At 36.8% G+C, this 72,089-nt stretch overlaps 2 pseudogenes across 1 annotated transcript; both read right to left on the bottom strand.

The window, feature by feature from the left end:
- Positions 1 to 16,091: 16,091 nt before the first annotated feature.
- Positions 16,092 to 35,890, bottom strand: LOC100588538 (annotated as a pseudogene).
- An 8,859-nt stretch (positions 35,891 to 44,749) lies between these two features.
- LOC100588198 lies at positions 44,750 to 45,516 on the bottom strand (annotated as a pseudogene). The gene has a single exon (XR_120885.4). The product of XR_120885.4 is annotated as a ferritin heavy chain pseudogene (transcript).
- Between the last annotated feature and the right edge of the window lie 26,573 nt (positions 45,517 to 72,089).

Genomic DNA, 72,089 nt, shown 5'->3' with positions numbered 1-72,089 from the left:
TCTATCTGCTCTAAAATTGAAGTATGTACACAAACAGAAATTTAATAAAATCCAAAGAGATAATAAATAGTACATTCTCTTCCAGAAGAGTAATAATTTAATTCCTAAGATTTTCCCTTCTCCCCGAAGAATTCAAGGAACTAGTAATGTTAAGCTCATTTGAAGCATTTGTACACTTCATATTATATAGGCATAATTGAGTGAACACTCCCTAAGATAACCCCGTTTCCTTTTAAACCCAGAACCCAAATAGACGTTTCTTTCTCGAATGTGCAAATATGTATTAGGACGTGCTATCCTATGTGCCTTGTACCTAACTCCCTGTTCCTTTAAGGGACTCAAAAAGACCATCTGTGGTATTGACATATTTTGATTTCAGTTGAAGATTCAGATGTCCTAGGAATACTGGAGTTTAGACCTGGAACTACACTGAGGGTACCTGGAAAGTCAGGTCGATACTATAGTGAGCTGGTTTTCCCCTCTTGTTACAGGTATTCTGGAGGTGGGGGGCAATGGCCACTCAATGTGCCCAGGACAACTCTGGATAGAGAACCATTTTATGACTCTCTAGAGTAAAAAGCTAATTTTTACTTAAGTTTGGGTACACCCAACATTGATTTGACTTTCAGCTCTTTTACTATTATTTTTATTATTGTTTTGCAAAGAATTTCGATGGTAGTGCAAAGCAGTATAGATTGTGTTAACTCATAGTTTTTCTTTCATTCAGCCATCTTCATTTTGGTTTTGCTTCTGGTTTGCCTGAAATAGACTCCCCAAATTGGGCTGCTCTGAAACTTGATGTAGGGGCTGCTGAACTCATGGGTACTCCAAAGACTTTTATGGCTCTGTTTTTTGCCCCTTCCTGTCTATCCCGATATTTAAACACTCAAGAATACTCAAATGTTCTTGAATATAAGGCTTTGTTTTTGTTGCCATCTAGGTAAGTTTTGTATAAGAATTCAATCTATTCCAACAGAAAAAGAATGCCTGTTACAGGTCAAGGGCTGTGCATGAAACTCTTGATAAAAACAAGAGGGGCATGCTGTAACTCTTGAGAAAATCAGAGAAAAATAGAAAACAATGAAAACTAGCTACCGTTATGGTCTGATAAGTAGTTCCATTTCCTTATTATGAGAATTTTTGAGAGAGTATACACTAAGCCTTATGATTATCATATCAACTTTTCCTCCTCAGGAAAATGGGACCACAACATTTTATTTTATTTTTATTTATTTTGTAGAGAAAGGGTCTTGTTATGTTGTCTAGGCTCATAAACTCCTGGCCTCAAGCAATCCTCCAGCCCCGGCCCCCTGAAGTGCTGGGATTACAGGCCACAACACATGTATTTTGATGACATTACAGTTGTTTCAGTAGATATCTGAAAGAATAATGATATGTGATTAGTAGGTATAATTAAGCTCTTGAGAAAAATAAAGCACTATATTAAATTTCTAAGCTATGAAAACAATGGAATAGCATATTATAGATTATTTTTATCAATGTGAGAAGGACTCCAGATCTGTGTTCATGATACTTGGGTTCCAGTGCTGGCTCTACCACTAAATAGCCACATGACCTTGAAATTAGTTAATTCTCTTAACCTCCTTGGGACTTGGTTTCTTTGCCTATAAAATGAGGGGGCTTTTGTAGACAGTTGAACTTTATAGACTCTGTCAGCTCTTCAAGTCCATGCCTTTTGAAGGCATTTTGAGAAATAATAATCAATTAGCCTTCTTTATTTTTTTACAAAAATCTCCTGTGGGGGTATGTACCCAGGTGACAGCTGGGGGCTCTATTTAGTCAACTTATTAGTGAAAATATTCCTGAGTTTGTTCAGAAGATCTACAGATATGCTAATTGGCAGCTGCTCCATTCTTCTCAGGGAGCAATTCCAAGTGAAATATTTGGAATTGTGTTTGAAATACTTTTTCCTTATTTCTGCCTGGGGGATTTACGTAAAAGAATAAAAAATTTACCCTAAGTCAGAAAATTCTCTGGTCTGATCCACCTCTCCTAGGACTTTATGAGCAGGAGGGAAGGTTATGGCAGTTTTTCATTTTCTATGAGAATGTCAGAGCTTGGAACAGTAATGGAGTCTGGAATTGCCCTACATAAAAGTATATGAAATTATCAGCAGAATGGGAGGGAAATGCAACAGGTGAGATCAGAGGTATAAAAATAATTTTCCTATTATAAAGTACTTTTCTTTCTCCAAATGGCATTCAGGGATAATCCTCCCTGATATCCATGATGGGTATTTATCTGAGTATTAATATATTTCGTTGCAAATAACTTCATACTATATTATTATTGTGATAAACTCTCCTCTATCTGGAGCTTTCCCAAGTGGTGTAATACCCTAAGCAAAGCTGCTTCTGTCAACAATGCAGGTGGCTGTGGAGTTCTTTAGAACTCCAGACCATGGATGAGGCATTCCATGAAACATGACATCCAAAAACTAATAAAAATCATGAATTTTAAGTCTTGACAAAGTTTGCAAAGAAATGGGGATAAGGCAACTCAAGTATCCCAAGACAAGCCAACCACAGTGCCTCTAAGGAACTGGCATTCAATAACCCTAAGAATGTAAATTGAATAATAATTTTGTAGACTTTAAAGCCACAGCAGATGCCTGAGGTCAATATTAAATGCAGAAAAGAAGATACTGTGCTTAAAATTCAGCTATAGAAACTTGAAGACTTTGTCAGATGTCCAAGGCTTTCTCTAAGTAGAAAGAAACATATTCTGTTGAGCACATGCATGATGCATTATACATGCAGACATTCTAAGGGTTTATGAGTGGTGGTAGAGAGAGTAATTATGGACTACTTTTCACAGAAAAGGCAAGAGGAAAGACAGAATTACATTTTAATGTCACAAATAGTTCAAAGACAAGCCTGAAACATTTTTAGAAAGGGAAGAATTTGAGCAGGAAGGAAGATACAGAGCCGTCCCCAAAGAGACTTGCTCAGAGCAGAGAGCCCTCCAGATCATTCTCTGGAGAATGGTCTTAGAGTTAGAAGGAGTCATTGAAGACCTGGAGCTTAAATTTCCTTTCTGCTGAATGTCTGTGTGGAAATACTGCTTCTTTTTTTCTGTGTTTGCTTTTTCTCTTTTAAAAGAAAAATATCAGTCCTGGCTATTCATTCCTCATTGGAGTTGTTTTACTATATAATGCCCACCAAAATTATTTGTATTCCACAGTTCTTAAGTCAAACCTATTTCAGTCAATTTCTATGTAATCAATTCCATTCCAAAACAAGTTCTATATTTCTAAATGCAAGCATCAATATTGGAACAAAAAATTGCTCTTCTTGTTATTAAGCTAGTGAGATGCTTCTGTCAATTCTGGCATCCTTGTAGGGAAAACACATTACTTTTCCATGAATGAAAGCTGTGATGTAAATTAATAGCTTGGTAATTAGTTGTCTTGACTCATAAAAAGAGGATGATGAGCAGCCTAGTGTTGTAAAAAGAACAGCAGCTTTGGAGTCAGGAAGGTCTGTCTATCTGTACCACTTACTAATTTGTTTGGTCTTAGGAAAGTTGCTTAAAATCTAAGCTTCGGTTTTCTCATCTAAAAAGTGCAGTTATAATATTTGCTTTATAGAAATGTTCCAAATGTTAAAGTGAGTAGGGAGTGTAAATCACTTAGCACAAAGCCTGGCAAATTACATAATTCAAGTCAATATTAGTTTAGCAAATCCCCCCTGCTCCAATTCTGGGAGTTATTTTCCTCAGCTATCCTTGACTCAGACAGTGTATTGGCAATGCAGCTGTATTGGGCACTGAACTGTTGTGCTCCCATCTTGATGGGCAGGGCTCCTAACATCTCCAATCCTTTTTTTTTTTTTTTTTTCAGCACCTGCTTCTTCCATTTCTCTTGCCTCAAGACAATGGATCTCTATCCTGAGGAGTTGTAAACTACTTCCACTTCATTTGTTGTGGAATGAAGAACCATGAACCATTCTTTCCAGGTGGCCTTCAATTAGAGCTTCAGAAGGGTAACTTAGAACCCTTAGACTATACCCTTTCTCTATCTCTTTTTCTACTTTTTTGCCCTTAAACTTTAATTTTACTGTCATATTCTCTATTGTCTAGATCACTTAAATATTTTATTAGCTTTTTATATACTTTGGGTATTAATTATAAAATATGAGACTATATATAAACTTTAATTTCTATGGAATTACATTAATACCAATGTTTTTCATAGTTATGCATCCTGTTTCCTCCATTTAAACATAGCTCCTGGGTAGGGATTTGGTTTAGTAACAGGTTGGAGATATACTATGTCACTGAGATTAGGGGTCTTCCAAACTAATGTCACTCATGATGAGACTTTTTTTTAAAATTTTATTATTATTATACTTTAAGTTTTAGGGTACATGTGCACAATGTGCAGGTTTGTTACATATGTATCCATGTGCCATTTTTTAAACTTTGGTCAACAACCTAAAATAGCTGAAGACTGGAGGCCTTCGATGTAAATTTGACTGATGTAACTGTATTATAATATGATAATGCAGCAGTTTGACTATAGCACCAGTGCTGTGTTGGAAATATAAGTATGATGACTTTTTGCTATGTATTTTAAAGGGGTAGCAACACCTTGTGACCCTAGACATCTCAGGCCTGGAAGGCCTGGCCACTTGTGATGAGAGTTAGAGCTTTATCCAGTTGACTAGAGGGCCAGCTCTCTGGAACAGCCTGAGGCCACAACATGCTTTCAGGGTATGTTTGTTATACTCTGTAACCTGCTAACATTTTCTTAGCCTAGGTGCCCCTAAAAGAAGAGGCTGAGACAAGGGTTTGATATTGTTATTTTGGGAAGAAAGTCCACAGAACAGGGGTGAAGGACTAGAAAAAGTGAAATCAAGAACAATTTAAAAGCAATCAAAATGTGCATTACGGAACTGATCAATACTTTGCGAAATTTAGACCAAGGAAAGAAATGTATATCCTTCAGCTTCCAAGCTTCAGAATTGGTTCAGAATTGCTCCTGGAACATTTTGCCTTATACTTCCAAGTGTGCTCCTGCATCTGACTGGCTTTGTGCTTCTGCAGCACCCCTTGTGGGGACAGGGTGTGGAAAGCAAATGGAATTTGGTGCAGTTGGAAAGAGCTCTTTCTGGATGCCTTGGAAACACCTGGAGAAAACAAAATGTCCCATAAGTGTAAGAAGTATTTAACACAGAAGTGCTCTTTTCCTTCAAGCCAGTCAAGGAAGGACCCAGTTTCCTTCGGGATCTGTCTGGAGTAGTGAAAAACCTAAATTTGGGACTTGACTCTGTAGTTAAAGTCCACAGCCATAGACTTTCATGTGCTATCTTAGTCTGGTTCCCCTGAAAGCAGAGCCTGCGATGGAAGTGTGGATGGAGGTAGTTTATTTGGGCATTTCCATCCCAGGGAGCCAGAGTTCAGGAGGAGGGGTTGATATAAGGAATGAGGGAGAGAAAATTAAAAGATATAAGAATGTGTGTTACTGATTAGGCCACCCTGCGGGGACTGGGGCTTGGTTTTGCCTGGACTTTTGAGGAGCAGCATGTAATGTGTCTCTTTCATTGTCCCCCAGGCTTAGGAAAGTTAAGTACATCTCCTTAGGTCACAGAGCTAATAAGTGGCAGAAGACAGATTTTTAATTCAGATCTGTGTGACTCTCAAAACCTTCTATTTAACTACTAAGCTGTAACGTTTGCCTATATGGCACATTTTTCTTATGATAATCTCATGTCTATTTAAAATCCCCCAGTCTAGAAGATAGAAGTCGGGTAAGAACAAAATTATCACACGTTCTTAGTGATCAGGCATAATTTGATGTCCACCTGACTGATTTTTAAAGATTATGTCATTATGTCATTTAATTCTATGTCCATAAGACTATCACCAGAATTTGAGATGATAAAAAATAGATTAGCCTACCACTATTCCCAGAATAGTAGACAGGAAATTTAACAGTTAAAATGTCTTGAAGGAAAGTATTACATGTTACATACACTAACATTGTTTTCCTTTATTTGTTTATTTACATGGAAAATGTCCAGGGAATCTAATACTCATGGTATAGTATGGAGGGGTATATGAGATATCATACAACTTGGACAATTTTTTGTGATGACAAGGAATAGAGCAGTTAAAACAATAATTTGATTACTCAATAATATTTTGATTCGTCATAATATCAATGATATTTTTGAAATTGTCTAAGAGCATGTTTGTGGCTTCATTGTTTATGTTGTAGGCAAGCTTAATTGTCTGTGGATGGCTTTTTGATGTTAAAGGGGCAGTTGTTTGTCTGTCTTTGCTTAGGACCCACCTAAACAAAATTACAAAGGAGCAATGTTTGCCGTTAATGTCTTAAGGCTTCATTTTGGTCATGGTTTTCCCTTTATTCACACTCTCAAATGGCAAGTACATCTATTCTAGCAGGGGAGGCTTTGTGATCCATCATATATAGTCTGCTATGAACTTAAATAGGTGTATTTGTATTTATTACCCCTTGCCACATTCCTTATGCTGCAACAACCCTAAATTATCTTCACTAGCCTAAAAACAGTGTGGCTCTGATGTTGGCTCGATTAATGCGTCCCCCTTTTTCTGTAAGGCCCTCCTTCTTCCTCTTTGCTTGGCTATCTCCTCCTTATCTTTTGAGACTCAGCTCAGGGATAACTACTTCAAAAAGTCACCCTTGGTACTCTTGTCCTTGCCAGAGGTAGGAGACCCTCTTTTCTGGTCCCATAATGTTCTGTGTAGATACCTATTATTATACTTATTACATTACTTCACAGCTATTATTTTCATTACATAGTGATTTTCTTGAGGGCAACAACTGTGTTCTCACATTTGTCAACTCAGGACCTAGTAAATAGAAGGCACTTTATATATGTCTGCTAAATTAAATATGAACTAAATTTAATATTTTAGGGGCAAGAATTCTTTCTCTAGCTCCTAAAACAATATCATAAAAAGGCTACTTCTTCTACTTGCCCCGGTGGAATATCAATATTTCCATTCTATAACTCTTGCACTCAGGGTTTATAACTCAGTGAAGAGTTAAATTTGATCTACATAATTTCATTTGATTAAAATAATTTTACATAATAGTGGGGGAGTTGAAATCCGTTGGAATGGAGTAGAAAATATGTTTCTGAATTTTAACTGACACGAGAAACCAATTTTCAAACCAAATAATATCCTTTGGTTTTAGTGACATTTTGTGCCAATTCTGAGTCATTGCATAGCTAACTAGAAGCTTCAGAATATTTAAAAAATATGCATGCTGTATGGATGTCGGGATGTCCAGAAAGTTGTAACCTTGAACTTCTGTACTCACTGCTTCTTTCCCTGCTTTTTGCAATTCCTTCATATATGGGAAGATTACCATATATATGTAATCATTTATATTTGTAAGTTTGAACCTAGTGCTTAGGCAACCTACATAATTCTAAATTTTAAAGACTGCATAAATACATGCTCATGGATATTAAGGGAATTTTCAGCTCCCATTTCATACATAATCATGTCATGCATTCTAAAAGCACAGTGTTGGGGGAAAATCGCAAATCAAAGTCATTTAAAACTAACGCCATTAGTGAGAAAACTTTAATATTAAAATGGTAAACATCAATTATTGCTATCACTGTGACAGCTTGGTAGAATGAACTTAAAAGATGGGGGAACCTAGACAGTTAAAATACATGTTTTGTTGCATTTTAATTATTGGAGCTCTATATGTTGAAAAAACTGTTCAAACAAATATGCAGGTATGCATATGGTTTACTGAGTACTGAGTACTGCCACTGTTTTAGAAATATTTTCCTCTTTCTTCCTCCACTGTTATGTAGACTCTACTAATCTACATTCAAAACTTGCTTAAGACTGCATTTCAAACATTTTTCTTTTCAAAAGCCTTCCATGATTTATACTAGCTTGCTCTAATAATTTCTTTTTTTCTATTTCTCAGCATTTATTTATCTAATTTATCGTGCACATTTTTCCAAACATATAATACTTTTTCACAATTTCACTCCACGGGTGAAATTTCTTTCTGTCTGTCTCTCAAGCCTCAGCCTTACTTATAAAGTCTCCAACAGGTAATTCAGGACATTTTCCTTTCCTTCAACTCAATTGATGATGAGAGGCCCCCAAATACATCTGCAAAATATCTTTACAGTAACATTTAGATTAGTATTTGATTGAATAACTAGACCGTGGTCTAGTTTTTGTGGCATATCACAAATGCCATCAACTACATTTACACTCTGATGGAGAGTCAGGAGGGTTATAAGGTGTGCATTAATGAAGCCAGTGAGTAAAATGATAATCCAAAAACTATGCGATACTGTTGGAATTCAAGACATATGCAAGGTTATTAAAGTACTGAGGTTAATCTGAGAAGGTTTAAAGCTGGGCCTTGAGCAAGAATTGAGTATGGCAGTTGAATCTGGAAAAGAGGTCATGGAAAATATTCCAGATTATGAGAGAGGTATAAGTATGGGCAGATGGGTAAGACAAAAAGGTAAAGGACGGGAATTAAATTAGGTTGATTGACAGGAGTTATGAACTTACATTCCTTTATGGGCTAGGCAGGCAATGTAAATTATCAAAGTGGGAAAACATCTAAGACAACTAGGAGTGGTGAGAACTGGGCTGACCAGGAGAGCTTGTACCCACCTTAAAGTCATCAAATTAAAACAAGCAGACAAAAAGCACTGTTTCAGCCAAACAAAATATACTGGGAGCTTCAACAAAGAAACATAGAAAATGCCACTTAGCAGCTCTGTGACCTTGGGTAAATTATTTAATTACTCTGAACCTCAGTTTTCTCATTTTTAAACTAGTGGTAATAATAGTACCCCCTTGATAGGGTAAAATACTAGTACATGAAAGTGCTTAAAAAGGGCATGCAACATAGTAAGTATTAGTTGTTTAATTTTTTAGTAAGTGCTAGTTGTTTTTGGCCTCTCTCCCCATCCCCCAGCCCCTCCACCCTCAGGGTATACTATCTGTATCTATATATCTATCTATATCTGTATCTATAACCAACTAGTTTAAACTATGTTAAATTGATAGAGGTACAAATAGAAAAAAAGTTTTTTTTCCTTCTAACCATTGTTTTCAAACATGCTCTGATAAATCTTCTTTCTTTACACCTTGTCTGTAACTTGAACAGACCCATTTCTTTCCTAGTCATTCATAGGCATTAAAGCATCTAATTTTCAGGTATTTAAAAGTTCATTCCAATCCAAAACTTAAGTTCCATTGAATTTCCCTCCCTACTCCCCTCCCTTTTTTCCTGCTTTCCTTCCTCCCTTCCTTTCTTCTCCCCTCCTCTTCCCTTCCCTCCTCCCTTCCTATCCCCTTTTCTCTCTTCCTTTCCCCTCCCCTCCCCTTCCTGTACAGGTATTTTTTGAGTGCTTAGTCTGTGCTAAGCTGGCAGGAAGTTTTTAGAGGAGGATAAGGGTGGGGTTTCAGTGGCCAGAATACTGAGATAATGATAAGTACTTGCTGTCTATCGGGATACATAGGAGGTGTATGTAGATCAATACTGAGGCATCAGGGATGTCTTTCTGTATGAAGTAATGTCTAATTTAAAACCTGAATCATAAATAAACATTAGCTAAGTGGGTGAGGAGGGACAATAAGAGTACAGAGAGAATTTCTGGCCATGGGAATAGTAGATGTAACAATAAAAATTAGAACATGTTGTTTTCTGGGAACTACAAGTATTTCACTATGGCTAGAAGAAAAGTGCAGGCAGTTAAATAAGAGGCATGAAAAAAATGCGGCATTATACATACCTTAAATTTTTTTTAAAAAAAGGAGGCTTAAAGTGTTTTATGTCACTTTTCTGTGGCCGAGTAGGCAGTATAGCTAGAACCAGGTTCTCCTTTGTCTCCTTCCTGTTTCACTGAGCTCACATCATGACATACCCCAGGACCATCCTGCCTCCTCTTTATTAATACTAATGAAAGAGAGAGGCAAATGAAGACTCTGATTCCACTCATCCCTTCACTTAGAGAATCCATGGGAAAAGAGCATTTTCCTAAGTCATAGCTTTCAGAGGGAATGTTCTGCAGACATAGCCATTCAGAGGGGGATATTCTGACTGTGTGGATACAACCCACTTTTTTATTTGGTCTTCTTTTTTTTAATGTTATTTAATTCTTTTGATCATTGGATTCTTTTGTTTCTTTAAACTTTTAGGAGCTTTGCTTTTTAGGTCTCCATTATTGTGAACCTGGCCTATCTGGGGGAGGGGTGCAAAATTCTTTTTCCTCACTGGTTCCTTACTGGTGGCCTGTAGTGCAGGCATTTTTCAGGAGCCATTCTCTCATGCCTGGCTTGGACTGTGTTCTATGGGGATCTTGCTGCATTTTAGCATTTTAATTTCCATTTCTGCGGCATAATGCTATTAATTCATTCAAAACCTTGTTCTCTGTATCATATTTTATATGTTGGTTATATACTTTTTAGAGGTTTAAAATATATGGTCACAACCTAGTAATACAAATAATGACATGATCCATACTTGTACTTTGGTCCGAATTGCCTTTATATACTCAAGAAAAAAAAGTTCTGTTCGCAAAATAATTTTTTTTTTGAGACAAGGTCTTGCTCTGTCTCCCAGGCTGGAGTGCAGTGGTGTGATCTTGGCTCACTGCAGCCTCTGCCTGCCAGGTTCAAGCAATTCTCCTGCCTCAGCCTCCCGAGTAGTTGGGATTACAGGCACATGCCACCACGCTCCACTAATTTTTGTATTGTTACTAGAGACAATAATCACCATATTGGCCAGGCTGGTCTCGAACTCCTAATCTCAAGTGATCCACCCATCTTGGTCTCCCAAAGTGCTGGGATTACAGGTGTGAGCTTAAAAATAAGCCAGTTTCTTGTAATATAAGTGTGGTTTCAGCTGTAGAGTTTGCATATTGCAGAAAAGTTGGCTTTAGCAGTTTTGGAGAGCTGTCATATTTGCAAAAGTATTTTAAATCAGAATATCAATACTGTTATCTAGAAGTGGGATGACTGAATTATGCGATAGTTCTTTTTCTAATTTTTTCTTCAAAAGTATTCTTAATGCATTAATCTTTATAGGATCCCACACCAGACAGTAAGTAAAAATATACACTGTACCAATCACAATGGCTACTTGAATCTTCACATTCACTTGCAAATTGGCCAACTCATGTATTTGCAGAAATCTTTTAGACCTATGGAGTTTAAATCTATAGACCGAGAATTTCTAGGGCTTAGCATAATTATTTATTAAATATTGGCTTAATTGAATTTACTTGAATTCAGAAGTGGTGTCAGGAACCAATAGTTCCATTTTTGGAGAGAAGCAGCAGTAAAAGTTATGAAACAGAGAAGAAAAAGTAGGTTGATGAAAACTATGCCTGAATTGTTTGAATTTTATAAGTCTATGTTAACTATAAATAGTGAAAAATTCTTTAGAGAATGAAGTATGTTCATAGAGTAAATAAAAGAAGATAAATATACTTAAACATCCTAGAAATTTATAAGCTGGGACAAGACCCATTCTCTTTGAGCCTTAGAGCCTCTTCTGTAGGATTGATAATTTTTTAAAATTCTAGATAATTTCATGGGACCCTTTCTGCCTAAAAAATCATGGATTTTGTGATTTTAAATTTTCTCTTCATCAAATACACAACCAAAGATTATTTATTCGTGTGTGTGTGTGTGTGTGTGTGTGTGTGTGTGCTGTCTTCCTGTTAAGATCTTCTTATCCTAAAGTGAAATTGTACAGCCAAAGTATAACCCTCCAAGGAATCTGTGGAAATACTGACAGATTTAGCAGCAGGAATAAATTCTAGGGGTTCATCTTGGAGTTCAGATGAAGACATTGAAAACCCTGGGGCAACTCTGAGAGAGATTATATTATTAAAGGAATTTGGATAGAATATAAAGTATTGCAAAGCAGCATCTCCTGTGCAGAGGGACTGTTTGGAAGATATAGTGAGGAGTGCTCAATGTCACAGGGGAGTGCTCTTTGAGATCTCTGCTAGGGACTTTGGAGGAGGGCAGTGTAGAACCATGAATCAGATAGCACACGTGTGCAGTGGTTGTTAATTATGTACCCTCTTGAATAGTTAGGAGAAACTTAATCTAAGTCCTATATTCCAACCAGAATAAATACTTTTGTTTGAGGCATAGTTGTAGTACACTCCCACGGTACTTAGCACAGAGCACATACTAGGTGCCCAATAGCTACTTGTGGAGTGATGATGTGAATGACTACTGGAAATCAATCAAGGGGGCTATATGTCTTGACCTGCAGCACTGAGAAATAAGAGGGAAGTGGAAAGACAGTGAGGAGAAGGGCTGAGATATTAATGTTAGGTTCTGTGAACAGATGCAGTGGCTATGAACCAAACAATTATGTTAGTGAAGAGCCAACCTGAGAAGAATTAAAGTGTGTCTTTGTGCCATACAGGTAGCTGATACAGGTAGTAGCTGCCTCCCACCTGGTGGGCAAGTCAGAAAGCTAGAAGAAACAGTTTAAGTCTGAGGTCATTTGCCCTATTCTTCTTATGGAGCTGAAAGTTCGTTAATATTTGTACCAGAGACTCAAGTAACAAACCTGGATAATTTTTTAAAAGAAGATACATGTTCTTGGATTTCTAGCAAAATAGACCAAACCTGAAAGGCACTGTCTTAATACCAATGATCCAATTAGACATTGATCATTGCAAAGGGGCTTGGATATTGCAGATCGCTAGGAACAGGCTTCCTTGAAATGGCCAGAAATGGAATGGTATTGGTCTTCATGTAGCTTGTTGTTTCTGAATGCTTTGTGGTTGCTTCCTAGGACCAAGTGTTGTATGCTTGTGTATGTATGTGTATGTATGTGTGGTTATTCAGAAATGATTTTCCTACCAAGTCAAGTAATAGACAAAGTAAACACAGAATATTCTGTTCTTGTTGAACTAAATAGTGTGGTTTTTCAAAGGAACAACAATCAAAAGTGGTGGAAATCACTCATTTGCACATTTGCTTCCAATGAAATTAGAAACATTGAAACAAGTATCTGTGGGACTTTTCAACCTTCTGGAATTCTAGTCTATTGTGTTTGAAATAATAGTTCCTGGAACATCATAAGTACTTGAAAAATATTTGTTAAATGATTGAATGAGTGTTTTCTCCAACTGCATTTTTGAAAGCTTAATAATTCTCCCTCTATATTTAAAAACGGGAATGCCCTTATTTCTACAAGAGGAAAGGATTTGGGTATCTATGGAGGGCTTGTCTATGCCAGGAACTTTGCCAATAACTTTATATTATTTCAATTAGTTCCTACAACAACACTGTGAGGCAGGTATTTTCACCATATTTTACGAAAGAAAATTAAAGCTCTGCATGATCAAATAGCACAGAGTCCCAGAATGGTGGACTCAGGATTTCCTTGTGAGTTAAAGGATTTACATCTCCAATGAACTGGTTCTCTGGGAATCAAACTCAGGCCACACAGTGAAAGTGCAGAACCTTAACTACAAGACTACAAGGTGGAGTAGGAGAATGATGATTCAGCCTGTTTGCTCTGGAGGGCTGTTTCCATTTAAACTGCAGTTCCCTATTTTTCTTTATTGCCTCTATGTGAATTAAGATGAAAACAATAGGAATATCTCTTCCATTTTCTCTTTCTAGAACTTCCTTCATTATTCTCATTTCCAAAAATCAGTCTGGTAAAAGCTATACAAGTACTTATCATAGATTTAGAGAAGACTATGGAAATTATTTTTGAGAAACAACAGCACTTTTCTCAGAATGCTCTGTAAATATTTGAAAAAGTCATGAGAAAGCATGATTCCAGGACTGAGATCAGGTTCAGGAAATTAAGTGATTCTTCTAGTTTTCATTGGAAATGAAATGTTTTCCACTTTTCATATTATCTTATTGACATTTAAATCGTCTTGTTGAGATGTGAGAATATAGACGCTAGAGCCGTGCTGCTGGTATTTGCATCGCAACTCCTCCGCTTATTGGCTGCTGACCTTCAGAGAGTTACTAAACTCTGTTTCTCAGTCTCCTTCTCTATAAGATGGGGATACTCATAGAAACATATGGGACTGTTATGAGAATTAAATAAGTTAAGTTTCATAAAGCACTTAGAATACCATCTGGCACAGAGTATGCTCTATCTAATATTTGTTAAATAATTATGTAAAACTATCTGTCCCTAAAAATATATTGAAAAAAACTCCTTCATACAAACTAATCTCAAAATTTCATTTATTTTCTGTTCTTAGAGTGAAAGTAAGATAGAATCAGACTTCAAATGAAGACCCTATATGCTTTCAACATAAAAAAATTAAAATATTTGATTATCAGTATGTCTTACCGTTTCATTTGCCTGATTAAAATTGGGACAGAGCGAGTTTATTCTTTTGAGTTTATCACCTGTCTATTTGCAGACAAGCGTCACAGTGACCAGTACCAAGCTTTAATTTTACTGAGTACGGATTAGGAGGTAGGGATTTGGCAAGAGCAAAAGTACTGGACAACACTGAATTACAAAAGATAAAATAGTCTCTGAAGTTTGAACTATATACAAAATGGTTACATTAACATAATTGACATGATAATCTCCACTGAAATATATGTTTTAAAAAACTTGAATTTCTATGCATTAGGCAGTTACATTTTCTAGATGACTGTATTTCAACTCAGGAAAGAAATGGCTGAAAGGACTGAGTTGATACCTGGGCAAGATATCAAGAAATATGTTTTCAACCCTCTTCTCCACACACAGTCTAGCAATAGCATTTATTCAGAATCTGTTCCTAGTGCAGACTTAGATTGTATACATTTTAGAAAATGTGCAGAAGATAGACAAGATGGAGGCAAAGGACATGGACATTGTCTGGACTGAATTACCTGTGTTACCTCTTTGGAATCCAGGCTTCTGTATTCTGTGGTAATCATGTCATATCATTTAAAATAGCCGGACTTTTTATCTCAGTGTTCCATTGAGGGCTAGAGACACTCCAAGTTAAGAGTACACATATTCACTTTTAGGAGGTATGCTCTTAGTTTGCTAACCAGTCCAGGGAGACTTCCAAGTATACAGATCAAATGGTGATGTCAGGGTATTTAGCATTCAGAGGGGAAGAGAAGAAAGCTAATATTGAGATACGTCTGGCCTAGATTCCTGCCTGCCAATGGTGAATATCACTATCAAATACAGAGACATTGGAGCATCAATCTGTGCTTTCTCTGTGGCCCATTTGGTGCTCCAATGAATACCTGATTCCTTTAAGTATTAATTTTGGCAATTTAAACTAGTTTATCTGTCAGAGAGCCAAATATGTTTAATGTTTCACCAATTCATACTGGGGGTCAGATTATTAACTGAATCAGATACAATTATTAAAAACTGTCTCACAAGGTCAGGAGATTGAGACCATCCTGGCTAACATGGTGAAACCCCATCTCTACTAAAAATACAAAAAATTAGCTGGGCGTGGTGGCAGGCACCTGTAGTCCCAGCTACTCCGGAGGCTGAGGCAGGAGAATGACGTGAACTCAGGAGGCAGAGCTTGCAGTGAGCCGAGATGGGGCCACTGCACTCCAGCCTGGGGGACAGAGGGAGACTCCGTCTCGAAAAAAAAAAAAATTGTCTTTTTCCTATGGAATATTTTGTGTTTTTTCATGTAAATTTTGAAAAGATAAGGATTGGGTTCCATATTCCTCTGCTAAGCCACCGCATATTATTGGAAAAATCACTAAATCTCTCTGGGCTTCAGAATTTTTATTTCAGAATCGTGGAGAGTATACCATTTCTTGGCCACTTGCATATGTTAGAATGATGTAAGAAGTCTTACCTAAAAATGTTCTTTAAAGACTGGGTAGGTTAAAGGTTTGAACATTAAAATAACAAAAAAATTATCTAGTTTATTTTAAAATTCATTTTTAGAATATTGGGGTTGACATTAATGTTAGAGATCTTGCAGTCTCTGCCTCTTCCAATTAAAGATGAGGAAACTCATGACTTGCCTTCTATATTTAGCAGAAGCAAAACTAGAACCCAGGGCTCCTGACAGAGCCACACACAGCCTCAGAAAGGGTGCTGCTTAAAATTCTGACTCAGAAAGGGCACTGCTTAAAGAATTTGATTTGGGCTTTAAAACTGTCATGGTGGAATCTGGAAGCAAGCCAGTTGCTTTATGCTTTTTATCCTTTTTGGTTTGAATTACTAGCTCTAATTCTGCACAGGTCGCTGTGTTATGGAAGGGGGCTATTGGAAGACAGCAAGATTCATGAGTTTTAGACCTTATACTACAATAAAGCAATGTAAGAAGAGGAGGGGCTTTGGGGGAACGTGATGACAAATGTAATACATCACAACACAAACTTCTTTCAGCCCCAGCAGCAATACGTGAGATGACCAAAGACTGTAAAATTAAGCATAAGAGGAAGAATGTCTGATATGAAGATTCCTCCCGAGTGATCTAGCTCTCACCAACTCCCAATTTATTTGCAATATTAACCCTCAGTGAGTAGGAAACGAATAAGCCATAATATATTATTATTGGTAAAACAACAGTAAGGGCAACCTTCATGTGAACTGGACAGTAAAGCAATTTGCATGTTTGATAACAAGTTTAAAAGCTCTTCTAAGAAAATAATTTAATTATATATATATATTTTGCATTCTCTACTTCGCTGTCATATAGAATCTCAGTTTATCATAGCATAATCACAATGCATTGTAAATTGCTAGTTACTTGTCTATCTCCAGCATGGGGCTTCAAGTTCAGTGGCCCCTAATTTCATCTGGTGGCTGCTAAATATTTGCTGAAATAATAAATGAATGAATGACACTTCCTTCCCCCAGTCTGTAGTTTAAAAATAGCGTGAAAGCTAAGATTAAGATAGAAAATACTGACATGATGATATATAAGATGAATAATTATCTGCTTCAATTAATTAGTCAAACAACCACTATTTTTTAGCATCTGATAAACTAATGTTAAGCAATTTTTATGTTACTTTTTCTGGTAGAATGTTTTGGAGGCTCCCACTCCATTAACTCTTTTCTCCAAGATTTACAGATGCTTATAATGCTACGGAGCAGATAGACGCTGCTCTATAATCCTAACAGGGAATTGACATCTCCTGAATCTAAGACACTGAATCATGGCCTCAAATGAAATTTCATCAAGGTGGGTTTGGTTGATTTCAGAAACTACAGTGATTACACACTATGAGGGCCTCCTTGGGTGATGAATGAAATTATGCGAAAAAAATGAAGGATGCCCAGCTTGCCAAAACAAATAATCACGGGGCTCTGGCACATCAGGAAGGTGAAGTGGGGGGAGGGTAGAGGGGAGTAGGGTAGGGGTAAGGTCTTTGATCTGCATAACTCAGGCTATGATCCCAAAGAAATGAAATTAAACACCCAAAACTTAATTTTCATGGCAGTGTGTAACCCTCCATAATAGCTAATCATTCAAAGAATGAAGTCCTTTGAAGTATCAAAACAGGGCAATCCTTACCACCCTCCTAACCCATCCAAGGAATAGGCCAATAAACTAAAATCAATGGTTTGGAGCTTTCTTTCATTCTGAAACATTACAATATCTTCACAGTAATTTGAATAGGAATTAAACACTAAGCAGCAGAAAAGATAAGCTATATCCTATCAATTCTGTATTATTTTCAGCATTGCACAGGCTCTTTCATATCATGCTGTGATACAACTTACAAGTTTTTCGATTTTATTTTATTTTTACTGCCCTCCCCCTTTGGATTACATAAATACCAAAATGAATACATATTTTCTATCCCTACTCTGTTTTTTCCCGTTTAATACTGCAGCTAATGAGGCAAAAGGCAATCCTACTGATTCAAACACAGCAATTTGGCAACTTTTATTTCCCTAGTTCAGCCAATTTTGTTATTCTTATACACTTGTATAATTGCTATTTTTCAACTATCAAGTTAATATAGGTAGAAGGAAAGCTAGTTTGAATCTGAACCTGGTGCTAGAGGTCACAGGAAGATTACATAACAGGACAGAGAACCTCTGCAAAGTATTTAATAGCAGAGCATTTCCAGGAGAGTTCAAAAACATAAAAGTGAAACCACAAACCTAAAACATTTTGCAATTACTGACAAAACTGTGCCTTGTCAGATAATGCTGGGGAATAGCTCAAGCAAGAGGAGAGAGTTGCTAAAATGGCAATAAAGAGTATACATCTTGATTCCGTAACAACTGATTTCTTGTGTTTAATTTCTTGCTGTAATGGTTTTCCTTGAAAATTTGTAGAATAGGTAGATAAGACAAAGAAAAAAATTTCAATGCTTTGTGCAAAGGACATGATAGAGATTATGGGTTCTTTTTGAAGCAAACTCTAAAAATCTTAGTTCAGAAGCTTAAATGTGGACTGAGGGACTGTGTCCTGTTTCTCCCTGCTGGGTTCATTTAGGCTAAATCCCAGGCTGTCCTGCGTTTTAGTTGGAGACTCTCACAGTGGGGGTGATTGGACTTTCTCTGCCCTAGGCACAACATATGCTACTTCCCATCCCTTTTATAGGCATTAGTTCTGCAGACAGCACTGGTCAAATGTACATTATTCACAATCACTTTAATGCAAATATGCAAGGCTGAGGGAGAAAATATGTCACAAAGAGGCAGTCATCCATTTCTCTTCTTTTCTGATTTATTTCTTTATAGGTTCCCTTCTATATGTTTGATTTTATAATTAATACAGGATACAAATAAATAAATATGTAGCATCCACTGTGAGAACCATAAAAAAGCTCCCCCAAAATTCCCTCAAATGCCTTTTGTGAAATGCTAGTAACTAGAACCCTATAAATTGTTTTGTTTTTATTGTTGTTCCTTTTTCTCTTCATGACTCTGTTTTTTTTTTTTTTAAATTAAGTGGAATCCCTGTGTGTACTCTGACACTGTCGCATTTGTAAGAAACAGAAGAAGAATCAAAGCAAAGGGTAGAACTACATTTAATCTGTTAAATGAAAATAAAACACACAATTAGTTTTGTACTGCAAAAATTAGCTTTTGCTGCATTTTCAACCTCTATTTAAAGAACTGTTTGATTTCTCAATAACAAGGCATCTGATCTGTGGCAGAACATTTCTAGGACAGATTTGCAAATGTATATTACACAGGCATGCATTTTAAATTTGAGCAGAGATTATGTGGTATTTGTCTGTCTAAACCATGAAGATATAACTTACTTTGCCAGTAGTGAACCCGAGTCTTACAAAATCATCTGCCAAATATAGAAAGAAAGACTCCTGGATTTGTGATACCCTATTTCTGAGAAGTTAAACAGTTCTGTTTTGTTTTGAAGTGTATCCAATGAATTTATTTATATACAACTATTTGTCACACAAGACAACTTGACATGCTAAGCCTGGCTTTACATTAAGCACATGAAAGTTCTTCTATGTGCGGAATGAAAAACTAAAATGTAACCATCTGCACATGATATTTAGAGGTACATAAAATTGTGCCAGGGACCCTGAGAAGCCCATATGCATGAACAGCAATGTAGAATTAAAAAAAATGCAGAGTAATAGAACATTTGGAAGACATTGTACTACTTAAAATAATGCAATTAAAATGTTAAGCAAATCCTATGTTAGTCTAAGGTACAAGTGTAGCAAACATTTGCCATATGAAGGAAACAATATGCTTTTATTGTGACTCAATTCTGTTAATTTAATGATCTATGTCAATGTGCTTAGATATCATGTAATGCACTCTTCTGTCTTTTCAAAAGCAGTCACTCTTATTCACCTTTATGTTTGCTTTCTTATTGTTATGCTTATGATTAACTTAGGAAGTAGGGAAAATAAACGCCAAATAAAGTGTTAAGTCACCCTTTTTTTCTTACCATGTTGTTTTAATGTAGTCTTAACCTCAGATAATTATATTAAGAATGTTACTTTTTCCCCTTGTCCTAAAATTATCTTTTAACTAAAATAGCCAATTACCCAATAGATAGAGGAGGTCTCTTCCACTATTGGTGCCTAGTGATTCACATGGACACTTACTAATGCTAATGGAAGATATATCCGTAAATCTCTTCACTCCAAAAGGATAATGGCCTTCTATTAGTCTCCCATAAAAGAAGAATAAGCAAAGTCTGTCTTTATAAGTGATACAGGTAGTGAATTACTTAAGGGAGATTTACAGCACGTGTAATTACATAGTTTAAACCATTTTGGTAGCATTCTGTGTACATTGTTGTAAATTTTAAAAATGTCAGATATGTCTTTGAGTCTACATAAACTGCCAAAATTAATCCAGGGGACTATTATTATTAATTAAATACCTGTGTTTTCAGAGGCAAACACATGTAATAGTGAAAATATATGTTTTCTTGTTTCTAAGAAAAATAATTCATAAAACCTTTTTAATTTAATTTAATTAATACTTTTTTCAAAATATTATCATGTGCCTAATTTTGAAAAAAGAAGCAAAAGGGTTATTTTATTTCATTTCTAAAGATAAGTGACATACACATTTATTAATGTGAATGAGGGGCTGGGGTAGGGAAAATCATAGAGTAATTATCTCACCTACATGATAGGGGTACCGATAGTAATATGCCAAAAAGGTTATTGTAGATTGGATGTATCCATTTTCATTAAAATTAAAAAGAATTTTTAAAAACCTAGATTTTGAAATAAGAACGAAATGACTTCATTTAAGTAAATAACATGGCCAGCATTGGAAATGGGATTCTGCATTATTGAATTGTAAAAGAGGAGGAGGTGTGTGTGAAGTGTTATCCCGAAGAGTCACCTAATAGTCCCTTAATTCCTGGGCCCTAGGGAAGGTCATGGTGTTACAGTAGTTTGCCAGACACCTACACGATGGTAACACTAACCTTTGTCAAACTGAAGTAAATGAAATTTGTTTCAGCATCAACTTCCCATGTATATACTGGATTCTCCTTTCTTTGCTGTCCTTTTGCTTCTTCAGACATGTACATCTCATCCTTCTCAAAAATTTATTTGAAAAATGTACTTCAAATTAGTCATTTAAATCTTACCGAAAATTTATTGATGTATATACTACCTCTAGGGCTATTTGCATTTTAAATCTCTTCTCTAGAAGTTCTCTTAGACTCCATATTAAAGGACTCAGATACATAGGCAGATTTCTTGAAATCATATTAATATGGTACTGCCGGGACTGGCTTTGGTTTACAGCCTGGCTTGAACTTTGCTTGAGAGCATAGGGAATAGGAAGGTTGGAGAGAATTTGAGAATCCTGGAAACAGGCAGAATGGTTTGCTATTTGTGGATTTACAAGTCTACGATTTCATAGATGTGGTTGTCTTAGCCTGAATTTAAATGTCCATGATTGCTTCCGTTCCAATTCACATAAACCCTTGTTGTCAATATTCAGAATTAGTGCTAGTTTCTTGATTTGGGGCCTAAAATTAAAATACATGAGATCAGATTAAGAGGTTCTATTTACTATATTCAGTCTTTTACTCTTTCTCAAAAATAGGGCTATTCCCATTATCGATTTCTTCTTGAATACATTTTGGTACTTTGTATTTTTCATTTAATCTGAATTCTTCATTGTATGGCCCAAAATTATTCATAATGATCATTTATTGTTATTTTAATGTCTATAGAACATTTAGTGGTATTTTATTTCTGATATTGATAATTTATGTTTCTTCTATTTTCTTCTGGAAATATTATAAATCTGGCTAGAGATTTGTTAAGTTTATTAATTTTTTTGAAGAAGCTGATTTTTGGCATATCAAATTTTTTTCTATTGTTATCTTTTCTGTTTTTGTTTTCTCCTCTTATTTTTATCATTTTCTTCCTTCAATTATTTTAGATTTAATTTTCTCTTTTTAAAAGATTTCTAAAGATTAATTTTGATAATCAATTTAGATATTAACTTGAGAACCCTTTTTTCCAATATAATCATTTTAAAGCTCTCAATTTCTCTCTAAGCTCTTCTTTGGCTGCATATAACAAAATTTTAAATGATGTTTTTATTTTCCTTGGCTTTAAAACATTTTCTAGTTCTTATTGTGTTTTCTTCTTTGATATAATTTCTTCTTGGAAATAATGTGTTTTTTTTTTTCTGTGATTGCTCTTAAGTTTTCTATTTGTCACTGATGTTTAGCAAATTGAACACAAAAGTCTTGGTGTGGTTTCCTTTTTGTTTATTCTGCTTGAGGTTTGTTGAAATTAGATTTATGGGTTTATAGATTTAGAAAATTTGGAAAATTATATATATTTTTGTCTCTTCTCTGTCCTCTTTTTTTGGAAACCTAAATTACTTGTATGTTAGAAAACTGGTTGTCATGCTATAGGTCACTCATACTCTTTTCAGGTTTTCCAATTCTTCCAGTCTTTCATTTATTGTTTTTTACTCTTTATTTTTTGTTTTTGACATTTCTAGTGCTATATTTTCAAGTTCATCGATTTATACTTCTGCAGTGTTTAATCAGCTGATGATTTCTTCCAGTGTATTTTTCCCTTCAGAGATTGTATTTTTCAGTTCAAGTGCCATTGGGTTTTTAAAAAATATTTTGCATTACTCTTTATACTTAATACTTTTTAGAACATTATTTTAAAACATATATATTTTAGAATATATATACACATGTGTAACATAATTATATATTATATATATGTATATTTGTTGTAACATCTTTTCCTGATAATTCTACTATCTGTGTAATCTCTATTTCTTTTAATTGATTATTCTCTAATTTATGTTTCATCTTTTCCTGCTCCTTTGGTAATTTTTGATTGGATATTGTGTATTGTGCATTTCATATTTTTGGGTACTGTAATTTTTTGTATTACTTCAAATAAAGTTGGACTTTTTTTCTGGCATGTCACTATATTACTTGGAAATGGTTCATTCTGTTTGAGGTTGGCTTTTACATTTTATTTATTTTTATTTTTTATTTTTTTGAGACAGAGTTTCACTCTTGTTGCCTAGGCTAGAGTGCGGTGGCATGAACTCAGCTCACTGCAACCTTCGGTTTCTGGGTTCAAGCTACTCTCCTGCCTCCTGAGTAGCTTGGCTTACAGGTGCGTGCCACCACACCTGGCTAATTTTTGTATTTTTAGTAGAGACAGGGTTTCGTCATGCTGTCCAGGGTGGTCTCGAATGCCTGACCTCAGGTGATCCACCTGCCTTAGCCTCCCAAAGTGCTGGGATTACAGGTGTTGGGCCACCATGCCCAGCCGGCTTTTACATGTTATTAAGGTGGGTCTAGAAGAGCTTTTACTATAAGGTTAATATAGTTCTACTACTAAGATGATACCCCTCTGAGGATTCTAATCAATGATGCATGATTTAGGAAATTTTATCTGGTGGAAATATCAACATTTTTCAGTCCTACATCGGCTCCAAGAATATGCACAGCATTCTATTTTCTAGTGGTTTGATTCCTGGCTTCTCATACATGCATAGATTGGTATGCAGCCAAAGACTGGAGCAGACGTCTATAGATTTCCAGATTTGGGCTTCTGGCCTCCAGAATTGTAAAAGAAAAAAATTTGTATTGGTATAAACCATCAAATATGTGATAGTTTGTTACAGCAGCCATAGGAAACTCATATAAATTTTATAATTGTAGCTCTTACACTTATGCCTATCATCTATTTTGAGTTCTTTTTTTATCTTTTGTACGAAAGGGGTACAATTTTAATCTTTTGTCTGTGAATATTCAGTGTTCCAACACCAATTGTTGAGAAGACATTTCCTTCCTCATTAAATTGGGGAAATCAACCTTGTTGAAAATCAATTAGCTGTAAATGTTAAGAGTGTGTTTCTGAGCTCTCAATTCTATTTAATTGATCAATATATTTACTGTTAGGCCAATACTACATTGATTTGATTACTGTAGCAGTGTACTAAATTTTGGAATTGGGAAGTGTGAATTTTCCAACTTTGTTTTTCTTTTTCAAGACTTTTTTTTTCAAATTTAGTTTTCTTTTTTTAAAAAAAAGTTTTTCTCTTTCTTTCTTCCTTTCTTTCTTTCTCTTTCTCTCTCTCTTTCTCTCTTTCTTTCTCTCTTTCTTTCTCTCTTTCTTTCTTTTTTTCTTTCTCTCTCTCTCTTTCTCTCTTTCTCTTTCTTTCTTTCTCTTTTTTCTTTCTTTCCTTTCTTTCCCTTCCTTCCTTCCTTCCTTCCTTCCTTCCTTCCTTCCTTCCTTCCTTCCTTCCTTTCTTTCTTTCTTTTCTGCTCTTATCACCCAGGCTGGAGTGCAATGCTGTAATCTGTAATCTCGACTCACTGCACCTCCGCCTCCTAGGCTCAAGCAATTCTCCTGCCTCGGCCTCCCAAGTAGCTGGGATCACAGGTGCATGCTACCATGCCCAGCTAATTTTTGTATTTTTAGTAGATATGGGGTTTCACCATGTTGGCCAGGCTGGCCTCGAACTCCTGACCTCAAGTGATCCACCTGCCTTGGCCTCCCAAAGTGCTGAGATTACAGGCATGAGCCTCTGTGCCCAGCCCTTTTAAAAAAAATTTCTTAAAATTATTTTTCCTTTTAGAAACAAGTTTACCAGGAAACCAGCTCCCCTCCCGCCCCACTGGGCAGGCTGCAGTCATCTTTCTTTAAACTGCTCTGATTTTCCCTCACACCCCAAACAGGATCTCCTCAGGATGGCCTCAGAAAGCTGGAGTCTCTCCATGCCTTGCCATACAGTCTGCTGGTGGTGAAGGCCTCTCTGCCACATTGGAGGTTTCTGATTGTGGGACACAGTCTGGTTTTTTGTTTTCTTCTTGTCTTCTAATTTAAAAGACATCCCTGGGTGACAGGAACAATGCAGGAGTGTGAGCTGTTGAAAGAACCTGGTGAAGTCTTGCAAGGTCCAGCAAATTGCTTACATTCCTCAGCACTAGCGACTTGCTTGTGGAAGTCTGTAAGTTGTTTGTGTGTCACTGTGCTGGGCTCCCATGGTTGTCTCCTTTGGCAATCGTTTCAAGGAATTCTCTAATCATGGACAAAAAAAATTGGACTTTCAACCTGCATGACCTCCTAGAGCACTTTAGCCACATCGGGTAGGGTACGTTGGGGAGGAGACAAAAACAGCATGTGTGGAGCAACTGGCTGACAAGTTACTGTCTAAGCTGGTTCATCACCTGCCCAAACAGTTCTTTCTGTAAATCAAAGTCTTCCCCATGATCATTGGCTACCCCTGTATGGATGAGGTCTGGTGAGAAACTCATGACACTACACTTGGCATCCCAGTGGTCCAGGGTAGTAGAGGCAATGGCCCACTGTGATATAAGGATGATTACTTGGCTCTTCAGCAAGATGACAGGGCTACACTAAATAAACCTGGTGGCTATCCAGGCTGAACGTGTCATCTACAGTGTCAGGGTGATTCTGGAGACCATTCTGCTGTTCTAGGAGCTGAAAGGTGGGGATGCATAGTGCCTGGACATGTCTAGTAGTTCCTGTGTTTTGGCTATTTTGGGCCCCTGCATTTCCACATGAATTTTATGATCAGACTGTCAACTAATGCAAAAAGGTAACTGGGATTTTCATAGGAATTGTGTTAAATCTGTAGATCCATTTGGAAGTATTACCATTTTAATATTAAATTTTTCAATCCATGAACTTGAAATGACTTTTCATTTACTAATTTACTAATATATTTTAAATTTTCTTTTTATGAAATTTTTGCAGCTTTCAGTGTATAATCCTTGCACTCTTTTTCTTACATTTATTTCTAAGTATTTTATTCTTTTTAATACTCTTCTAAATAAAATTGTTTTCTTTCTTTTTTTTTTTACACATTCAGAATTTCCTTTATTAAATTATGGGAATGTGTAAAGTTCAAGGATTTCCAGTATAACCAATCAAGTATAAAATTGTTTTCTTAATTTCACTTTTGGATTGCTTATCACTAGTGTATGGAAATTCAATTTATTATTATATGTTTATCTTGTGTCCTGAAGTCTTTCTGAACTTGTTTATTATTTTAGTGGATTTCTCAGGATTTTGTATGAACAAGATCATCCATTTGTAAGTAGAGATAGTTTTAGTTCTTCCCTTCCAATCTGGATATTTTTTATTTCGTTTTCTTAACTATTTGCCTTGATGAAAACCTCTAGTACAATGTTGAATAGAAATGGTAACAGCACTGACTTCCACAATGGTTGAACTAGTTTACAGTCCCACCAACAGTGTAAAAGTGTTCCTATTTCTCCACATCCTCTCCAGCACCTGTTGTTTCCTGATTTTTTAATGATGGCCATTCTAACTGGTGTGAGATGGTATCTCACTGTGGTTTTGATTTGCATTTCTCTGATGGCCAGTGATGATGAGCATTTCTTCATGTGTTTTCTGGCTGCATAAATGTCTTCTTTTGAGAAGTGTCTGTTCATGTCCTCTGCCCACTTTTTGATGGGGTTGTTTGTTTTTTTCTTGTAAATTTGTTTGAGTTCATTGTAGATTCTGGATATTAGCCCTTTGTCAGATGAGTAGGTTGCAAAAATTTTCTCCCATTCTGTAGGTTGCCTGTTCATTCTGATGATAGTTTCTTTTGCTGTGCAGAAGCTCTTTAGTTTGATGAGATCCCACTTGTCGATTTTGGCTTTTGTTGCCATTGCTTTTGGTGTTTTAGACATGAAGTCCTTGCCCACGCCTATGCCCTGAATGGTATTACCTAGGTTTTCTTGTAGGATTTTAATGGTTTTAGGTCTAACATATAAGTCTTTAATCCATCTTGAATTAATTTTTGTATAAGGTGTAAGGAAGGGATCCAGTTTCAGCTTTCTACATATGGCTAGCCAGTTTTCCCAGCACCATTTATTAAATAGGGAATCCTTTCCCCATTTCTTGTTTTTGTCAGGTTTGTCAAAGATCAGATAGTTGTAGCTATGTGGCATCATTTCTGAGGGCTCTGTTCTGTTCCATTGATCTATGTCTCTGTTGTGGTACCAGTACCATGCTGTTTTGGTTACTGTAGCCTTGTAGTATAGTTTAAAGTCAGGTAGCGTGATGCCTCCAGCTTTGTTCTTTTGGCTTAGGATTGACTTGGCGATGCGGGCTCTTTTTTGGTTCCATATGAACTTTAAAGTAGTTTTTTCCAATTCTGTGAAGAAAGTCATTGGTAGCTTGATGGGGATGGTGGCGATTCCTCAGGGATCTCGAACTAGAAATACCATTTGACCCAGCCATCCCATTACTGGGTATATACCCAAAGGACTATAAATCATGCTGCTATAAAGACACATGCACACGTATGTTTATTGCGGCACTATTCACAATAGCAAAGAGTTGGAACCAACCCAAATGTCCAACAACGATAGACTGGATTAAGAAAATGTGGCACGTATACACCATGGAATACTATGCAGCCATAAAAAATGATGAGTTCGTGTCCTTTGTAGGGACATGGATGAAACTGGAAAACATCATTCTCAGTAAACTATCGCAAGGACAAAAAACCAAACACCGCATGTTCTCTCTCATAGGTGGGAATTGAACAATGAGAACTCATGGACACAGGAAGGGGAACATCACACTCTGGGGACTGTTGTGGGGTGGGGGGAGGGGGGAGGGACAGCATTAGGAGATACACCTAATGCTAAATGACGAGTTAATGGGTGCAGGAAATCAACATGGCACATGGATACATATGTAACAAACCTGCACATTGTGCACATGTACCCTAAAACCCTAAAGTATAATAAAAAAAAAAAAAAAAAAAAAAAAAAAAAAAAAAAAAAAGAAATGGTAACAGCAGACATCCTTGTTTTGCTCCTGATGTCAGGGAAAACACATTCACTCTTTCACCCTTAAGTATGATTATAGATGTAGATTCTCATAAATGGCCATTTATATCATGTATATTTTAAATTAATAATTTTCTTTTTTAAAAAAACAGCAGCTTTAGGTTTTCAGAAAATTGAGTAGAAAGCATAGAGTTTTAATGTTATCTTTCCCTCTCAGTTTCCTTTATTAACATCTTGTGTTGGTGTTGTACATTTGTTAAATTGATGAATGATGAATCAATGTTGATATATTCCAAGCGAAATCCATAGTTTACATGAAGGTTCAAATTTTGTGTTATATTATGGGATTGAGGAATGCACAATGTCATGTATCCACTATTACAGCACCATCCACACCGCCCTAACAACAATGGGTATTTTAACTGTTTCTTTCGTGGTTTTTTTTTTTCTACAGTGTTATATACTTGACATTATATAGTTTGTAGCCTTTTTAGACTGGCTTCTTTTACTTACCCATATGTTTGTAAGTTTCCTTTATGTCTTTGCTTGATAACTCATTTTTAAAAATCACTGCGCAGTATTCCATTGTATAGATGCCCACAATTTGCTTATTCGTTAACATATTGAAGGACTTCTCACAAGATTTCGCAATTATGAATAAAGCTGCTGTAAACACTGATTTTCAGGCCGTCTTTGGACATTTTTTCAACTCATTGGGTAAAAATGTGATTGCTGGATTGTATGTTTAGTTTCATAAGAAACTGGCAAATTGCCTTCCAAAGTGACTATACCATTTCACATTACCACCAGCAATGAATAAGAGCTCCTTCATTCCACATCCTCATCATCAGTAGCATTATCAGTGTTTTGGATTTTGGCTGTTCTAAAAGGTATGTAGTGCTACTCACTGTTATTTTAATTCGTAATTCCCTGATGACACATGATGTCGAATTGAACTTCTTTTTATGGGCTCATCTGCCACGTGTATATCTTTCATAAGTTGTCCGCTTCAGAAATTTGCCCATTTTAAAATTGGCTTGTTTTCATATTGGGATTTAAAAGTTTTATTTTAAATATGTTTTAGATACAACTCTTTTATCAGATGCATGTTTTGCAAATAGATCTCTCTGTAGCCTCTGCTTCCATTTGCTTTTTACTTAACTTTTCGGGGCCTTAGTTTTCTCATTGGAAAAAAAGTATAATAATAGAATCCCACAGGATTATATCGAAGTTTATATCAATTAAGATTCAATTCTTTAAAACCACTTTGGGTATTTTAAAACAGTAAGATATTTAATACAGGTTAATTATGTGCTTATGAAATTGTTGGAAGAGCTAAAGAGCAAGCGCTAGGCTGGACCACGAGGATATCCTCTGAAAACAAAACATTCAATTGGTTTCCCAAGAGAGTTGCTGCCTCTGCCACACATAAGAATGTGGGAGTCAAGAGGCTGCCACTAGAACCATGTGTCAATAGCTCACTAAAATTTAGGATATGGGAGCTTGTCATAGCCTCTGTTACCACCACTCCCACTGCTACATCTATAACTGCCTGAGGATTGGGAAACTGAGCCCAGGTGCTATTTCTCCAATTCCTTATCAATATCTATAAAGCTGTGGGCATTGGCTTTTTCATAGCCTTGCTTGTCATCAGAAAATATGCTGAAAGCCACAGGTATGTGATCTCCATCTACTTCTGCTTTCCAGATTTCAGGAAGTGCTTTTAATTGGGGAAACCTACTTTGTAAACCTAATGTGTTTTGTTAGTTGCAAAGAAATTCTGGGAATATACTTTTAAACTTTCCAGTGTTTGTAATACAATGAGAAACAATAGAAGAAGGTGGGAAAAAGTGCTGAGTGCCAGTATATACATACCATATCTAGCTCAACAATTAAGTGAGGTATGTTATCCTTGAGGAACTCGATCAATTTTCATGATTACTAATTTTTGTTCATTTTGTGACCCATGAAATAAGTCATGAATTTTCCCACTACCATAAATTAAAAATCTACAATTCTTGATGTCAGATACCAGGACCACATCTTTAAATGCTCCACAATTCCTTCAAGAAGGTGTATAATGCCTCTTTCATAACGTCCCCAACAGAGTAAGATTTGGTTTGCTGCTGTTGTAGAATAGCTATTTCCTCCTCATGTTGTCATTTTTTGCTAACTTGTTCACCTTTGGAATTGTCTGAATTTGGTTCCTATTACTCCATTTTCTCGATTTTGAATTCTGAAATCCTTTTCACTCAGTTCTTTTTTTAAAAAAAATCCTGACATTAATTCTAGACCTTCACTTTGCTTCTTTCCTCTTTCTTACAGGCCAGAATCTGACTTTTTCCACTGCTTTTCTGGTATTGATTTATGATCTGATCCTGGTTTGGGTATTCCTATTGCATATCTGTGATCCACCTTTACCACCACAGTATGGCAACGCTTTAATCCTTTTGTGTTTCTTTATGTAGACAAGTTTCTATTTCTAGATGCAACACATTGGAAATTGTGAGGCCAATTTTTTTTCTTTTCTATTCTTTCTTTCTTTCTTTCTTTTTTTAATTGTGTCTTGCTCTGTCACCCAGGCTGGAGTGCAGTGGCATGATCTCAGCTCACTGCAGCCTCCACCTCCCGGGTTCAAGTAATTCTTGGGTCTCAGTCCCTTGAGTAGCTGGGATTCACGGGCACACCACCATGCCCAGCTAATTTTTGTATTTTTAGTAGAAATGTGGGCTTCATTGTGTTGGCCAAGCTGGTCTCGAACTCCTGGCCTCAAGTAATCTGCCTGCCTTGGCCTCCCAAAGTGCTGGGATTGCAGGTGTGAGCCACTGTGCCTGGCTTGAAGCCTATTTTAAGGTATCGAATAGTTTATATTTTGTCTACAAGTCAAAATCTTTTATCTTCCTGGGCAATTCTAAATCAATGTATATTTTATAAGATATTTAATTGACAGCTCTTTGACTTATACATATTTGAACCATCAGTATGCTTGGAAATGGCCATTTAGGAGTCTATAAACCTCCAGCATGTTATTTTTCTTAGAAGCAGGTTACTCTAAGTGAATTAATTTATCTTTCCATGTTCAGAGTTTGGTTTCAAACTTGACACTTTGAATATAGGAAAGGTTTTGTTTGATTTTGGGAATTTTGCCACCTCTCATATCTAATTTAAGAAAAAAACAGCATTTTTTTTATTTTAGCTACCCATATTTACAAGTTTCAAAACAAATGATGGTTATGGGAAAGCCAACAGTCAGTAAACATATGATTAATGCATTTTTTAAATATTTTGTCCTCTTTTCCTGATCTTTAGAATGTCTGCTTCTGTATTTTGGATTAATATTTACTTTGTTTTATTTATTTTAATAGGAACCTTTTTACTGAAATAGAAACTGCATAGGATTTCTGAATTTGGAAACAGAGAAATAGATAACAGTGTTAGCCACTTTCTACAGGTGATTTCATTTTAGCTGTTGCAGGACAAGAGGCAATAATACAAGGAAGGAAGGAAGGAAGGAAGGAAGGGGAGGTAGGGAGGAAGGAAGGAAGGAAGGAAAGAAGGAAGGGAGGGAAGAAGGGAGGGAGGGAGGAAGGACGGAAGGAAAGAAAGAAGGAAGGAAAGAAGAGAGGAAGGAAGGAAGAGAGGAAGGAAGGAAGAGAGGAAGGAAGGAAAGGGAGGGAGGGTGGAAGGAAGAGAGGAAGGAAGGGAGGGAGGAAGGAAGGAAGGAAGGAGGAAGGAAGGAAGGGAGGAAGGAAGGAAGGAAAGGGAGGGAGGAAGGAAGAGAGGAAGGAAGGGAGGGAGGGAGGAAGGAAAGGAAGGAAGGAACTTCAAAATCCCATATAAGACATGATGAAACTTGATTATTTTTTGTTATATCTGATGTAAGTAATAAACTTATATTCTTTTAGAAATGGCAGATACTTTTGATAAACCTAGGGCTCCTCCAATTGTGTTCAAGCACTGCAGTACAACTTTTAGTGGAGAAAAGATACTGAGTACTTTCTTCTCCATTGCTTTTCCAGTGTTGCATTGGGCTTTGAAGAGGAAAAGTATTTTGTATGCTGTTTTCAGCAAGAAGAGCTTTTGGAGACCTATAAGGGAGCATAGTGTTTTTCCCTATAAATGTATCACTCTATTTTTAAGATTGAACAGAAAGAGGAAAAGATAGGAAAAATTAAGCAATAAATTATTATCTTTTTAAGTTTTATTATTATTATTATACTTTAAGTTTTAGGGTTCATGTGCACAATATGCAGGTTTGTTACATATGTATCCATGTGCCATGTTGGTGTGCTGCACCCATTAACTTGTGATTTAGCATTAGGTATATCTCCTAATGCTGTCCCTCCCCCCTCCCCCCACCTCACAACAGTCCCTGGAGTGTGATGTTCCCCTTCCTGTGTCCATGTGTTCTCATTGTTCAATTCCCACCTATGAGTGAGAACATGCGGTGTTTGGTTTTTTGTCCTTGCGATAGTTTACTGAGAATGATGTTTTCCAGTTTCATCCATGTCCCTACAAAGGACATGAACTCATCATTTTTTATGGCTGCATAGTATTCCATGGTGTATATGTGCCACATTTTCTTAATCCAGTCTATCATTGTTGGACATTTGGGTTGGTTCCAAGTCTTTGCTATTGTGAATAGTGCTGTAATAAACATACGTGTGCATGTGTCTTTATAGCATCATGATTTATAATCCTTTGGGTATATACCCAGTAATGGGATGGCTGGGTCAAATGGTATTTCTAGTTCTAGATTCCTGAGGAATCGCCACACTGACTTCCACAATGTTTGAACTAGTTTACAGTCCCACCAACAGTGTAAAAGTGTTCCTATTTCTCCACATCCTCTCTAGCACCTGTTGTTTCCTGACTTTTTTTTTTTTTTTTTAATTATTTTTTTTTGAGACGGAGTCTCGCTCTGTCGCCCAGGCTGGAGTGCAGTGGCACAATCTCGGCTCACTGCAAGCTCCGTCTCCCGGGTTCACGCCAGTCTCCTGCCTCAGCCTCTCCGAGTAGCTGGGACTACAGGCGCCCGCCACCACGCCCGGCTAATTTTTTGTATTTTTAGTAGAGATGGAGTTTCACCGTGGTCTTGATCTCCTGACCTCGTGATCCGCCCGCCTTGGCCCCCCAAAGTGCTGGGATTACAAGCGTGAGCCACCACACCCGGCCGGTTTCCTGACTTTTTAATGATCGCCATTCTAACTGGTGTGAGATGGTATCTCATTGTGGTTTTGATTTGCATCTCTCTGATGGCCAGTGATGATGAGCATTTTTTCATGTGTTTTTTGGCTGCATAAATGTCTTCTTTTGAGAAGTGTCTGTTCATGTCCTTCGCCCACTTTTTGATGGGGTTGTTTGTTTTTTTCTTGTAAATTTGTGTGAGTTCATTGTAGATTCTGGATATTAGCCCTTTGTCAGATGAGTAGGTTGCGAAAATTTTCTCCCATATTGTAGGTTGCCTGTTCACTCTGATGTTAGTTTCTTTTGCTGTGCAGAAGCTCTTTAGTTTAATTAGATCCCATTTGTCAATTTTGGCTTTTGTTGCCATTGCTTTTGGTGTTTTAGACATGAAGTCCTTGCCCATGCCTATGTCCTGAATGGTAAGCAATAAATTATTTACTCAAGTATAAGAGTATTCCTCTTTATCTCTTTCATCTTGTGGTGTTGAATACGCCTTTTACTTCTAAGGCTTCTAAGTTTCTTAAATCTAAGACATAGGGATAATATTAAGTCTTTAACTGTGGTATATATGTATGCGAAGTACATTTTGGCACTTTCATTTGTTAATTTTTGAAACATATGGAGGACCTATTGTGTATCTTTAGGAGCCGGAGGAGACATAGAAACTAACCAGAATCAGTGTGATAGGTGTGCTGATAAAGGTGTACCCCAGGAGCTTTGGTGGATGGAGAGAGAAGGTTTTCCAAAGCAGGTAACCACTGTTTCAGAAGACAAGAGGACCTAACCAAGAGGAACAATTGGAGACAGGTGGGGGAAGGGAAAGGCAATGTCTTCTCAGGTAAAGGGAAGAGTATGGCAGATACTGCTAGAGGAAGTTCCACTTCCTTTTCCTTCTGGTACATGAGAGGAAACTACATTTCCTACCTGGTTGCAGTTACGTGGGGCCATGTGACTGTTCCAGCCAATGGAATGTGGGCAGAGTGCTTTATACCATTTCCACGCTGAATCCACATGAAGACCTCCTGGGTGATTTTCCATGCATTGTTTTTTACCCTCTTTTTCTTCCTTCTTTGAGATGCAGGCAGTTGATTTAACTAAAAGTGCTGAGCTCTCAGATTAGTGGCTCTTAGCTTTAGTTCCTGTATAATTCTAATACGCAGCCAACGTTGAAGACCATGCCCTGGAGCAGCCTTCCTCAAAGGGTTCATAGAGAAATAAGCTCTATAGAAAATGATTTAATGACTATTTTCTCAATTCATGCAAGGCTAGTACTTAGCTAGCATCATTATAGATGTGTAGGAGATGACTAATTCCTCACATGCAGTAAATGTCTATGGAAATTACATGTTAAGTCTTTTGTGGAATCCTGACTGAGGATTATCCTAGAGGATATTAGAGCTACTGAGTGGAAGGGTCTTAGATTCCTTAATGACTGAGTAGAGCAGAGAGAACCACTGCTGACTTAAATTGGATAGTGACTTGAGTGAGAAATAAACCTTAATGCATTAAGTGACAAAATGTTGAAGTTATTTGTTATGTCAGTTAGCCTATCATTACCAATACAAATGGCATGTCCAAATGTATTATGACCATAGAAGGCACAGGGAATCAAAGAGATCATATAATTTTTTTCCAGATAGAATAATGATTATGTATTTATTTGAGATTGGGATGAGTTTAGGGAGAAAAAGTATGGTTAAGGTATGGTTAATGTTGGGGCTGAACAACTATTCAGTGGCCACATTATTACAAGCCTTGTATGACTTTTTTGGCAATTTATCTTACTCTGAAAGTAATGAAATTCCATTTATTTCAAGACTTCTCACTGGATAGGTAGCTTGACAAGTTCTATACTCTTGAATACTGCTTCAACTAAATCTTCTACAGTCAAAGTGAAGCCAGTACTCTGATGGGACCTGAAGCCTGTAAAGGATGACAACATTCCGGGGTTTGCTCTGTAATGATGAAAGCAGGATAAATCAAACTGGGAGAAGGTACCTCTCACTTTGCTGGAAATCAAATGATGTTTGCTACTCATTCCAACTGACTGCTAGCCTTGGTGATACTTAAAGAAGGCAGCCAGGATGCCACTGCTTAAACAAACATGTTTTTCATATTTTATTTTCTATGCCATTACACAATTAATGCATGAGCTTACTGAACCAAGCAGAACAGCAAAACAATACAATTAGAAATAGTAAGCCTAGGGCAATAACCACTACTCATGCTTTATGTGGATACCTCAGTGTAACAATCTGAAGTGAAATCCTGAGTAAGCACCATCCTCTGGATGTTCATTCAGTTGGGGGTATTAATACAAAGACAAGCAATCAGGAAGAACTGCTAAGCTTCACCTTCACCTCAGAGTGCAGTGGTATTTGAATGGAACCTTATGTGCCCCATGCTGGTTGGCTTTTGTTTTTAGTGGTGGATTTATTTTTGATGTCTGAAAAGTAGGGGATGACTACACAAATCTGCAGGCATGCACACACAACGTGGTTTCTCAAGCTTATATTGTTCTCTTGGGTAGAAAGAGAAAAAGAAAACTACTTTGGGAAATGCTACAGTATTTTTTTATAGGAAGTTTAAAGATTATCCATTCAAAAACCTGACAAATTAGGAGCCAAGCCTTCCTGGGTGTTTGTCTGAGTCATATTTTCCAATCTATTATGAAAAACCTGAACAGGGCAGTCATTTTGAGGATGGCTTTGACCTTTATCAAGAAGGAGCCAATTACATTCAGCACTATCTACTCTACAATCAGTCATTGTGCTGTCTGGGCCTGCTTTCTTTAAGAAAGCTTATTTTTCTTCTTTCTTGTTGCTCATGGGCCTTGTTATTTATGATTCCTCTACTGCAGGAAGTCTCGTTTGTGAAGAGTCATAGACTGTACCAGGTTTTCTTTTTCTGTAATAGGATAGATGACAAGACTTCACAGCTGCCACATAAGGTTGTGCTGTGCTCATAGCGCATTGTGAAGGATCTGTCTGTAAAGAATCTGTGTGTCATGGAGTAGTCACTGAATGGCTCCATGCCTCTGTTTTCACCTGTAAAGCAAGCCTACCACCTGCCTCCCAGAAATGTTTATAAAATCGTTGAGTCACATACTTGTTTATCACCTATCTGTCTCTCCTAAAGGGAGGTGGAAGATTATTAACCCCTTGAGCAGTCATTCTGAAGTGATTAGTAATTAAAAAGGCTCTTTTTTTTTTTTTTTTTTTTTTTTTTGACATAGTCTCACTCTGTCGCCCAGGCTGGAGTGCAGTGGCACGATCTTGGCTCACTGCAACCTCCACCTCCCAGGCTCAAGTGATTTTTCTGTCTCGGCCTCCAGAGTAGCAGGGATTACAGGCATGCACCACCACGCTAGGCTAATTTTTGTATTTTTAGTAGACACGGGGTTTTGCCATGTTGGCCAGGCTAGTCTCAAACTCCTGACCTCAGGTGATCTGCCTGCCTCAGCCTCCCCAAGTGCTGGGATTACAGGCGTGAGCCCTGGCCTAAAAAGGCATTTTAAACTAGTTGCTAGGGAAATTTCCCCATAGGAATATTGATTTTGCATGTAGAATAGTGTCTATCATACAAATAAAATTTCTTTTGGGGTTCTGTAACAGGCAGAAATGTTCAAAGATTATCTCCAATCAGAGGCTCTTCTAAAGAAAAATAAGCAGCAATGAAGTGATTACAAATATAGATTTTGCAGACAAATGGCCTGGGTTCCAAACTCAGTTCTGCCATTTAATAGCCATGTGAGCTTGGACAAGTGTTTTTGTTTTATTTTGTTTTGTTTTGTTTTTACCTTTCTGTATCTTGGTTTTCTCATCTGTTAATTGGAGATAATAATGGAAACTTCATTTTAAGGTTGTCTTAAAGGTTCATTTAAATGATAGTACTTGTGAAATGATTCTATGTGTTTCTGGTACAAATTAAATGCTATGTGTTGTTTAATAAAATATCATTCTGGTTATCTCACCTCTTCTGTTTGGAATATATGTATTTATAAAAAGTGGAATGAAACCTGTATCTCTCTTACTTTTCAAGTCTTTACTGAAATAGATCCTGTGTTAAAAGGGTTATAGGAATTTTCTTCACCCCACTAAATTTTTCAAGCTCTCAGCTTGGTCTGCTAATATGGAAAGTCCCAGAGGCATTTCTTAAACTCCCTGGATAGGAAAAAAATCTGCATCTCTATCTCATCTATCTGTATAGGTGTTCCATGTTGGAAAAAAGAATGTCATTGGAAGCAAGGCCTTTACTTATGTTTAGAACCCCTTTCCTTGTTTTCTTATGGAATATTCTGTTTTTAAAACCTAATCATGATAATCAGTTTGTTGGATTATTAATATACTTCCTTTTTACAGGTTTGCTGCCCTCTCAATAACTCTAAATTTTCAAGTGTTTTATCTATATCTATAAAATGTATCATATTTAAGATTGAATGCCTCTGTTCATGAATTAAAAGAATTTATGTAATTCATTGTTCTTATAAGAAAAAAAATTGCTTAAGCAAGAACTACTGGTTTCTGGATGGGCACTCTTAGAATATTTGATCAACAATGTTTCCAGAGATCATATAGACTGGGGATAGAAATGCAAGGGTGGAACTGGGAAAGAAAAATGAAGGAAAGTTAATATGGTTATGATAACTTCTAGTTTTGCAAACATGTAAATCTTTAACAGTATACCACTGCCTTACTAGGCATATAGTTAGTCTTAGAGCAAATAAATCTTGTTACTTTTTCTGATCTGCTCAATCTCCTTCCCTTCAGGCTAGATTATACCTCATCATACCAGACACGTGAATGAATGTCTATTCAGGTTTTTGTTGCGGCCACTCTTTTTTTTTTTTTTTTTTGAGATGGAGTCTCGCTCTGTCACCCAGGCTGGAGTGCAGTGGCGCAATCTCGGCTCACTGCAAGCTCCGCCTCCCAGGTTCACGCCATTCTCCTGCCTCAGCCTCTTGCGGCCACTCTTAACTTATGTTTAATTGTCAATGACACAACCGTTTTGAGAATTATGGTGATCTTCTTTGTCTGAGACTCTTGTAAATGAAATCACAATGTAGTATGCAGCAAGTTGCAAATGAGCTTTTATTTGTTTGCTGGTAGGTTTGTTCAAGGAATTTTTGTTTATTCTATTATTGGCCTAAAAATGTGATTTTGGAAAAGATGATCCTTTTAAGAAACATGATTCTGTGAACTTAAAAAAAGAGATTTAGAATTATGCAACTGTAAATTATGATGAGATTATTATATATATTTTTATAGTCAAAGACACACTAATAGAGGAAGAGATCCATAAGGTCTGTTTTATCTTTTCAACCCAAATGAGAAGGATTGAATTCTCAAGCATGAAATTGCCATCTGTGCTTCCCCTTCCCACCCCTCACATTGTTAATACTTTTTTTTTTTTTTTAGCAGACCAGGTGAAGTCAGAACTTTGTTTTAGAAAGAATGATGTCATTGTATAATTGAATGTATACATTCATGAAGCTACTAGGGGTAACAACTTGTCACTATACAAATATGCCTGATATAAATTTTTCTCTTGTTATGCTCCCTTGGATTCTAACCTCATGCTAATAATAACTGCTACCGGTTTTGTAAGCATTTGGTCTGTGCCAGGCATAATGCTAAGTGGTTCAGGTTCATCACTTCTTTTTTTTTTTTTATTAATTAAATTTAGGTTTATTTTAGAAATAAAGTATAAATAGCAAATGGCATTCCTTTTCATTGTTGGGTTAGTAGGTACTACGTCAAGTTTTTTTTTCTTTTTCTTATTATTATACTTTAGGTTTTAGGGTACATGTGCACAATGTGCAGGTTTGTTACATATGTATCCATGTGCCGTGTTGGTTTGCTGTACCCATTAACTCGTCATTTAGCATTAGGTATATCTCCTAATGCTGTCCCTCCCGCCTCCCCCCAACCCACAACAGTCCCTGGAGTGTGATGTTCCCCTTCCTGTGTCCATGTGTTCTCATTGTTCAATTCCCACCTATGAGTGAGAACATGCGGTGTTTGGTTTTTTGTCCTTGCGATAGTTTACTGAGAATGATGTTTTCCAGTTTCATCCATGTCCCTACAAAGGACATGAACTCATCATTTTTTATGGCTGCATAGTATTCCACGGTGTATATGTGCCACATTTTCTAAATCCAGTCTATCGTTGTTGGACATTTGGGTTGTAAATCATGCTGCGATAAAGACACATGCACACATATGTTTGTTGCATCACTTCTTTTTTAGGCCTTTTAAGAAACTCTTTAGGTAGGTGTAATAGTGTAAATATTCCCACCTCATAGTTAAGGGCACTGGAACCTAAAGAGATTAAATAATCCGCAAATGCCGCAAGGCTAGTGCTAGTGTTGGGTGTCTGTCTCACCTGATTAAACTATTCTTTAGCCTAGGAACATATGCTGACCTTTCTCACATTCACTCCTTTGTTTATGATGTTCTCTCTGCTCAGACTGTTCCTCCACCTCTGCCCATTGAAAATCAGCAGAACCTTCAAAACCCAATGGAAAGTTCTCTCTTCTCTGTAAACTTGTATTGGCATTGTCCAAATTAAACATTCCAGTGCTCCCTCCTATAAAATTTGTACACATTTACAGATTAAATGTATTAATATCTTCATGGTATTAACAAATCAAAACTTGCAGCATAATTATTAGTGTACATGTCTACTCTCTCCACTAGATGCAAAGTACCTGAAGAGAAAGCCAGACTGTTCTTTGCTGCAAATTTCTTGAGGACAAACCTCATGTTTTAGCCATTTGAATAATTATTTATATTTATTTTTATCTCATCTTGTTTCAGAGATAATTCAAAGATAATCCAAGAATACAGAAAATATAATCATATAGCATAAGAAAGAAACAAGGACAGAGACATAAAGTGGAACCAGAAATGGGATTTAGCAGTGCTTACCATTTGATCTACATATACATTTATTTTTTAAAAATAAGCTTTCCAAAAGCTCACTTATTTTTCTTTGTATTCTTAAATGCCAAGTGCAGGATCTGGAACATAGTGGGGTCAATAAATACTCATTTAATTGAATACTTGCACGTCAGATGTGGGAGGACAGTGGAGAAAAGATTGGTATTTGAAGTCTGATTACTTTAAAAAAAGGTTTGTTGAGATATAACGGATATACGGTCAGCTGCATATATTTAAGTTATAAAGTTTGATAAATTTTTAAACTTATAGACACTTGTGAAAACATCACCATAAATAAAATAATGAAAACTATACAATCGAAAGTTATCTTATGTTCTTTTGTGTTATTTTGTGTTCTCCTCCTATCTAAGCAACCAGTCATTTACTCTGTCTCACTGTATATTAGTTTGCTTTTTAAAGAAAGTTATGTAAATAGAATCCTCCATATGCAGTGTGTACCAACATTGTTCATTCCCTTTTATTGCTAAATAGTATTCCATTATATGGATGTGCCAAAGCTTGTTTATCTATTTGTTGATGGGCATTTGATCATTTAAGGCTTTGACTATTACAAGGAACCTTTATGTACAAGTATTTGTGTGGACTTATGCTTTCATTTTTCTTGGGTAAATAAGAGAGGAATGGCTGGATTATATGACGGGTGTATGTTTAATTTTTAAAGATATTGCTAATCTGTTTTCCAAAGTGGCATTTTCTATTTTCATGAGTAGTGTATGAAAGTTCCAGATTTTTCACTACTTTTCCAAACCCTGTCTGGCATGGTCAATTAAAAAAAAAATCAGCCACTCTAACAGATGTGTAATAGTACCTCATTGTGGTACCTTTCTACAATGACTAATGAGATTGAACATCTTTTTATGTGCTTATTTGCCATCATTTTTCTTCTTTGGGGAAATGTCTGTTCAGGTCTTTTGTCCATAATTTCATACTTCTATTGGAATTTTTTTTCTTATTACTGAGTTTTGAGAGTTCTTTATATGTTCTGGGTATAAGTCTTTTAACAGATAGGTATGTGACTTGCAAATACTTTATCACAGCCTGTGGTTTTCCTTTTCATTCCATTAACTATCTTCTGAAGGCACTGTGACAGAAAATTTTAATTTCTTTTTTATTTTTTTTTAAATTATTATTATACTTTAAGTTTTAGGGTACATGTGCACAATGTGCAGGTTTGTTACATATGTATCCGTGTGCCATGTTGGTGTGCTGCACCCATTAACTCGTCGTTTAGCATTAGGTATATCTCCTAATGCTGTCCCTCCCCGCTCCCCCCACCCCACAACAGTCCCCGGAGTGTGATGTTCCCCTTCCTGTGTCCATGTGTTCTCATTGTTCAATTCCCACCTATGAGTGAGAACATGCGGTGTTTGGTTTTTTGTCCTTGCGATAGTTTACTGAGAATGATGTTTTCCAGTTTCATCCATGTCCCTACAAAGGACATGAACTCATCATTTTTTATGGCTGCATAGTATTCCATGGTGTATATGTGACACATTTTCTTAATCCAGTCTATCGTTGTTGGACATTTGGGTTGGTTCCAAGTCTTTGCTGTTGTGAATAGTGCTGCAATAAACATACTTGTGCATGTGTCTTTATAGCAGCATGATTTATAGTCCTTTGGGTATATACCCAGTAATGGGATGGCTGGGTCGAAAATTTTAATTTCAATAAAGTTCAATTTAACAATTTTCTCTGTCACGGATTGTACTTAGGTATTGTAGCTAATAAGTTTGTGCCAATACACATTTTTTCTAGAAGTTTTATAATTTTAGGTTTGGCATTTAGGTCTATGATCTATTTTGGGGTAAATTTTGTATATAAGAGGTATGGATTGATGTTGGGTTTTTTTTGCATATGGATATCTAATTATTACAGTATTATTTTCTGATTTTTTGAAAAGACTATTCTATTTCCACAGAAATGCCTTTGCAATTTTGTCAAAAACCAGTTTCCCACATATGCGTGTGTGTGTGTTTGTGTGTGTGTGTGTGTGTGTGTTTTGGGGATCTATATTCTGTAGCACTGATGAATTCATCTTTTTACCAATACCACACATGCAGATTCATAATGAGCTTTGACATCAGGTAATGTTAACTCTCTAAATTTACTCTTTTTCAAAGGTGTTTTTGGCTATTCTAGGTCCTTTTATTTTTCTGTAAATTAAGAATCAGTTTGTCATTTTCTGCAAAAAAAACCCCTGCTGGGATTATAAATGAAAATTCATAGTATTTGTAGATCACTTTCTTTTTTTTTTTTTTTTTTTTTTGAGATGGAGTCTTGCTCTGTCGCCCAGGCCGGAGTGCAGTGGCGCGACCTCAGCTCACTGCAAGCTCCGCCTCCTGGGTTCACGCCATTCTCCTGCCTCAGCCTCCCGAGTAGCTGGGACTACAGGCGCCTGCCACCGTGCCCGGCTAATTTTTTGTATTTTTAGTAGAGATGGGGTTTCACCGTGTTAGCCAGGATGGTCTCGATCTCCTGACCTCGTGATCCGCCCGTCTCGGCCTCCCAAAGTGCTGGGATTACAAGCATGAGCCACCGCGCCCGGCCTGTAGATCACTTTTTAGACTTGATATCTTAGAAATATTGAGTCATTTGACTCAGGAAGATGGTGTATCTATTTATTTAGGGCTTCTTTCAGTGACATTTTGAAGTTTTCACTGTACAGAACTTCCATGTTTTGTCAAATTTATCTCTCCTCACTTTATTGTTTCTGATGCTATTGCAAATAATGTTATTTTGAAGTTTCAAATCCTGATTGTTTATCAATAATATAGAGAAATACAATTGATTTTTGTATTTTGATTTTGTGTCCTGAAACATTCCTAAATTCAGTGATAAATTCTGTAGTTTTTTTCTCTTGGTAGATATTATCAGATTTCCAGTTATACCTTTGTGAACCATGTTTTTTTGCAAATACAGTTTTACTTGTTTCTTATGCCTTTTTCTTTCTCTGTCTCTGAGTAGAAATTCCAGTACAATGTTGAATAAAACTGGTGATAGCAGATATCTCTGTCTTGTTTCTGATGTTTGGGGGAAAGTTTTCAGCCTTTCACTAATAAATATTATAAATGTAATGTTTGTTGTAGGTTCTTTGTAAATGCCCTTTATCAAGTTGAGGTAGTTCTGTTTTAGTCTTAGCTTGTTGAGAGTTTTATGAGAAATGGATATGGGATTTTGTCAAATGCTTTGTTTGTATGTCTGTTGAAATGATTATATGGTTTTTCGGTTTTTCTTTTTTTGATTGTTAGTATAGTGAATTACATTAATTGATTTGTAAATGTTAAACCAATCTGACATTCCTGGTATAAATGTCACTTTGTCATGATGCCTCATATTTTTTATATGTTATAGGATTTGATTTGCTAAAATATTGTTTAGAATTTTTACATCCGTGTTAACGAAGGATGTTGGCCAGTAGTTTCCTATTCCGATAATAGCTTTGTCTGGATTTGGTAATAGCATGATGATGGCCTCCAATAATGAGTTGGAACATTTCCCTCCGTTTTAAATTTTCTGGAGGAATTTGCATAGAATGGTATGTTTTTCCTTAGGTGTTTAGTAGAATTCATCAGTGAATCCATCTGTTTCCGAATTTTCTGAGGAAACTTTTAACTAAAAATCCAGTCTAACAGATAAAAGATTAGTATCTTCCCTCTTTTTTTCCTGATCAGTCTGGACAAATGTTTTCAATTTTATTCATTTATTCAAATAATAACATTTTTGTTTTGTTGTTTTTTTTCTACTTTGTTTTTATTGATTTCTGCTCTTTAAAAATTACAGCATTTATTCTAGTGGCTTTGGATTTTATTTGCTCTTCTTTTTCTAGTTTCTTAAGTCTGAAACTGAGATAATTGATTTGATAACTTCTTTTACATTATAAGCATTTAGTGCTATAAATTTCTTCATAGATGCTACTTTAGTGGTATCACATACATTTAACTTGTTCTTTAAAAATTTTCATTCAGTTCCAAATGCTTTTTAGTAACTCTTCTTATTTATTTTTAGAAGTATGGTATTTAGTTTCCAATTATTTGGAGGAATTTTTCAGATATCTTTATGTTATTGATTTATTTTTAATAGAACTGCCATATTTACTTATTTTGATTTTAAAAACTTGACAGATAAAATCGTATGTATGTGGAACCTAAAAATGTTGATCTCTTAGTAGAGAGTAGAATGGTAGTTATCAGATTTATTTAAAAATTTTTTTAACTGATTTCTAATTTAATTCTTTTTATTCAGATAATACACTTTGTGTGATCTGAATGCTTTCAAATTTGTTGAGACTTACTTGTGATCCAGAATATGTTCCATCTTGGTAAATGTTCAGTGTGCACTTCACAGAAAGCTGTTTTTGGGTGAAGGGTCTAGGTCAAATTGATTGATACTGTTCAAATTTTCTATATCCTTACTGATTTCTAGCTAATTAGTCTGTCATTTATTGAGAAAGAGGATTGAAATCTCTGACTATAATTGGAGATCTGTTTCTTTCTCCTTCCAGTTTTTGCTGCATTTATTTTGAACTGTTTTATTAGGTTTAGGATTATGTCTTTTTCATGAACTGACCCCTTTATCACTGTGAAATAATCATCTTTATTACTGGTAATATTCTCTACTCCGAAATTTACTTTGTCTGATATGAATATAGCCACTGTAGCTTACTTTTTATTTGTATTCACATGTGCTATCTTTTGTCATTCTTTTTTTTTGGAGGGGTACCAAATTTCTTCATTTGAAAGAATGGTACAAATCAAAAGAACTTAAGTGGATGTTTTGGTACAACTTACAGAAAAAGTAAAGGAAACCCCAACATGCATGCACTGCCTTGGTGATCAGGGAAGTCACCCCATTGCTATGGGGAAATTAGCCTGAGGCTTCGCTTTCCTTATCACTGTCTCCCAGGGTGTGCTTGTCAAAGAGATATTCTGCCAAGCCAGATTCGGGTGCTCCCATCTTGTGCAAGTTGGTCACGTGGTCACCCAATTCTTTGATGGCTTTCACCTGCTCATTCAGGTAATGTGTCTCAATAAAGTCACACAAATGGGGGTCATTTTTGTCAGTGGCCAGTTTGTGCAATTCCAGTAGTGACTGATTCACATTTTTTTCCAAATGTAATGCACAGTCTATCACATTTAGCCCACTCTCCCAGTCATCATAGTCTGGTTTCTTGATATCCTGAAGGAAAATTCAGCCACCTAGTTGGTTCTGCAGCTTCATCAGTTTCTCAGCGTGTTCCCTCTCCTCATGAGATTGGTGAAGAAAGTATTTGGCAAAGTTCTTCAAAGCCACATCATCGAGGTCAAAGTAGTAAGACATGGACAGGTAAACCTAGGAGGTGTAGAGCTCCAGGTTGATCTGGCAGTTGATGGCGGCCTCTGAGTCCTGGTGGTAGTTCTGGCACACCTGCCAGGTGGACGTGGTCGTCATGGCAGCGACTAAGAAGAGGTGGCCACGCGGTGCTGGAGCCGCGGCGGGGGCCTTGGGGTGGTCTGAGGGCGTGGTGAAGTGGTGACAGAGGGCTGCTTATGGGCAGCCGGCCTGGGTGGGGGACAAGCGCCAGGTTCCGTCCAAGCACTGTTGAAGCAGGAAACCCTGACTACTTTGGCGAAGAAAGTCTCTTCTTTTGTCATTCTTTCACTTTTACCCTATCTGTGACTTTATATTCTAAGTGTGTTTTTTGTAGTTAGGTCTTGAATTTTTTCATTATCTATTTGACAGTCTCTCCTTTTTGATGGGGGTATTTGGACCATTTACATTTAGTGTGATTATTGTGTGATTAGGTTTAAGTCTCTCAGCTTGGTGTTTGTGTTATAATTGTTTTATCTGTTCATTCTCTTTTACTATTATCCTGTCTTTTTGGAATTATTTGTATATTTCTTAAAATTACATTTTATCTCCTTTGTTGCGCTATTAACTTCGTATTTTCAATTTTGCTATATTAATGGTTGCTTTAGTGTTTGTAGTATATAGCTTTAAATTATTGCAGACTATCTTAAACTGATAATATACTACTTTGTATATTAAGAACCTTAAAATAATAAATTTTAATTTCTCTCCTTATAATTTCATGTTATTTTGTCAAATATTTAATTTCTACGTATTATCTGATACTACATTAATTTATTTTTATTTTTATTTTCGAGACAGATTCTCACTCTGTTGCCTAGGCTGGAGTGCAGTGGAGTAATTTTGGCTTACTGCAGCCTCTGCCTCCTGGATTCAAGTGATCTCTTGCCTCAGCCTTGAGTGTAGCTGGGATTACAGGTGCCCGCCACCACACCCAGCTAATTTTTGTATTTTTTAATAGAGACAAAGATCACCATGTTGGCCAGGCTGGTCTTGAACTTCTGACCTCAAGTGATCTACCCACAGCCTCCCGAAGGGCTGGAATTATAGGTGTGAGCCACTGCACATAGCTGACATTGATATTTTTATTTAAACAATCAATTATCTTTTAAAGCATTTAAATAAGAAGAAAAAAGCAATATATTTACTGATGTAGTTACCTTTTCTTATGTTCTTCATTCTTTTGTGTAGATCTGTATTTCCATCAGGTGTAATTTTCCTTCTGCCTGAAAGACTGCCTTCTGTAGTTCTTTTAGTATGAAGTTTGCTGGAGATGAATTTGTTCAGCTTTAATATTTCTAAAAAGTCTTGATTTTACTTTCATTTTTAAAAGCTATTTTCAATGAGAATAGTTTTAGTTTGACCCTTTGTCCCCATTACTTTAAAGAGATTGCTTTTCTCTCTTGCTTGTGTTGTTTCATTGTTTATAATGTGAAATCTGTCATCCTATTTTTGATTCTCTGTACATAAAGTGTTTTCATTCTTGCTGCTTTTGAAACTTTTTTTTCATCACTGATTTAAAGTGTTTGGTTACAATGCACTTTAGTTTTCCTCATATTTTTAATGTTTTTTGTCCATTGGACTTCTTTAATTTTTGGATTTATAATTTTCATCAAATAGGAATAATTTTAGGTCAATATTTCTTCAACTTTTCTGACTTACCTCATTCCTAGTTCAAGAACTCCACTGATTCAATGAACTCCATTGAACTCAATGGATTCTTCATTACTGAGGCAAGAGCAACTGGGAGACATTAGACTGCTAATGTCTCCCAGTTCACCATTGCTTTTTTCTTTTAAAATAAATTGTATTGTGTATATTTAAGGTATACAACATGGTGTAATGGGATATACGTAGATAGTAAAATGGTTACTATAGTAAAGCTAATTAACATATATATCAGCTTGCATAACCATTTTCTATATGTAGCAAGAGCAGCTAAAATTCACTAAATTAGCAAAAATCCTGAATATTACATTATTAACTATAGCCCTTATATTATACATTAGATCTCTAGACCTTCATCTTACATATCTGCTACTTTGTATCCTTTGACCTACATCTCTCAATTTCTTCTCTAACCCCTGCCCCTGATAACAGCTGTTTTAGTCTCTATTTTTGTATATTTGAGTTTTCTTTTTCTTTTCTTTTTTTAGATTCCACATGTAATTAGATCATGCAATATTTCTTTTTTTTCTAATCCATAGGTTGCTTTTCATTTTACTGATTGCTTCCTTTGCACAAAGCACCACACCCAGCTTTTTTTTTTTGTATTTTTGGTAGATACAGAGTCTTGCCATGTTGCCCAGGCTCATCTTAAACTCCCGAGCTCAAGCAATTTGCCCGACTCTACCTCCCAAAGTTCTGGGATTACAGGAATGAGTGACTTCACCTGGCCAGGGTAGCCTGGGCTTTTGATGTGATATCCAAAAAATCATTGCCAAGGTCAATGTCAAAGAGTACTCTTCTGTGTTTTCTTCTAGGAGTCTTATGGTTTCAGGTCTTACATTTAGGCATTTTGTCTATTTTGAGTCGAATTTGTGCATGGTGTAAGATATGGGTCCAATTTTATTCTTTTTTTTGCTGGAAAACATTATTTTTATTATTTTATATATACATTTTATTACACTTTAAGTTCTAGGGTACAGGTGCACAATGTGCAGGTTTGTTACATATGTATACATGTGCCATGGTGGTGTTCTGCACCCATTAACTCGTCATTTACATTAGGTGTATCTCCTAATGCTATCCCTCCCCCCTCCCCCCACCCCACAACAGGCCCTGGTGTGTGATGTTCCCCTTCCTGTGTCCAAGTGTTCTCATTGTTCAATTCCCACCTATCAGTGAGAACATGCAGTGTTTGGCTTTCTTGTCCTTGCGATAGTTTGCTGAGAATGATAGTTTCCAGCTTCATCCATGTCCCTACAAAGGACATGAACTCATCCTTTTTTATGGCTGCATAGTATTCCATGGTGTATATGTGCCACATTTTCTTTTTTTTTTTTTTTTTATTTTATTTTTTTTAGTATTCAATATAGTTTTTTTTATACATTGATTTTTCTCATTTATTTTCTTATTTTTTCTTTTAATCCGATGTTTTTTTTTTTGTTTTTTTCATTATATTGAAATTTTTTTTTTTTTTTTTTTTATTTTTACTTTATTCTTAAAATACTTTTTTTTATGGCTGCATAGTATTCCATGGTGAATATGTGCCACATTTTCTTAATCCAGTCTATCATTGATGGACATTTGGGTTGGTTCCAAGTCTTTGCTATTGTGAATAGTGCCACAATAAACATACATGTGCGTGTGTATTTATAACAGCATGACTTATAATCCTTTGGGTATATACCCAGTAATGGGATGGCTGGGTCAAATGGTATTTCTAGTTCTAGATCCCTGAGGAATCACCACACTGACTTCCACATTGGTTGAACTAGTTTATAGTCCCACCAACAGTGTAAAAGTGTTCCTATTCCTCCACATCCTCTCCAGCACCTGTTGTTTCCTGACTTTTTAATGATGGCCATTCTAACTGGTGTGAGATGGTATCTCACTGTGGTTTTGATTTGCATTTCTCTGATGGCCAGTGATGATGAGCATTTTTGCATGTGTTTTTTGGCTGCATAAATGTCTTCTTTTGAGAAGTGTCTGTTCATGTCCTTCGCTCACTTTTTGATGGGGTTGTTTTTTTTTTTCTTGTAAATTTGTTTGAGTTCAATGTAGATTCTGGATATTAGCCCTTTGTCAGATGAGTAGGTTGTGAAAATTTTCTCCCATTCTGTAGGTTGCCTGTTCACTCTGATGGTAGTTTCTTTTGCTGTGCAGAAGCTCTTTAGTTTAATTAGATCTCATTTGTCAATTTTGGCTTTTGTTGCCATTGCTTTTGGTGTTTTAGACATGAAGTCCTTGCTCATGCCTATGTCCTGAATGGTATTGCCTAGGTTTTCTTCTAGGGTTTTTATGGTTTTAGGTCTAACATGTAAGTCTTTAATCCATCTTGAATTAATTTTTGTATAAGGTGTAAGGAAGGGATCCAGTTTAAGCTTTTGACATATGGCTAGCCAGTTTTCCCAGAACCATTTGTTAAATAGGGAATCCTTTCCCCATTTCTTGTTTTTGTCAGGTTTGTCAAAGATCAGATGGTTGTAGATGTGTGGTATTATTTCTGAGGGCTCTGTTCTGTTCCATTGGTCTATATCTCCATTTTGGTACCAGTACCATGCTGTTTTGGTTACTGTAGCCTTGTAGTATGCTTTGAAGTCAGGTAGCATGATGCCTCCAGCTTTGTCTTTTTGGCTTAGGATTGATTTGGCAATGTGGGCTCCTTTTTGGTTCCATATGAACTTTAAAGTAGTTTTTTCCAATTCTATGAAGAAAGTCATTGGTAGCTTGATGGGGATGGCATTGAAGCTATAAATTACCTTGGGCAGTATGGCCATTTTCACGATATTGGTCCTTTCTATCCACGGGCGTGGAATGTTCTTCCATTTGTTTGTATCCTCTTTTATTTCGTTGAGCAGTGGTTTGTAGTTCTCCTTGAAGAGGGCTTTCACATCCCTTGTATGTTGGATTCCTGGGTATTTTATTCTGTTTGAAGCAATTGTGAATGGGAGTTCACTCATGATTTGGCTCTCTGTTTGTCTGTTATTGGTGTATAAGAATGCCTGTGATTTTTGCACATTGATTTTGTATCCTGAGACTTTGCTGAAGTTGCTTATCAGCTTAAGGAGATTTTGGGCTGAGACAATGGGGTTTTCTAGATATACAATCATGTCATTTGCAAACAGGGATAATTTGACTTCCACTTTTCCTAATTGAATACCTTTTATTTCTTTCTCCTGCCTGATTGCCCTGGCCAGAACTTCCAACACTATGTTGAATAGGAGTGGTGAGAGAGGGCATCCCTGTCTTGTGCCAGTTTTCAAAGGGAATGCTTCCAGTTTTTGCCCATTCAGTATGATATTGGCTGTGGGTTTGTCATAGATAGCTCTTGTTATTTTGAGATACGTCCCATCAATACCTAATTTATTGAGAGTTTTTAGGATGAAGGGCTGTTGAATTTTGTCAAAGGCCTTTTCTGCATCTATTGAGATAATCATGTGGTTTCTTTGGTTGGTTCTGTTTATATGCTGGATTACGTTTATTGATTTGCATATGTTGAATCAGCCTTGCATCCCAGGGATGAAGCCCACTTGATCATGGTGGATAAGCTTTTTGAAGTGTTGCTGGATTCAGTTTGCCAGTATTTTACTGGGGATTTTTGCATCGATGTTCATCAGGAATATTGGTCTAAAATTCTCTTTTTTTGTTGTGTCTCTGCCAGTCTTTGATATCAGGATGATGCTGGCCTCATAAAATGAGTTAGGGAGGATTCCTTCTTTTTCTATTGATTGGAATAGTTTCAGAAGGAATGGTACAGCTCCTCCTTGTACCTCTGGTAGAATTCGGCTGTGAATCCATCTGGTCCTGGACTTTTTTTGGTTGGTAAGCCATTATTGCCTCAATTTCAGAGCCTGTAATTGGTCTATTCAGAGATTCAACTTCTTTCTGGTTTAATTTTAGAGAGGGTGTATGTGTCGAGGAATTTATCAATGTCTTCTAGATTTTCTAGTTTATTTGTGTAGGGGTGTTTATAGTATTCTCTGATGGTAGTTTGTATTTCTGTGGGATCGGTGATGATATCCCCTTTGTCATTTTTTATTGTGTCTATTTGATTCTTCTCTCTTTTCTTCTTTATTAGTCTTGCTAGCCACCTATCAATTTTGTTGATCTTTTCAAAAAACCAGCTCCTGGATTCATTGACTTTTTGAAGGGTTTTTTGTGTCTCTATCTCCTTCAGTTCTGCTCTGATCTTAGTTGTTTCTTGCCTTCTTCTAGCTTTTGAATGTGTTTGCTCTTGCTTCTCTAGTTCTTTTTATTATGATGTTAGGGTGTCAATTTTAGATCTTTCCTGCTTTCTCTTCTGTGTATTTAGTGCTATAAATTTCCCTCTACACAGTGCTTTAAATGTGTCCCAGAGATTCTGGTATGTTGTGTCTTTGTTCTTATTGGTTTCAAAGAACATCTTTATTTCTGCCCTCATTTTGTTATGTACCCAGTAGTCATTCAGGAGCAGCTTGTTCAGTTTCCATGTAGTTGAGTGGTTTTGAGTGAGTTTCTTAATCCTGAGTTCTAGTTTGATTGCACTGTGGTCTGAGAGACAGTTAGTTATAATTTCTGTTCTTTTACATTTGCTGAGGAGTGCTTTACTTCCAACCATGTGGTCAATTTTGGAATAAGTGCAATGTGGTGCTGAGAAGAATGCATATTCTGTTGATTTGGGGTGGAGAGTTCTGTAGATGTCTATTAGGTCTACTTGGTGCAGAGCTGAGTTCAATTCCTGGATATCCTTGTTAATTTTCTGTCTCGTTGATCTGTCTAATGTTGACCTTGGGGTATTAAAGTCTCCCATTATTATTGTGTGGGAGTCTAAATCTCTTTGTAGGTCTCTAAGGACTTGCTTTATGAATCTGGGTGCTCCTGTATTGGGTGCATATATATTTAGGATAGTTGGCTCTTCTTGTTGAATTGATCCCTTTACCATTATGTAATGGCCTTCTTTGTCTCTTTTGAGCTTTGTTGGTTTAAAGTCTGCTTTATCAGAGACTAGGATTGCAACTCCTGCCTTTTTTTGTTTTCCGTTTGCTTGGTAGATCTTCCTCCATCTCTTTATTTTGAGCCTATGTGTGTCTCTGCACATGAGATGGGTTTCCTGAATACAGCACACTGATAGGTCTTGATTCTTTATCCAATTTGCTAGTCTGTGTCTTTTAATTGGAGCATGTAGCCCCTTTACTTTTAAAGTTAATATTGTTATGTGTGAATTTGATACTGCCATTATGATGTTAGCTGTTTAGTTTGCTCGTTAGTTGATGCAGTTTCTTCCTAGCATTAATGGTCTTTACAATTTGTCATGTTTTTGCCGTGGCTGGTACTGGTTTTTCCTTTCCATGTTTAGTGCTTTTTTCAGGAGCTCTTGTAGGGCAGGCCTGGTGGTGACGAAAATCTCTCAGCATTTGCTCATCCGTAAAGGATTTTATTTCTTCTTCACTTATGAAGCTTAGTTTGGCTGGATATGAAATTCTGGGTTGAAAATTCTTTTCTTTAAGAATGTTGAATATTGGCCCCCACTCTCTTCTGGCTTGTAGAGTTTCTGCTGAGAGATCAGCTGTTAGTCTGATGGGCTTCCCTTTGTGGGTAACCCGACCTTTCTCTCTGGCTGCCCTTAACATTTTTTCCTTCATTTCAACTTTGGTGAATCTGACAATTATGTGTCTTGGTGTTGCTCTTCTCGAGGAGTATCTTTGTGGCATTCTCTTTAATTCTTGAATTTGAATGTTGGCCTGCCTTGCTAGATTGGGGAAGTTCTCCTGGATAATATCCTGCAGAGTGTTTTCCAGCTTGGTTCCATTCTCCTCATCACTTTCAGGTACACCAGTCAGAGGTAGATTTGGTCTTTTCACATAGTCCCATATTTCTTGGAGGCTTTGTTCATTTCTTTTTATTCTTTTTTTCTCTAAACTTCTCTTCTCCCTTCAATTCATTCATTTGATCTTCAATCACTGATACCCTTTCTTCTAGTTGATTGAGTTGGCTACTGAGGTTTGTACATTCATCACGTAGTTCTTGTGCCATGGTTTTTAGCTCCTTCAGGTCATTTAAGGACTTCTCTACATTGGTTGTTCTAGTTAACCATTCATCTAATCTTTTTTCAAGGTTTTTAGCTTCTTTGCGATGGTTTTGAACGTCCTCCTTTAGCTTGGAGTAGTTTGATCATCTGAAGCCTTCTTCTCTCAACTCGTCAAAGTCATTCTCCATCCAGCTTTGTTCCATGGCTGGTGAGGAGTTGCATTCCTTTGGAGGAGGAGAGGCCCTCTGATTTTTAGAATTTTCAGTTTTTCTGCTCTGTTTTTCCCCATCTTTGTGATTTCATCTACCTTTGATCTTTGATGATGTTGAAGTACAGATGGGGTTTTGGTGTGAATGTCCTTTCTGTTTGTTAGTTTTCCTTCTAACAGTCAGGATCCTCAGCTTCAGGTGTGTTGGAGTTTGCCGGAGGTCCATTCCACACCCTGTTTTCCTGGGTATCAGCAGGGGAGGCTGCAGAACAGTGGATATTGGTGAACAGCAAATGTTGCTGCCTGATTGTTCGTCTGGAAGTTTCATCTCAGAGGGGTACTCGGGCATGTGATGTGTCAGTCTGCCCCTACTGGGGGGTGCCTCCCAGTTAGGCTACTCGGGGGTCAGGGACCCACTTGAGGAGGCAGTCTGTTCCTTCTAAGATCTCAAACTCCATTCTGGGAGAACCACTACTCTCTTCAAAGCTGTCAGACAGGGACATTTAAGTCTGTAGAGGTTTCTGCTGCCTTTTGTTTGGCTATGCCCTGCCCCCAGAGGTGGAGTCTACAGAGGCAGGCCGACCTCCTTGATCTGCAGTGGGCTCCACCCAATTTGAGCTTCCAGGCCACTTTGTTTACCTACTGAAGCCTCAGCAATGGCAGGCGCCCCTCCCCAGCCTCACTTCCGCCTTGCAGTTCAATGTCTGACTGCTGTGCTAGCAATGAGTGAGGCTCTGTGGGCATGGGACCCTCTGAGCCAGGTGTGGGATATAATCTCCTTGTGTGCTGTTTGCTAAGACCATTGGAAAAGCACAGTATTAGGGTGGGAGTGGTCCGATTTTCCAGGTGCTGTCTGTCACAACTTTGCTTGGCTAGGAAAGGGAATTCCCTGACCGTTTTTGCTTCCCAGGTGAGGTGATGCCTTGCCCTGCTTCAGCTCATGCTCGGTGCACTGCAACCACTGTCCTGCACCCACTGTCCAACAAGCCCCAGTGAGATGAACCCGGTACCTCAGTTGGAAATGCAGAAATCACTCGTCTTCTGAGTCACTCATGCTGGGAGCTGTAGACTGGAGCCATTCCTATTCAGCCATCTTGGAACTGCCGCCCTAGAAAAAAGCCCAATTTTATTCTTTTGCATGTGGGAATTCAGTTTTCCCACTGTCATTTATCAAAAAGGCAATTTTTCTTATTTTGTCCTGTTGGTGACCATATATGTTTAGATTTACTTATGGGTTCTCTATTCTATTCCACTGGTTTATGCCTGCTTTTATGCCAGTACCATGCTGTTTTAATTACTATAGCTTTGTAATATAATTTAAAATAAGGAAGTGTGATGCCTCCAATATTTTTTTTTTTTTGGCAGGGGGGTAGATTGTCGCTTTGTCGCCCAGGCTGGAAGGCTCGCTGCAATCTCCACCTCTGGGGTTCAAGCGATTCTCCTGCCTCAGCCTCTCAGGTAACTGGGATTACAGGCACTCACCACCACACCCAGCTAATTTTTGTATTTTTAGTAGAGATAGGGTTTCATCATGTTAGCCAGAATTGTACTGACCTCAAGCGATCCACCCACCTTGGCTTCCTAACATGCTGGGAATACAGGTGTGAGCCACTGCACCCAGCCCAATGTTGTTTTTTCTTTCTCTGAACTGCTTTGCCTATTTGGGATCTTTTGTGGTACCATATGAATTTTAAGATTTTTTCCCCATTTTTGTGAATAATGCCATTGGGGTTTTGATAAGGATTGCATGGAATCTATAAATTTCTTTGGGTATTATGGATATTTTAACAATATTAATTCTTTGCTTTTTTCTTTCTTTCTTTTTCTTTTCTTTATTTTAATTCTGTGTTTACTCTATGACTTATTTTGGATCGTTTCTATTGTTATGTCTTTAAGTTCACTTATCTTTCCTTCTGCAATGCCTAATCTGTCATTAATCTCAACTGGTATGTTTTTATTTTTGAATGTTGTAGTTTTTATCTCTGAAAGTTCAATTTAGGCCTTTAAAAAATCTGCTATGACTCTACTTCATTTTTTGAACCTGTTTAGTTTAGTTATCAACTATTTCAATGTGCTTGTCTACTAAATATAAAAGCGTATCAGCTCTGGGTCAGTTTTGAATGATTCATCTTTCTTCTTATTGTGAGTCTTATTTCCCTACTTCTGCTTAGTTATCTTTTACTGTTATGTCAGGCAGTGAATTGTACATTGTTGGTTACTAGAGAGTTTTCTATTTCTGTGGATATTCTTGAGCTTTGTTCTCGGGATGCAGTTAAGTTACTTGACATTATTTTGATCTTTTCAGGTCTTGCTTTGAAGATTTAATGAGCAGGAATGGATTCTCCATTACTGAGGCAAGAGCATCCTGTGTACTCTACCTATTCCCCTTGAATCCTGAGGTTTGCTAGGTACTTTAGCTGGCCCTATGTGAGTGTCAGGCACTGATATTGCTAGCTATTGCCTGTAATTCTTTCCCTGTCATTTCCTCACATACATGTGTTACTTGTACTCAGCTGAACACTGAAGGGCATCTTCTGTAGATCTTTAAGGAGTTCTCTCCATGTGCAGTTCTCTCCTCTTTAGGAATTTGTCCTGCAAATTCTGGCTGCCTTGATCTCTTCAGACTCTCAGCACTGTCTCCTCAACTTTGGGGGTCTTCTGGGCTTCATCTGTGTTCCATATTCTTATGTGGGATCTGGGAAACCCTCTCAACACAGTAAATTGGGGGAAATTGCAGGGCTTACTTGTTTGTTTCCTGTTTCTCAGGAAACATTTTTTTCTTGCTGTTCCTCATTGTATAATATTAAGTGTTTTGAATATTTTGTTTTACATATTTTGGAAACCTATTTTACATATTTTATAGGTTTTGGTTTTTTCAAGCAGGAAAATAAATTTTTCCCCTGTTATTCCATAGAGGTCTAAATCAAAGTTTAGGCACAATTGGTTTGAATGGCTCAGTCATTTAGTTGCTGTGAGACCTTAGATACATTTCTTTAGTACTTGAAACTTTAAATTTTTATCATTAAAACTAGGAAAATATCAGAGCTTTCTTAATAGAAATAAATAACATTTAAGTTGTGTCCAGCATGGTGTTGGGTATATAGTTGGTATTTAATGTATCTATATTTTTGTGTCCCTTCTCACTTCTCTTTGCTTATGATAGTGTGGAAAAAATACTCTGAGTTTGTTAAATTAGTTCTGCGATTCCAAATTCAATTTACTCTGTTCTCAAAACAAGAAGATTAAACAAAGCCCGCACTGTTGAAAACTGCCCAAACTTCTTTTCCTTCTGAGTGGCCAAGAGCTAATAAATCATCTGCTTCTATTGCTAAGATTTGTCTAATTGCTAAGAATTGCTTAATCTTATGCTGTTAATGTGAATAGTAGAGAAACACAAGTGGGGCTCATTGAATAGTACAGTTTTTGACCCCTAACATCCGCCTTCCTTTTCTCTTGTGCTAAATGATAGTTTGCAATTGTTTAAAAATTATTTTATTATACACGGCTATAATATCATGTGGTAGGATTGGGGTTATCCGGAAATTTTAGGTTCTAATCTGTAAGATTTCACTTGATTCACACCACATTTATCTTTGAGGAGAGATATGTAGACAGAACAATAGTATTTAAATATATTATTTGCATGTACCATATGGTACTTAATCTAAATACATATATGCATATACATACACACACCTATATGTATTTAATTTTTAATTATGTCAAATGATTTACTAAATTCCTTACATACCACCTATGGTTAAAATTTGAGTTTTGGCTGTAGACGAATAAAATTTGTTCCGAGGCAGCTATTGCAACCGTTGCATTTTTTTTTCTCTGAGCATTAATAGTCAATTTTAGAAAGAGTAATTGGATCTGTTATCTCTGCTCCTCCAATTCTCCTGCATAACTTTATCAAATTAATCTTCCTAAATCACTGCTTTCACGCTGTCATTCCCCTTTCTCAGAAAAAGTTTAGAACGTCTGAGTTTTTATCAGCTTACAAGGGAACCCATTTACTTTCTTTCAAGTCTCTACCCGCATACTTCTCATCCTTCATATAAAAGCCCACTTCCTTTTACTTTCTTGTGTGAAGCCTCCAAATAGGGCAGACCTTTGTCTCGTTGGTTCCCCTAGTCTGTCCCATTCCTTCTCAGCATCTTCTCATATGTTTGTTTCTGGCACTGACCCTGCAAATTTATTTCTCACCTTTTCCCTTAGGTAGATCACCTTAACTTCCTTAATGAAAACTTCCATGACTCCAGCCCTCACTGATACCCCCTTTCTCTATTTATCTAAGAATGTGTAATTATAGACTGATAAGCCAGTGCTATAATATTGTGTAGAAACCATCTGGGCTAAACCTTTATGTTTAGGTAGGGGAAATTAAAATTCGGGAAGTTGGTTACTGGCTCAGGCTCACACAAAGTGCTAGCAGTGGAGTCTGAACTAGAATTCAAATCCAGGTATGGTGTCTGGAGCCTGTAATCCCAGCTACTCATTTAGGGCTTCAGTGAGCTATGGTGGTGCCATGGCATGCCAGCCTAGGTATCCGGAAGAGACCTTGTCTCAAAAAAAAAATTAGGATTCTTATATTTTGGACCACTGTACTTTATAACTGTGTGTGAAATTTTATTCATTTGTTCATCCATTCAAAAATATAGACAGTGTACCTTCTTCGATCCAATCTTTTAATGTACACAACAAGAGGTAGATACTGTTGTCATGCTGATTTGACAGACAGGGACTGATCTAAGGCATCAGAAGTAAATGTCAGAGTTGGGATTCAAACCCCAGTAGTTGGGCACTAGGACCTGTGTGTTTCATCATCATGTGACACTGCCTGTCTTTGCTGCAGGTCTAGCTCCCTGGCTACTTTTTATGTACATGAAGGATGAGGTCATGCCACATACTTCTGGGTCCCTGTTGTCTTCCAGATAGGGGAATAAACACACAGTGTGCCTCAATATCTGTTGATTGACTGGTGTCTGACTTCACAAATTGCCGATTAAGACAGTCCCCAAATCTGAATCAACATTTGCCCACAGTCATATTTTTTAAGAAATTACTTGAATCCAGATAAAGGATTCTGTGTGTGCATATGGAAATTAAAATATAAGGTAATCATGCAGATAATTAAGGCAATACCTCACTTTTTACTTCAATAATCTTCCTTTTATTCTTTGTTTGACTTTGTCAGTGCAGCAATGTAGCTCAGACCACTTGACCTGCACCAGTCATTTAGGTTTTGTCACAAAGTCAGGCAACTATGTAGAGAATGTGGATGGCAGAGCCAAAGTCTTTCAGTCTCTTGACTGAGTTTGATTCATTCTTACCACACAGTCCAGGGTTATCAGTGGATTTCTACACACTCTGGTCTGTGTAGAATTTGTCCAGCAATCTCCATATTTCATTGCTTCACATGAAATGTGTATATTCCAGAAAGTAGAATATATCTATATCTTTATATTAATATCTGTATTTCCAGAAATATTTTTCTGGATAAATTACACAGCCAGCCACAGTGCCTGGCATTAAGCGAAGGAAACAGAACCACTAGAAAAAAAATTCCCTTTTGCAGTCAGGTCATTCCAGACCAAAAAAACCTCAAATCCTTATCGTCAGTAAGTATAATACATCATAACAAGATAGTGATTTGTTATGCAAGTCATCAATATAAAATATAGAAGATTATTATTATTCTTATATTTAACTCAAGAGCAATATAAGGTTGATCTGCTTTTATTCTTTAAGTAAATGCTGGTGAGCTTACTAGGTTTATATGATCAACTGGCAGGACTTACTGAAATGATAATAGTATAAAAACTAGTTTTACTTGATATTGGTATAGACATATAGTGGTGAGAAGTTCTATAAGTTCACTGATTGTTATCTTTTTCTCTCACAGATAGATGAGATGAGTAATACATTTCTTCTTGAAGTAGAAACAAACGACTGTGTTAGGAACAGAGTCGTTGATTTGAACTCATAATAGAGTCTGGAGAACCAGCCCAATTATTGTTTTGAGTCTTAAACTGAATTTATTTTAAAAGATATAATGTTTCATAACTCTTTTCTGTTCTAGGAAAAAATGAAGAAGAGGGCTTTTTATATCTCCTCCCATTTATTTATTTTAGGATAATTATTTAGATGTCACATTTACTATTAGCATTGCCATTTGGAGCTATTTCCAGTTTTAGTTCAATTTCCATCTATTAGAAGTAAAGATAGAACAGTTTTTACCCCCTGATGGAAATGAAAAATGGTGACTGTTAATGTCTTTTAGCACAATAACCATGCTTGTTATGATGATTTAGCTGAATTCACTGGAACAGATATAATGGCTAACTTTAGCTGTGTCTACAGAATGGCAGATGCAGATCATTTGCTGAAAAAAACTGTAATAGTGCTCTGTACATCTCTGTTGATTTTTATTGTAAACAATAAAATATATCATTAAACGAGGCTACTACTTGATTTTTATGAACATCATCTGATCAGCTGGACCTGGGATTATAGAATGCAGATGTACACTTGGGTTTCAACAAATGAGTGCTCTCTCTCTCTTTTTTTTCTAGGTGAATATTTCCATTTATGTTACTTGGGAAAAGATTGCCAGCATAATATGAAGTATCATTACTAAATCTAAACGATGCCCAATTAGGAAGGAGCCATGAAAGGTAAAGGAGAATATTAACAAGAGAAACTCAGCAAGAAACTTGGCAGGCAGTTTAGGAAGAGACCCTAATCAGTGCATTAGATCTATTTCATCATAATCAGAGATGGTAATTTACTTGAATGAGGCCTACTAAGTAGTTGGCACAGATCTGGATAACATAATATGAAACAAAGACAGACTGAAAGTGGCTTCGAGGGCCCTAGATGAGGGATCACATTTCTCCTGTGAAAAAATAACACAAAAACCTGATACCTTCTTTCTTAGGCTACCTGGACAAACTTCTCTCATTGTGGAAATGAATGCATGTGGATAGCTGTGGTATCCATTAATGATTATTTCTGTGCCATGTAGATAGGCAGAAAAGGGTGGTACATAGCAGTTTAGTGACTAATACTATATGATATCACCGGATTCAAAATTCATCAGTGGAGGCTACCCTGCTAACAAGTCAAAGTGCTAAAATTGGCTGTGCTGTGGCTGGGTTAGTTCAACCTTCTGACAAAGGAATGAGCTAGCAAATACCTTTTGGGTTCTGAGGTTGTGGTGGTCAGCTCCATACTGTGGCTTATTCCTAACCTACTACTTAATAAATCTGAGCTCGAGCAGAGAAGCTATGATGATGACACCATTTGAAGACACTTTTGGACCTTTTTTTCCAAGTGTCCTTTTGCCTGGTTTAGTGTGCTTTCATCTCTAAAGTGTCTGCTCCAGCTCTGTTTTCACTGCTCTTGCTACACATTTTTGAGACTTTATCTGATGGGTGGCAACTGTTTCTATAATCACACCTTTCACTGCCAGGCCAAGCGTGATTCAATTTTTCAGTCCACTAGAACCTGCAATGTTTTGGGAATTCCGCGACCATTTATTTTAATGTAAGGCTTTCTCTACTCTATTGCCAAGGTGACATAAGACAGATTAGTAGTGTTTGAGCCCCTTTAACCCTTTTTTGGACGTTCTCTCATTGGTAGAACCTTGCCCCACCTGTTATCTTCTCTTCCAGCTATTGGGCTAGGCCAAGGAACTTCCTGAAATTTCTTGAGTGATTGATAACTCCATTGTGATTCGGAGAGTGGTGACTGAGCACCGATGCTGTCAAAACCCTTCTATCTGCTCTGTGGGCATCGGCATTTTGATGGCACTGTTATCTATTTACTCCCACAGGGAGTTGAGAACCTAGTAGTTGTCTCAGTTAATCTACTAATCTAAACTCAGTACTATAGCTTTTCTGGTCTAGAAAATCAGTTTTTAATAAAAGTGGCTTTGACCCCTTCATATAAAGATCTAGTTTCTATGTGCATCAAACATTTAGGGAAAAATATCATTGATATAAGATGTCTTATAATTGTGGGGTTATTTGTTTAGCATCAATCATGTGTCAGATACCGTTCTATCTCTGAAGATAAAAGAGTGAAAAACACAGGCAAAATATATACCTTAAAAGAGCTTACATTCTATTGGGATAGGATGGGACAAATAATAAAATAAAAGTAAAAAATAAATAAAATACATATAAAAAGAACTACGTGATAAATTTAAGCAGCCAAGTTGGTGATAAGTTGTTATGGCGCCAATAGAAAACTACTGCAATTGTGCGTATCCAACATTTCTTCATTTGTATTGCTCAGCAGTATTCCAGGTGTCTTAGTGGACTTATCAGTTCTCCTATTTTTGAGCATCTAAGTTGATTTTAGTTGTTTAGTTATTATTAATAAAACTGTGGAACAAGAAAAAATAAAATGTGTGATATATTGGATGGTGGGTAGGTGTTATTGAGAAAAGTAAAGAACAGGAGGCCTTTGTTGAAATGGTGACATTTGAGCAGAGGCCAGAAGGAAGTATGGAGTGAAGAGTCTCCCTGGCACACAGACCCATAAGGTAATAGGTCCTGATTCCAGAAGTTTGCCTGGCAAAGTGAGAGCAAGGAGTGGAGTGTACAGGGGAGAGACCAGTAGGAGGTGAGGTCTGCGGGGGAATGGGGGAGGGCAGAGGTTGGAGACAGCTTCATTGTTGTTTTTGTGGACTTAGTTGATGTATTTAAGTCTATTCACCCAGTTGTTATAATGTGGCAACTGTGAAGGATTGGTTGCCCAAGGAAATTCATAAGTGAAATTTTTCATATCTGTAAAATCAATCCACATACCAGTATCCCTGTAAAGGGCTATGCTGACAGACGTTTAGAAGGGAATAGAGAGCAAGTGTCCTTATGGGGAAGCATGAAGACAAGGTAGCCTGCGCCTCTCATTATGATGATTTGGTAGATGGTATTCTACCTTGTCTTCAAAAGACTGTGACTTGGCAACTGAGCAAGGACAGCTACTTGTGAATTTATCAATACAAAAATGTTTAATAAGGTTTTCTTTTAAACATTTTCTGTTTTTTACCTTCATGCTTTGAGACATATCTAACAGTTATTCTTTCAAATCTTGAAACAACAAATAAAGCAAAACGAATAATTTTGGGTGACAATCCCAAAATGAGAAGAACAGTTTTCGGAACAAGGCGTTACATTTTTAGTGATAACATTATATGTATACATAGAGTCAAATTGCTTTTATCTGTGTTCCTGTTTGTTTTTCAGCACAATATCCAAATTTCATGGTAACAGACTGTATCCTTGTAGTTTTATTCCAAGAAAACTCAGTGTTCCAGAAATTTCCTTTTTTAGTTTTCAAATGTGCTTATTTATCTGGACCCCTAGCACTGAATAATCTGTGTTACCATAGTCGTTAAATGCTTTTTCCAACTTCCAGAAAAGTTGACTTTATTTACCTATTTATTTAAATTAATTTTTATATAGAAAATATATTACAATATTTTAACTTTAAAACATTCAAATGATAGAGTTATAAGACTAAAAAATGAAATTTCTTTTTTTTTTAACAGAGATAAACGTTTTATTTGGGTTTGTACAGAAGAATGAAGCTACACTTTTGAAAACTATTTTATGTCATATTTAACAGAAATATATTTGCATTGATGCATATTCCTAGAACAGAAGAAATACTCAAATCATATCTTTGCTCTGTACATTTTCAATAAACTTGATCAACAGTATAAAAGGATAGTTTTCACATTTAACTTTCACAGCAGAACTCTAAGGAGGTTAGCTTTTTTTTTTTTACTTCAAAATATTTTATTTTATTTTTATTTTTTTATTAACTGTTTTTTTTTATTATACTTTAGGTTTTAGGGTACATGTGCACAATGTGCAGGTTTGTTACATATGTATCCATGTGCCATGTTGATTTCCTGCACCCAGTGAAATTTCTTTATTATCTTTCCTTGTAATAACCACTTGACTCTCCAGGAGCACTAATCACAGTTTGGTATGCATCTTTTTAAAACTCTGTTATTTATTAACCTACATATATCTGTACATTTACACATATAAAGTGACAGATCATACTGTGAGTCATGTCCTACAACTTGCCATTTTTATTATATTTTTATTTATTTTATTTTTTTGAGATGGAGTCTCGCTCTGTCACCAGGCTGGAGTTCAGTGGCGCAATCTCGTCTCACTGCCACCTCCGCCTCCCGGGTTCTAGTGATTCTCCTGCCTCAGCCTCTCGAATAGATAGGACTACAGGCACTCACCACCACGCCCAGCTAATTTTTGCATTTTTAGTAGAGACGGGGTTTCGCCATGTTGGCCAGGATGGTCTCGATCTTCTGACCTCGTGATCCGCCTGCCTCAGCCTCCATGAGTGCTGGGATTACAGGCGTGAGTCACCACACCCAGCTTGTTTTTATTTATTGACAGGTCTTGGGGGTCTTTCCATGCCACTATCCTACTTCTTTCTTTTTACTTGTTACATAGTGTTCTATAGAATATATTTATTCTATAAAACATTTCCATAGACACTTCTGTGGAATTTAAAAAAATATATATTTAATAGACCCATAATAATGCTATATGTTTATGGGGTACAGTGAGATATTTTGATATATGTATCCAATGTATAATAATCAAATAAAGGTAATTGGGATTACCATTACCTCAAACATTTATCATTTATTTGTGCTGGGAACATTCAAAACCATCTCCTCTAGCTACCTGAAAACATGCAATAAATTTTTAGGTATCATCACCCTGCAGTGCTATAGAACAGTAGAGCTTGTTCCTTCTATCTAGCTGCAATTTTGTCTCCATTAACCAATCTCTACCTATCTACCCTACCCCTTCCCTTCTCAGCCTCTAATAACCACTGTTCTATCCTCTACTTCTATGAGATTATCTTTTTTAGCTTTCTATGGAATATTTTTATATACTATTTATTTATATATCTCCATTTCACAACGGAAATGTGTATTAAAAATAATATATAGTGTATAATAAAAAATAAATTTCATGTATTTATTTATTTATTTTTAGAGATGGTTGCTCTGTCGCCCAGCTGGAGTGCAGTGATGAAATCGTGGCTCACTGAAGCCTTGACCTTGTGGGCTCAAGTGATCTGCCCACCTCAGCCTCCAAAGTAGCGAGGACTACAGATGCATGGCACCATGTCCAGCTAATTGTTTTAATTTTGGTAGAGGTGGGGTCTCACTATGTTATCTTCCCCAAGCTGGTCTCAAACTCCTGGCCTCAAACAAAGCTCTTGCCTCTGTCTCCCAAAGCATTTTGGATTATAGGCATGAGTTATGACACCCAGCCAAATTTTTCTTTTTAGATACAGTGATGCTTCCTTATAGGTTCACCTTTTAATCAAGTGCACATATTTCTTGAAAACAGAAAGTTAAAAGGAAGAATTTATTAGTTGAAGGATATACTCATAGTCTACTTCCTATTGTAGGCTAGTTTAAAAATAAACGCATTAGGCCAGGCGTAGTGGCTCACGCCTGTTATCCCAGCACTTTGGGAAACTGAGGCAGGTGGATCACCTGAGGTCAGGAGTTTGAGACCAGCCTGGCCAACATGGAGAAACCCCATCTCTACTAAAAATACAGAATTAGCCGGGTGTGGTGGCGGATGCCTGTAATCCCAGCTACTTGGGAGGCTGAGGCAGGAGAATCACTTGAACCTGGGAGGTGGAGGTTGCAGTGAGCTGAGATCATGCCATTGCACTCCAGCCTGGGCAACCAGAGCGAAACTCCGTCTCAAAAAACAAACAAAAAAATATGCATTAACATAATAAACATAACATAATAAATTCCCATGGTACAAATTCAAATACTAAAGCAAGGCATAATGTGAAAGTTAGTGACTTCTTCATTCCCTAAACACTGTGTTTTACTTGCTGCAAAGGTAATTCCAATTAATATTATTTTGAGTATTTCAAGAACAATTTTAAGAATGCACATAGACAAAGAATACACACAGAGAGACAGATACACATATGTATATTCATGTTTATACAATGTAATTATATATTATATATTTACACAGACTAAGGACAATTACTTTAGAAAACACTTAAAGTGATGTGGTTTAGAAGCTAAAGCTTTGGAGTTAATTTTGCAGGTTGTATACAATGTTTTTCTTACTTTAATTTTCTTTGTCTTCCAAGTTAATACATTAAAACAGCAGAACTATTTTAAGTAAATTTATTAATATTGCAATTTCACATTTGCACATGGGAATTTTACTACAAAATAATACACAATCTTAACATAGGTATTGTATTTGCATCTGATATCCCACCCTCACCATGATCGTGGATCTTTTGATTTTCTTGCTTACATGCTTACCTGCTTGCCCTATATCAGTGTAAATGAAACCATAACTCCTCAATGAAATATATTACATTTCCTCACCAAATGCCTGTCCTTGTGACAGCATTACACCCAGCCAACAGGTAATATTTTTAACATTATAAATTAGCAGCTTTCTTTCTCTGCATTGTTCATTTCCAAAAGTAAATTTGCGCATGCCTGTAATCCCAGCTACTGGGGAGGCTGAGGAAAAATAATCACTTGAACCCAGGAGGCGAAGGTTGCAGTGAGCCGAGATTGCACCACTGCACTTTAGCCTGGGAGACAGAGTGAAACGCCTCTCAAAAAAAAAAAAAAAAAAAAAAAAAAAGAATAAAAGGTGAAAATATAGAGAAAATTTCAGTTTAATGTTTATTAATGCAATTCCACAAATATGTGCTAGACACCAAGGAGAATATTAGACACCAAGCATAATATAAGGATGAACAAGGAATATATGTGTCTTCAAGGAGCTTCCAATATAGTTACAGAGCTAAGAGAAAATATTACAGTAGTATAGATTATAATATATTATACAGGAATGGCATGTACAGAGCACTTGGCAAAAGGCTACAGGAGATACAGAGATGAATCCTCATCTTAAGGAGCCTAGTTTATGCCAGTGAGGGGACTTAAGGCATGTATACAAATAACTTTCACGTAAGCAAGAATGAATTAACTGTCACAAGAGACAATATAATCAGTGTTCAAAGAAGGCGAACTCCTATTTGACCAAAAGAGGCAGGAAAAGGTTTCAGAGAGGAGATGGAATTTACAGTGTGCTTTGAAGGATGCATAGAAATTTGACAGGCTACTAAAAGTGTTCAAAAGGAACAGGTGCATAAACATTGTAGGAATTATTTTGTTTGATCAAAAAGTACTCGTATGTATGAATAGCTTTGAATAAAAAATAATCAGTGGCATCTCCTCTGGTCTTTTACAGAAAAAATGCAGACAATTACCCTTTTAGAGGCATAGGCATGACTGAGGCTATGTCTAGATAAATTGAGACTATAATTCAGTGATTCTCTAAGCCTGAACCCAAATAAAGTAAATATCTACTTATTTAAAATAAAATTTATATCCATACCTAAAAAGAGTTGAAAAAAATCACATAAATGCCCATCTTAGTGGTACTAATAATAACTGCAACCATATTTTACTAAAATTTTCGAAGAAATTCATAAATTGTGGATTGCACATCCTCACTTTTCAGGTGAAGGAATGCTCAGTGGAGTTAAGCAATTGTCTTGAGTTCACACAACCATTAAGTGGAAGAATTAGGATTCCAAACCATGTCCTACCGACTCCAAAGACTTCACTGCTGCTTAACACCATCTTCTTACCTGTTTACTGGAAACATAGCATAGAGTCAATATGGTTGTACTAGAGTTCCTGTTTGCCAAAAACAAATGTGACTCTAGCTAAGATAAGTAGAAAAGTAAATTGTTAAAGGTGATTGGCCAACTCACTGAATCTTTAGGAGAGCCAGGAGTCAAACTTGAAGGCTATGCATCCAGATAGGGTACGCAGCCCTACTGCTGCACTGATTTGATAGAGACCCCATGACCGCCACCTTTGTACACGGCTTTGCACAGAGTGCTGTTGACACTGATTCAAGGTGCCAGTAAGACCCGGGCCCCTGCTGCTCCTGGCTGCTAGATAGCCCTATGCCTCTCTTGCCAGAAGGAAGGAGTTCCATGCGGTGTCTCCTTTCTCCTTTCACTTTCTTCTAAATTGAAGTCATAAGTGGGTGGGTCTAATTGGCAGAGACTAAGTCACATGTCATAACAAATTACAAGAGGATCTGGGAAAACAAATGCCCAGCTTCTAACTTGAGGAGGAGAGACTCAGAAATTGAAAAATTTCTCATATTGAAAGGATTTTCAAAAGGTCCTGGATAGGTTAAAAAATCAGTAGCCAGGGAAGTCTCATCTTGTATAGGATTCCAGCGTTTGTCTAAATTTTTCTTTATCTGTCTGAAATTCCCATCTGCCCTTTACTTCTTTGTTTTCCAAAGGTGACCTCACCAGCATCTCAATTCTAACATTATGCTGGCAATGACCCAGGCAGTAAAAAATATATCACCAAATTAATTTAGTGGAAACACTAAAACATTCATGGTCTTAAAATTTTAACAGAAGCCTGCGTTTTCTCCATTAAAAAAATTAATCGTGTAGGATGTCTTTAATCAAAAGACAAATCAACTGGGTCGCAAAAAAGACTAAATAATGGCATTGTAACTGTACAAATCTGACTTTTGGCTGCTTTTTATAGGCCTGAAAAAAAAATCAAAAGCAGTAAAAACTTATATTATTTCTGTCAGTAGTCCTTTTCATAAAATGTTGTGAAAACAATCTCTCTAAGAAGGAAGCAACATACTGAGCAAAAAGCCACAGTCACAGGAAGTTCATTTTTTCTTTGGCTTACATCCCAATGCCATCAGAACTAATTAAAAACAGAGCCACGCTGGTATGGGGCTCAGTGTTTGGGTTTTACAATAACAGAGTCACAAAGCAGGGGGATGTCTAATGAGAATAGTTTCTGAGTTTGTTTTGTAGCATTGGGCAACTATGTCAATTACTGAAACTGCAGCTCAGGGCCAGCACCCATGCTGGGATGTGAGAGAGTCTTACTGCCTTACAGATTGAGCTTCCTCTTTGATACATGTGATATGCATGTCACTTGTATACTGGTGCCACTCCTTGGCTGCAGATTATATCAGAAAAGGCTGATGCCACCTAGCTTCTCTCATGTGAGGCCAGATCAAATGTTAATAGGACCAGATTTCATCTGCATTATTAGCTATGCTCCAGTTAAAAAATAAAGGCATGTCTTTCGGTTGAAAATTATTAGAAATGAAGGCTCTGAGTTACACAGCCATATGTATGAGCTGCTGGAGAATTAATGTGGGATGGGAGGGGAGCACAGAAGGACATACATTCCAAGGTAAAAAATAGAAGAGCAAAGTAGCACGGCTAAAATGTCTTCTTGCTTTCCTGCATGTATAATAGGAATAAAATCAAGATTTTTCAGCCTTGCTTAAAGAATCAAAATTCACTCCACCCATACCCTAAAAGAACCTTTATTTGTTATTTGTGTATATGGGGATTATGGTGTATGATGTCCTGGTCATTTAAGAAATTGACTTGGAAAAAGAAGGTAGGAGAGTCATGGAAAGAGCTGGTAAAACACAGATAAGTAGTTATCAATAGAGTGCTTGCAACTCCATATGATCTTTTCAGATTTACCAATTTAACCTTGCGTTCAAGGAGATTTTTCTTTTCCTTCATGCAAACCATAATGGCAGAACAATTCAGTGCCAAATGTAAGCACCATCGATGTATTAAAAAGAACTGCAGGGCTGGGCATGGTGGCTCCCTCCTATAATCCAAGAGCTTTGGGAGGCTGAGACTGGAGGACTGCTTGAGGCCAGGAGTTCCAGACATCTTGGACAATGTTGCAGCACTCTACCCCAGCCTGGGCAACAGAGTGAGACTCTGTGTCTAAAAGTAAAAATAAATTAGAGTAAAATAAGAGCTTAACAAAATTTGTATCCACTTCTTGTGGTGTGATTTAGTGCATTAAAGACAGATGTGTTTATTTGTATTTCTGTTTCATTTACATTTCTTTTCATATTATAAGAACATATGTAAAGAAAAGTCAATGAATATGTAGTTCTAGTGGAGGAATTAAAATAAATATTCAGACATTAACTAATTAACTTATGTAATCAAGTAATTGGTCATCTCAATTATTAATGTCTTATGAAACATGCAAGATCTTCCTTTATGCTTTTTAAAGTTGTGAGCAGACAAGTTTATGACAGATGAACATGCTATGAAAGCAAGATTCGAAGAAGGCTGACATACACATTCTAGTCCAGCAATATTTATACAAATTAATTTAAAACATTTAATAAGTTATATATTAATTCTCAATCTCAGTGGTGATTAGGCATAAAGAATAAGAATTTTTAAGTATGTGCAATTAATATTACTTCACAAAGTAGAATATAATTTTATACTTTTTCTTTTCTTACTTTGTTCACTCTCTGGACTTGCAATCTGTGTTAGTATTGGATATTCCCCCGATATCACATATAGTGTATTTTACAGAAACATGTATCTGCCTTGAGAGTTCTACAAGACAAAACCTAATTGGCTGGGATTCCTTAATGTCTCTCTCTCCAGCACCTCCTCCCAAACTTTCATCCTATGCCCCGGGAAGTCTTTGGTAGTACATTGAGCTAGATATCCCGTACCTGTGCTCCCAAGTATACTGGTTTCCAGATGGCTCAAATGGCAAAGCTCTAAGTCAGGCATGGTGGCGTGTGCCTATAGTCCCACCTACTTGGGAGACTGAGGCTGGAGGATCACTTGAGTCCAGGAGTTTGAGACCAGCCTGGGCAACATAACAAGACCCTGTCTCTTACAAAAAACAAACAAACAAACAAACAAAAAAAACAAAAAAAAAACTGGAAAGAAGGCTCCAAGCAGTTTGTTTGGAGAATGGCAACAACATTAGCACCCCAGAAATGTCATGTTGGAACACTTGGTGGTGCCATGGCCTAGAGTGATTAAGAAGTGGGACTTGGAACTCCAGGGCCTATTAATGGTGGACCAGAGAAATGGCAGGTAAGGAAGGAGGCAAGGAGGAAAAGAGATGGGGACTGAAAGAAAGTTTGACAAGCAGAGACCTCTTCAATTTGAATTCAGGTCCTGTGACTGGACCTGAATATGACGGGACAGTCTCTAAAACTTTACTCTGTTCAAATAGAAAGGGACAACATCAACTCTATTGTCACAGCAGGATTTACAAGGGGGTGGAGTTTGCAGTCTAAATCCTGCAGAAGTGGAACATTGAAAGTCACTGGTGGGTAATTTAGAACATCAACAGCATGAATGAAGAAGACTTGATTTTTTCCTTTTCTTTCACTATGAAAAATGATGAGAGAACATGATGTGTTTGGGGAAGGCATGAAGAGTTTGGAGATTTTAGAGTTTTTGCTTTAGTTCCTGTTTATACTCAACTTCATGTATAAACTTATGTAAGTGATTTTGTAGAGCAGACCCAGTCCCTTGTATAATCATCTTAATGCAAACATTGATTTTAGGATCTATGGCTTATAGTGTTGTAACCAATGAATTGTGAGGGAAGAGAAATTATATCTAATTTGGTATCTGTTACATGCCATTTATGACATATCTTATTTATTTCTCAATACCACCCCCAAAATGAGAAGAGATAATTATTTTTCACAACTAAAGAAACTGAGTCAAAGATGGAAATAAAATTAAGACCAAATAATTTGATTTAAAGGAAACCATTTTCTTTTCTTCAGGGGCAATTTTTTTTTTACATTCCACCACATATTATTTATATGTTTATTATATTTCTTATGGAATCTGAAAATCATTGCACTCCAGTGGCAGTCCAAAATGATGTATTAATATCTTCGAGGTATCTACTACTTAAATAGGAAATTTATCTCCCTAACAAAAATAAAAATAACATCTTTGGCTAATGCACACGGGATGTTGACTACACTAATGTGTATTTGTGAAGTGCTTTCCCATATACATGGCAGGTTCACCAACATAACTCATCTGATCTTGACAACAACTCTGTAACCTGGATATTGGGTAAAATTGATTGAGGTAAAAATCTAAAAACAAACTGAATGGTATTAAGTAATTCATTGAGGATCCAAGTAGAAAAACTGGAATTAGAATTCAAGGCTTCACGTGCCTAGTCTTGTCCTTGTAGGATGAGATTCATGTTAAAAAGTGTACTGAAGACATGTGCAAAGACTTCTTCTGAAATTAATTTGGAATATCACAGGATTGGGTTTGATCTCTCAGCGCTCTGCATTGTTCAAGGATTTGGGGGATTAGAGAGAATGTGCTTCGAGTGGCACTTCATGGTAAGCTAAGACGTTATGAAAAGTACTTCTGTGGTTTCTTTTTATCCAACTGACGTAAGAGGATTCCTGATGGGGAAAAAAAAAAAACGGATTTTTTAACACTCTGGGCCACTGAAACTTTCCCACAAATTTTGACATATAATTATATTGGTGTCTAGAAGTTGAACAAATATGTGGAATTTTTTTCATGCCACCCAAATTCATCTCCCACCAATTCAGTGGCATCAAATATTCCTTATTTCCTGTTCACTCACTATACTTGGCAATGACATGTAGCACTGGCCTGTTGTTCTGTGAATGTGTCATCATTTCAGAGGTGCCAGCGGGCTTTTGGCAGAAGCAGGATTAGTGTGCATTACTGATAATAACTACCAATCGGGCAGCAGTGTTGCCCCTGGTGCAAATTATAAATGACCTGTGTTTTTAGTCTTATCATATTCCTCTTGATCGTATTAATGCCTTCATTTAGAAAACATTTATGAAGCTCTTATTGGACGCGAGTCATTATGGGGATGCTACAAGAAGAGAAAACAAAGTGCTGTTCTCGAGGAGCTTTGGTGTGGTAGGGGACTTAGGCAGATGTAAAGAGGTGCATCTATAAGGCTACCTCAACAATGTCCTATGGGGTCGATGAGGACATTTCTAGCAATTTTACTGTTCTCTAAACCAATCATTCAC

This window comes from Nomascus leucogenys, chromosome 22a, assembly GCF_006542625.1.
Source record: "Nomascus leucogenys isolate Asia chromosome 22a, Asia_NLE_v1, whole genome shotgun sequence".
In the NCBI taxonomy this organism is placed as follows: Eukaryota; Metazoa; Chordata; class Mammalia; order Primates; family Hylobatidae; genus Nomascus; species Nomascus leucogenys.
The sequence above is the reverse complement of the archived record's forward strand: the minus strand, read 5'-3'. Positions and strand labels throughout refer to the sequence as shown.